Raw genomic sequence first — 72,089 nt, forward strand, 5'->3', positions numbered from 1 at the left:
ACACTAAATAAAATGAAGAACGAAACAGTCAGAAACATGTTGGAAATTAGAAAGACGAAAAATTGTGCTACCAAGCAACAAGTGAAACGGAAACAAAAAAACTTACTCACCTGAAATATTATGCATCTCTTTACCTAAGTTGCAGAGTCCAGCCCTCGGTGCGCCGGCTTCCTGGTCCATTGCGGGAGATCAACAGCAGTTTCGCACGAATTTTTGATAACAGCATCAAAAATTCGTACGAGATTTCTGTTTGTTTTATTTTTCTTTTTTTCTTCTTCTCAGCAGTCATGACAGCAGCTACCAAAGGTGCCAGTTATCCTGATAAATCGGGATTTGTCCTGATATTCGGAGGGGCTATTAAGAAAACAAAAATTCCCGTTTCATAAGTTTTTAGTTAAGAAACCCGCAGGAAGAAGAAAAATGAAATGAGTTAAACACGTATAGAGGCAACATGGCGTCTTCATTGCAAAAATTTCAACCAGAGCCCATTTTTGAAAATCCTTAAAATCATATCTGCGGCTCGGGAATGTCAATCAAAAGAATCTTTTGTAACATTGATAAATTATAGTTTGGCACAAAATGCAGAGTTTTCAGTATAATCCTTAAAATTAAAATTGATTCAAAGTGTCGAATTCATAGTAGAATTATTTTTAGACACGAATGCCACAAGGTGGTAAAGTGTCATAAATAAACCTAAAAAAAAAATAAAAAAATAGTAGAATTATCAGAATATCGAACAAATCTCGGTTCAAGTTATATTTAAATGATGTTTTGCACATATTAACGTCAGCTACGATTCTATTCGCCTCAATGTATAAATAAAGGCGTCTATAGTGGTTTTTTGCCTTTATTTATGTAATTCAAGCGTAATTTATTGTTTCCTGAATAATTCTGATTTTTTCTTCATGCTGTCCTGATTTTGGAAAAAATCAACTGGCATCCCTAGATGTCATCCAGTAATAAGGTATTTCCCGACTTGTCAACCGAACAGCTGATTTCTCATGTTTACAATTTTCGGCACCTGGTGGTAGGGTAAAAATAACAACAACACTACGCATGTTCAATGGCGGGATAGTAACGAAACCAAATTGGCGGTGCAATAGTTATGCATAACCAGGGTTGGTCGGCTCTTCTCAAATAACAAAGAGCCGGGAGTAACCAACTCTGTTTTCAGTTCGGCTTCCGAGTGTAATCCTCTTTCGCTGATCGTGCTCCACTCGTTACCCGAGTTTACACGAGCTGTAAGTGACTCGGACGGCAAGTGTGAGTGTGAGAGCATTTGCATCCGAGTGGGAGAAAGAGAATTCTAAACAAAGAGTGCCCTGTGTTTCAGTCATACACCTCAGAGTAAATAAGGAAAAAAATATTTAGACTCCCACCACACAACGTAGAAAAAATATAAACAATTTCTACTCCGCTACTATGCTCACTGCTGTTAGCTGTTTTGAATTATTTTTTTTTACAAAAGGTAGCGTTCGAAGAAGAGGTGACAGGTGGTTTCATCAAAAAATCAGGACACCGCGAAGAACAAAAACCAGGATTTTCAGGACCCCATAGATTGGTGGAAATGAAATACAGCTCTTCTTAGATTGCATAAATTAAGGCGAAATAGCGGTGCAGTATACGCCTTAATTCATGCAGCAGAAGAGATATGAAGTTAGGTGGCTTTTAGTTTAACCCGAAAAACACCGTTCAAATATCATCTGAATCGAAGATTACCATTGGTTTAAGAGGTTAAACTGTTTTTATTGCAAAATCAATTGCAATTAAGATCAGGACGGCTTCTAGAAAATCAAGACACCGCTGGGAGCTTTGATTCGGAAAGTAGCATCTTTTCTCGTGAACGTTTAGTGTGGTTGAGAGTGGTTGGTGAGCTAAAGTACCACACGTTAGTCCTCGCTACTGGTCTGAACAAGAATGCCCCTTTATTCTAGCCTCCTGTTGCATTGCATGTGTGCAGCAGTCAAGGTATATTGACGAGCTAGGTAAGACAAATTTAGGTCAATGAAATATAATGAAAGGTGATACCAAAAGCTTGGATACTACATTTACTTTCTCTTTATAATATATATATTTATTAGTCACAAAACGTTTGTCAATTTTCGCTGACAGCTCTTACGTCAATTGTCTGCACGTAATCTTGCAGGTAAGATGGTTGCCGAATGGCACGAGAGTTTCTCGAACACCCAGCAGTGTTTTGCTCGGCCGATGTTGACGGTCCGTCTCCTATGGTGGAATGCGATGAAGGGTCGATCTCAGCTTTATTTGGCACTCGATGCAAATGGGATACATGTCTTCGATATTTAACACCTGTTTCCTCTGAAGCAACTATGACGTCACCGCCTTTCCGTTTTAAAACTTTAAATAGTTGAGGGTCATAGTTTGGCGTTAGCTTGTTCGATTTGATCATCCTTTTGACCAAAACTGAATCTCCTTCAGAAATAGGGTTCGGTTTAGCGTTTCTGCGCTCGTCAGCATACAATTTTCCTTTCTCTTTCATTATTTTATCTCGATCAACCGTTTCTTCATCTATCTCTTTAGGGTGGAAAACTGTTGGAAGTCGATCACGAATGGTGTAGCCGAACAGCATCTCCGAAGGAGTCTTCTTCGTGGTCGAGTGAGCAGTTGAACGGTACATCAATAAATATTTATTAAGTTCATCGATCCAATTTCCCTTTGTCGCCTGACATATGGTCAATCTTTTTAAAATAGATCGATTCTGCCGCTCTACTTCTCCGTTTTGTTGCGGCCAGTACGGTGTAGTGGTGATTAGATTAATATTATTGGCTTCGCAAAATACCCGAAACTCTTCGCTAGAGAATTGAGGACCGTTATCCGCAGTTATTGATAACGGCAACCCAAACCGTCCAAAAATGGTGTTAAGCCGTTTAATAGTCTCGGTGGAATCTATTTTTGTCATTATTTCAACTTCCAGGTAACGACTGAAATAGTCGACAACAACAAAAAGATAATGTCCTGACGGGAGTGGACCAAGGAAGTCCATGGCTAGGTGTTCCCATGGTCCCGAGGGTAATTCGGTACGCTTAATTGGTTCTGGTGGCGAAGGAGCAGCTACAAGCATACATCCGCGACAGTTTTTGACGTAATGCTCGACCTGAGCATCCAGTTTTGGCCACCAAACCTTAGCCCGCAATCTCTGCTTCATAACTGTCATACCAGGATGACCTTCGTGCGCCAAATCTAGGACTTGTGATCTTAACTTTTCTGGTATAACGATGCGAGTTCCTCTTAGTAGGATCATTCCACAAAAACACATCTCAGTGGCAAACAGTTTATAGGGTAACGCATCTTCCAACCATTCATTCCGTTCCAAACCGCCCCTCACGGATTGGATCGATTTATCCAACTTTGATGCTTCTTCAATCTCGGTTATCTTTAGAGCCACTGGAGTCGCATTGGACGTAACCCAATTGACGTAGGACTCTGCACATTCATCGAAAGTCTTACCGCAGCAATTATCCTTGATTGCCAATCGAGATAGTGGATCAGCCACATTGGTTTTTCCTGGCCGATAGATGACCTTTGCCTTGTAAGCTTGTAACCTTACCACCCAGCGCTCAATTCGCGCGCAGGGTTTGGACTTAGGACTGAAAATAGCCTCTAGAGGTTTGTGATCAGTTATCAGTTCAAAGGACCGACCGTAAAGGTAAAAGTGGAAACGTTCCACAGCCCACACCAGAGCTAGGGCCTCTTTTTCGATTTGTGCATAACGCCTCTCCACATCCGACAGACTTTTACTCGCATAAGCGATAATACGAGCATTCTGGCCTTTTATTTGCATTAAAACCGCTCCCAAACCGACCGGACTTGCGTCAGCAACCAATTGAGTTCGGTCATCAACGTCGAAATAGCCTAGCGTTGTTGGGCAACCCATATATTTTTTCAATTTGTTGAATGCCTCCAGTTCTACTTGTCCCCATACAAAAGGTTGGTTTTGTTTTGTCAACTGTCGGAGTGGGTAAGTCAACGTTGCCAAATCAGGAATGAATTTTCCTAAATAGTTTACAAGTCCTAAAAAACTTCTTATCTCCTCTCTAGATCTCGGCTCACGGAAACTGCGAATCGACTCTAATTTGTCAGTATCTGGTTTTATACCATCAGCTGACAAGATATGGCCTAAAAATTTCATCTCAGTTGCGGCAAAAATACATTTACCTGCATTCAGGGAAATATTTTTCTCGAGTAACCTCTGCTGAACCTTTTCTAAACGCAAATCATGCTCCGATCTATCAGCTCCAAAAATCAAGACATCATCGATGAAAACAACGCAACCATCACAGCCACTTAGAATGTGTTCCATTGTTTTTTGAAACAACTCTGGTGCGCAATTGATACCAAACATCAGTCTGGTATAACGGAACAGGCCTCTATTGCTTATGAATGTCGTTATCTCACGGGACTTTTCCGATATTTCTACCTACAACAAAACACGGTTCATCAGATCGCGAAAAATTCAAATCGTTTATTTAAAAAGTCATTTCAAGCAACAACAAAATCAATTCAATTCCAATAATAATTATCTGAAGAGAAAACAAAAACTGCCAACAAATTTAACGTACCTGGTGGAAAGCACTCTCAACATCTAAACGAGAAAATATTTTCGCTTTCGCCAGGTGCGGTAGGAAGTCTTCGATGGTCGGTAACGGATGATTTTCTCTTTCGATTGCCTCATTAGCGCGACGCATATCGACGCAAATGCGCACATCACTGCCATCGCCCTTGGGCACCACAACGATCGGAGAAATCCATCTCGCAGGTCCGTTCACAGGTTCTATCACTCCTTTGCTTAGGAGTTCATCGATCTTCTTACTAACCATCTTTTCTAACGCCACAGGAATGCGACGGTACGGTTGTACAACAGGTGTTACGTCAGGTTTAATGGGAATGTCTATAACAACGTCTTTTATTGTTCCCAACTTATTATCGGAATTTGCAATGTTATTAACAGGAGCACTTATTTTCAAAACGCTCATGGATGTTGCAGTATCGCGTCCAATTAAAATTTTTCCATTTCCATTTACGACGTAGAAATCTGCTAATTCTGTTGCAGTACCAATCTTGAGAACGGCAGTAAATACGCCAATCAATTGAAGCGATTGCCCTCCGTAGGCTTTGAACACGGTTGGAGCTTCACGGCGTTGGTTCGAAACTTTCACATTCTTGGATTTTAACTGATCCCAGTTCGTTTGGCCCAAGAGATTGTACTTCGAACCAGAATCGATTACCGCCGACACAGTCACACCGCCGATCACGCACTGCATTTCACCGTCGCTTTCACCAGACGTAACATTAAAAATGTATTCCGTTTTGTCGGTAACCGAATCATCTGTGATATGCTTCACCGAGTGTGAGTCCTCATTTTTGTTGTCCACCCCTGCACCGTCAATTGAAATACTCCTGTTTCCTGCATGTCTGTATCTTGATTGATATGCGCCGGATGTTATCAGCTGCTTGTGGTGGCGACACTTTTTCGCATAATGATCTTTGCGACCACACTTCTTACAATTTTGTCCTCGCGCTGGGCACGTGACATCTCTTGCTATATGTCCGAAAAATCCACATCGATAGCATTCAACCTTACTTTGCTCATTAAAACGCTTTCTCTTCGCAATGGGAATCGCATCAACTTTATTGACGTCACTTACTTGTGGTTTGAATCCATGCCCGTTACCAAACGATTTCTCTTGCTGTGCAACGGTTTCGAAAATTTTCGCAGTGCACAGTACCTCCTCGAGGCTAACATCACCTCGCTTTAGCAGATCCCGACGTAGCGTAGCAGACTCGCAATTCTGGATGATTTGATCTTTGATGTTTTCGTCAAACCTATCGCCGAATCCACAACGTTCTCCTTGTACACGCAATCGAATGGTGAAGGCATCAATATTTTCTCCGGCCTTTTGTTTCATTTGCCTAAACAGATGCCTTTCGTAGGTTGAATTTTCTTTAGGCAAGAAAAACTCGTTGAGCTTGGCTTTAGCTTCCTCGAAACTAGTCATGTTCGGTACATAATGCTCCACGTTTAGCAATGGTCCACGCGAATTTTGATCAGGCAGCTCCGGTAGAGTGTCAAATAACTGTTGAACACTTGGCCCCGCATAATGAAGAAGCAAATCTTTCTTCCAATCCTCGTCTTCTATGCGGCTAGCTCGCATCATTGTCTCGAATGATCTCAACCACTTGCGCCATTCGATGCCTACATCATCGGTAAAAGCTGCATAATCAAAAACTTGCAACTGCAGGCCAAGCGTGCGAATCATATCTGCAAGTAAAACGAACATAAACATTCAACTTTTGCTTCTAATGGTGCTGCAGCTCATTTATTTTTCTCTTAATATTTCTACGAACCAAAATAACCAGTCACACGAACCAAAATAAACAAAAACAAAAACATCAGTGCATGCATATTCTCAATACCTGTTCTCTTTTCGTCCATCTCTTTCACTCAACCAGTCTACCTGCATGACAGCAGTTTTGCCCCAGTGAAAAAACTATGAGTGTGGATAATCATCTGCATGACAGTTGCATTTTTTTCGCCCAGCGAAAAAAAACTTCAAGTGTTTTCTCTTTTTTTCATCTAATCCCACCTTCTCGACTATGACACTCACACTCACTCACTTCTGTGACTTTCCATGCTCCCTCCATTTTTCTAGACTACAACTCCATCATAACCAGCAAAAGCAATTTCCTTCACATTCCTGCATTTAAGCAAATTATAATCAGACGCTTCATTTCCGGCATTTAAGCCACTGATTCTCCAACCAAACAGAACTCCTGCTAAAGCAGAATGAAACCAGACTATGAATATCGCATTAAAGCAACTGGTTCATTACTATCAGTTCCATCGCGCATTTCCACATTTGAAGTGAAATACTTACCCAAAGAGTTAGCCATTTTCCTCGTCGCCAAATTTAGTGTGGTTGAGAGTGGTTGGTGAGCTAAAGTACCACACGTTAGTCCTCGCTACTGGTCTGAACAAGAATGCCCCTTTATTCTAGCCTCCTGTTGCATTGCATGTGTGCAGCAGTCAAGGTATATTGACGAGCTAGGTAAGACAAATTTAGGTCAATGAAATATAATGAAAGGTGATACCAAAAGCTTGGATACTACAGAACGTACCAAGAATAAACTGAGTTAGCTCTCGAATTCTCCTCAGCACATTGCGCAACAGGTTTTTCCGGAGAATGGAATTCTCTTCATCAGCGGATATGAATGCTCTCGCTCACTCTTATGTGTTGACAATCTCACTCTTCATTTCAGTGCGATTTATCTCTCCCCGCACCGATTGGTGAAGCAGACGAAAAAAATTGCACTCTCTTTCACTGGACAAGCCGATCTGAGGAGTTTTGCCACCCATGTGCATAACCATGGTTTTGCAAAGTTCTTAACTTTTTAAACTACCTAAAATTAAATAATTGTAGACATGAAATACTTTGAAGGTAATATTGATGTTATGTAATGTTAATTTAAAAAAAAAGTTCTTTCGAAGAAATGATTGAACAGTGCAAATCTCTCAAGTTCAAAATGGCGACCAGTAGGTGTTTACAAATATCAAAACAAAAACAAAAAGCTACCCTACCACCATCTGTCTCAGGAAATGCTCTATTTGAGAAGTGTCAAAATTGTATGGACGTTAGCAGTAATCGTTCGAGATGAATTTTACGGTTAATGAAATACGTTTATATTCACATGAACGTTCATATTTCGTTCGTATCGTTTTCGAAGTAAAGTTTAAAATAATAGCTACGTTCACCGAAACAATCACTATTTCTAGAGCCGTAGGTGTATCGTATTGATTATTTAAGATATAGTTTTTTGGTATGCGGGAATCTAAATCGAAAAAAAATTCAGCAAAGTTTTGAATTGTGGGGAACCCAAAGTATGTAATGTGGGAATTCGGACCTCACAAGCGGAGCAGACAATGTCCCAAACCCGACGGATATTCCGGATTCGCGTGGCGAGTAAATAATATAAAGCGAGCTACCGAATGATGTGGTTTATTCAAGCGATCGATAAGGACTAATACATGTGGTTAAAAAGGAAATATAAGATTCTCTCTCTGTCACTGCTGGCACTGTTGGTAGCAGTGATTGTCAATCTGCTGTCAAGAATATCGCACAGGGCCGCACTCACCAACACTCCTCCTCGATATTCGCCTACTTCTTCGTGCCAACCAAACCAATACTGTCCGAAAACAGCTTCTGCTTCACAGCTCCCAAGGGTTTAGTCAACACGTCCGCTTTCATAATCTCCGAAGGGCAATATTGGAGTCGAACAATGCTTCGTTCAACTAAGTCCTTGGTGAAGTGCATCTTTGTGTCAATATGTTTTGACCGCCTTGACTGCCTTTCGTTCATAACGAAATCGATACAACCCATGTTGTCTTCGTAAACTACAGTAGCTTCTTGTTGATTGATGCACATATCATCCAATACTCGACGCAGCCAAACAAGTTCACGACACGCCTCCGACAATGCTATATATTCAGATTCCATGCTCGATAGTGAAACGCTACTCTGTTTTCTGCTGGCCCAACAGACTGTTGCCTGTCCCAGCTGGAATAAGTATCCGGTGACAGATTTACGGTCGGAAACATCTCCACTCCAGTCAGAATCACTATAGCCAATCAGTATCAACGGTTCGTTTCGGTTTGCGGACAGCTTCAGTTTAAAATCCATTGTTTTCAACAAATACCGAACAACTCTTTTTAATTCTGTCCAATCAGCGTCGGTAGGATGACTAACACGGCGACTTAAGATAGAGACGCTAACAGCGACGTCAGGTCGTGAGTTGACCGCCACGTATAAGAGCGCTCCGATCAAACTGTGGTAATCTTGATTGTTTGCCAACTCCTTACTCCCTTCGCGAGCACGATAGTAGCCAGGGTCCATAGGTACATTTGAGCCTTTCGAGTCACCAAGGCTGAAACGTTCAGCGACCTTTTTGATGTATGCTTCTTGATCAATCGAGAAATAACCATCTGTATCCAGCGAAATACGTAGACCCAAGAAACTACTAACTTGTCCCAACGATGAAAGATTAATCTTCTTGCTCAGCTTATCTTCCAATTGAAGTATCGCGGACTCACTTGAACAAGCAATTATCATGTCGTCCACGTATATTACCAAATAAACAAGGAAACCGTCGATTTTCATAGTATACAAACAGGGATCCGAACTTGATCGAGTGAAGCCAAGAGTAACAAGAATTCCATTGATAGTATCGTTCCAAACTTTAGCTCCCTGCTTCAAACCATAAAGACTTCTTTCAAGTTTACAAACGAGGTGCTCTTTTCCCGGTTCAATGAATCCTTTTGGTTGCTGCATGTATATTTCTTCCTGCAACCGTCCATGGAGGTAAGCCGTTTTAACGTCAACGTGTCGCACTGTCATTCGCTTTTGACCAGCAATCGTTAGCAGGATCCTCAAAGTACTTTGCGTAGCTACTGGAGCAAAGACGGCGTCATAATCGACACCGAACCGTTGTGAAAACCCCTGCGCTACAAGACGTGCTTTAAAACGCGAAACATTTCCAGTGCTGTCCTCCTTTCGCTTAAACACCCATTTACAACCAATGGGTTTACGACCTGTGGGGAGCTCGACCAGTCTCCAAGTGACGTTTTTCTGATGGGAATCGAACTCCTCCTGCATTGCCGATTGCCACAACTGGTTTTCCGGACTGCTTATCGCCTCGTCAAAACTACTAGGGTCTACACTAACCATCAACGCCACGTCAACAACAAACTCATCAAATCGCTTTGGCAGATTTCCTCTGGTACTGCGAGCTGGTCTCTTTTCAACATACGGGGTCGGTTGGTTTTCTATTTGGTCGTCATTATCCCAACCGTAAAATTCGTCCTCGGACTCCTCTTGATCAGGCGGCTGAACACATGATTTCGGACTAGTGGGCTGCTCACAAGGCGTTTCCTCCTGCTTACTAATCTTCTCACCGGTTGGTGTTGTACCTATTTCAACAAAGTTTTCACAGGCTTCGTTGAATCCTCCTTCTGTGAGTGAACCATCTTCGAGTTCCAAGAATCGGACGTCGTTACTCAAAACAATTTTATTTGTTTTTGGATCCAGTAGGCGGTACGCTTTTCGATTTTCACAATACCCAACGAACACCAACTTGCGCCCACGTGCATCAAATTTTCCAAGCTTTACGTCCGGGATACGATGGTAAGCACTTGAGCCAAACACCCTCAAATGTTTAAGTGACGGTTTACGATCGTGCCACTTCTCGAATGGTGTAGTATCTACGGAACGTGAGGGCAGCCGATTTTGGAGGTAATTAGCCGTCACGATCGCTTCGCCCCAAAATTTCTTGTGAAGACCAGAATCTATCAACATGCACGTTGCCATCTCTTGAAGGGTCCTGTTCTTACGTTCTGCAACGCCATTCTGTTGGGGGGAATACGCGGTTGTCAGCTGACTTTGAATCCCTTCGGTTGCATAGAATTCTAAAAGTTCTTTATTAACGTATTCCCCGCCTCCATCGGATCGAATTACGCAGGGTGCTCTTCCGAATTGATTCTTTACAAGGGCAACATATTTCTTTATACATCCGACTACATCGGACTTTTGTTTCAACAAGCAAACAGCAGTATAGCGGCTATGATCATCTATTATGGTCATAAAATAACGAAAACCACTGGGAGTCAAATTTTGCATTGGGCCGCAAACGTCTGTATGGAGTAAGTCGAGAATCCGTGAGGACCGATTTAGTGAAGCTTTAGGAAAGGAATTTCTTGTAATTTTACCTGCCAAGCAGTGTTCGCAACCTTGCCTCAGCCCACAGTCCGTAACTTCAAAATCCGTTCCAAGTTGCTCCTCCTGGATTCGTTTCAGTACTGCTGGATCTCGATGACCGAGTCGACGGTGCCAAGTATGCTGGCAATTCTGCGAGTGCCGAATTTCTTCGCCCCGGCAGCCGGTTTCAGCTACTCGAAGCACGTACAGATTCCCACGAAGATCTCCTCTAGCCAAAATTTCTCCATCCGGATTTTCAATTGTACACTGTGAACCACTGAACACTACTTTCAATCCTTTTTGGGTCATTTTTCTCACTGAGATCAGTCCACTGTCCAGGTTTGGTATGTAGAGTACATCCAACACTAACACATCTCTCACTTTCCCATCCCCATCAATGCACTTCACTACCCCGTTACCCATCCCGGCGGATTTGGTCACCGAACCGTCTGCTAGTATAACATCAATGTTCACGAGTTCATTCAATTCACTGAAGAACGACTTATCACACGTCATGTGTGTCGAACAACCACTATCGATGTACCAAAAACCCCGGGAACGGGCTTGCCCAGCAACAAAACACACTGGAAAGCTACATTCCGCCACTTGCTTCACTGTTGCTTCTTCGTCATCACTTTTCTTAGAATCTCGTACACTTCTCTTCTCTTGAAGTGCAGGACAATTTCGGCGAAAGTGCTTGACACTGCCACAATTATAACAGGCCTTTGTCTTCTTCTGCCTTCCGAAAATTTTCATCGCCTTCTCATCTTCACTAGCAGTAGGACCGTCCCGATCTATTCGACGTTGGAATTCATCCACAAGCTTCTGCTTAACAAACGGTACAGTTTGATCTGCATCTGGCCTTGTTTCGAGAGCCGTTCGCAAAGAATTGTACGACTCGGGGAGACTACGATAAATCATTGAAACTTTCATCGCGTCATCTAGTTCTTGGCCCGTACATTGTAAACGCTCAAACAAATTTTCAAGTTCAAACAGATGCTTTTCCATATCTCCACCTTCAACCATATCGAAACTATTTATCTTCCGAAGGAGAGACACACGCGATGACATATCCGATTTTTCGTGGAATTGTTTTAATTTAATCCACGCAACACTTGCTGATTCAGCATTTTTGATCAAGTTCAACTGATCGTCATCAACCATTAACACAATCGTTGTTAAAGCTTTTTCGTCTGCCAGTACCCAGATCTCATCAGGGTTCTCTGGTTTTGGTTGATTAACCGCAAACCACCAATTTTCTCGACGAAGAAACATTTCCATCCTCGTCTTCCAGACACTATAGTTCTGGTTATTGAGCCGTGGAAACAGCAGTTTCTCAGCCATTTTACTTCTATTCAGTACGAAAACACGCACTCACAGTCCGATAAATAAATCGCTTCTCAGCGGAACCACACAACCTTATTTGTTTCGCGAAACACCAGTTGTACACATACAACCATAAACAGGTAGCTTCTGACACTAATCAACTTTCATCGATTTTCACTATTCAGTCAATCGATCAAGCAATGAACATCGACGCCAAACAAAATGGCCGGTCGAAAAATTTCTTCACTGCTAAGCGTCCACCCGTGTACTATTATTCGCGAAAAAACAACTCTGATAAACACTTCCTTTACTCGTCTGGGCCCATAACCTGTGGGAATTCGGACCTCACAAGCGGAGCAGACAATGTCCCAAACCCGACGGATATTCCGGATTCGCGTGGCGAGTAAATAATATAAAGCGAGCTACCGAATGATGTGGTTTATTCAAGCGATCGATAAGGACTAATACATGTGGTTAAAAAGGAAATATAAGATTCTCTCTCTGTCACTGCTGGCACTGTTGGTAGCAGTGATTGTCAATCTGCTGTCAAGAATATCGCACAGGGCCGCACTCACCAACATGTAAAAGGTAAATCATATAAACCTATTATAATGTACAATTTGCTATAGGAACTATATATCAACTACGACAAAGGTCTCGTCCTCCAGCAGAAAGCTGATATTGTCAAAAACAATGGCATCGGTGATTTCAGGTGGTTTGCTGTTGGGTGGTGTAAAATTTCCAAAGGTTTTTCTTGAACTGCCCGACTATACAGAAAGATATCCGAATAGCCGGCAGGAACGATGATACCCTCTTGAATAGCAGCGAATGATGGTGAAAATTATATGAAAAAAAAAACAAAGATGTTAGAAATCCTGAAAATTCCTTTCCAATTTTTACTTCAACCTTCAAAAAACTTTTTTCCACTGTTTTCGTTGAAATCCATTTAAATATCAGTACTGATAAAAACAAAACAAATACCGTGACGTGAAATTGACAGACATATTTGACATGTCGCCTAGAAGTCCCAAACAGGTTCTCTAAAACACCTAGAAGTATCTTAACGGTGCGTTAGAAAGTGTTAAGCGAACGTTATCGACCTTCTTGAATGAAGTTGCATTAAAAGCGCTTAGAAGTTCCGTTTTCGATAATTTAACCTATCAAAAGGCGATTAAAGTTCCTGAGCAACTTTTACGTGAGACGAGTCACCTGAAGGTCCCGTAAAACATTTTTTCAGCCAAATATGAACTTCAGAAGTCCATCATTAAGTAAGAACGCGACTTTTGGTTGCTTGGGAAGCAATCTTTTTTCTTTTTAGGAGGCCCAGGCCCAATTAGGCAGAATTTAAATCACATATAATTCATATACACCTAAATAGCGAAGATGAATGACCGAAATGAATTGCTCCGATTATAAATTTCTCATATTGGTTTATAAACTTCACAAATGAAATATCAACAGGAAAATATTTTTGAAGGGTGAACTGAAAAATTCTTATGGCGTTCAGTTCGGACATCGATCTTCGAAAAATACGGAAAAGTCTATACTACTTACAGCGTGTTGTTATCTGATTTTTTGAAAAAAAAAGAAAAAAAAAGATTTTTTTGGATGATGCATCAGTTGAGCGATTTTTTTGGCAGATGTCAAATCACTTTACAATGCTTTTGCATACGTTTAGTTTATTTATAATTTACGAAAGCCAGCATTGATAAAAAATTACTTTGATAGAAAAAAAATTAATTTACGAACACGCCGTTAATTCTGCCAGCACTGTTCAAGTGGTTTGTGCTAGCCTTCTTTATATCGACAATTTCAAAAGGAGAAATTTGGCGCAAGTTTTGAACTTTGGTTTTGGTTTTCGTACTTGTTGTTTACTCAGCCCACTTAAAGAATTTAATTTAATTAATGAAAGATTGTTACCTTTTGGTCAGTTTTCATGATTTTGTAATTATTAAAGTGTTCTCAGTTTGCCGGAGTCATTATGCCTTCTGCATCCGATGAGCTGCTGAAAACGAGGCAGTTTCTAAAGACGCGCTTGCAGTACGATGTGACGAACTTCCGAGGGTACGAGAAAGAGTGGCAACACATCAGAGATCTGCTCTTCCGGACAGCAGAAAACGGTGAATCGAACAGTGCTTTGCTGCTTGGTTCTAGAGGATGCGGAAAGACAACGGTAAGTTTTTATTTGCTGTTATTTATTAACATTGGCTCATACGTTTCGTTCCTTAGCTCATAACTTCCGTTCTGAGTGACCTGTTACCGGAGGAATGTTTCCGCAAGAATACCCTCATAGTTTATTTGAATGGACTTCTGCACACCGACGATCGTCTAGCACTGAAATCTGCCACAGCCCAGATGAATCTAGAAAATGCAGTAGACGGTAAAGTTTTTGGCTCTTTTGCCGAAAATTTGGCTTTTCTGCTGGAATGTCTAAAAGCCGGCGACAGGAAGAAGTCCAAAAGCGTTGTGTTCCTGTTGGAAGAATTTGATCTGTTCTGCTCCCATCACAATCAGACGTTGCTCTACAATCTGTTTGACGTAGCTCAATCCGCTCAGGCTCCGATTTGTGTTTTGGGTCGGTGACGAACTTTAAATTTATACAAAATAAAATAAAAGTTAATAATATTTTTATGTTTTTCAGGAATCACTGCCCGACTGGATGTAGTGGAACTACTGGAAAAGAGAGTGAAGTCTCGTTTTTCCCATCGACAGATTTTCCTATTGCCCGAGGATAACAATTTTGAAGGGAGGATTGAATTGTTCAAAAGTTTACTGAAATTGCCTTCAGAAAAAGTAATTTTCAGCGTATGTTTCATCTACCAACATGTTAATCAATGTGTTTAATTTTTTTTAAACAGGAGGTTAAAGAACTGATCAAGAGCAACAAGCCTTTGCCAGTAGAGTTTGTACAGAATCAAGAAATGCCTCTCCTCCGGCGGAAAATGAATTACGAAAACTGGTCTTTCTCCAGCAAATGGGTCATAAACTGGAACAAACATATCGACTCGCTAGCTAGTAATACTAGAGTTTTGAGCGTAATGCAAAACTTGTATGACTACGATATCGTCGAAGGAACATTAAAAAACTATCTATTTGAAGTAGTTTCGTTACTAGATCCCTTAGAAAACCCCCAGATAACCGTAGAAAACATCCAGCATCTCGGGCAACAATTTGAAGGTGACGATAAAGTTTTGCTTGTTTGTGGTCTCTCGGTGCTGGAACTTTGTCTAGTGATCGCTATGAAACATCACTCGGAAATCTATGACAGAGATCCGTTCAACTTTGAAATGATACTCACGCGATACAACAAGTTTGCGAATTCGAGCACTACAATGCAAGGGATTGAACGGAGTGTAGTCTTGAAGGCTTACGAGCACGTGAAAAATTTGGAGTTGATAGCTCCGATCAGCCATGCTACTTCCAAGGTGCAGAAAGAATACCAACTACACCGGTTACTGTTGACATACGGGCAGATTTCCCAGGCAGTTTTGAAATCGCAAAATCTCCCAACTGAAATTTGTCAGTGGGCACAAAGTTCATTAGTATGAAGAAGTAATGTAAGTAAAATATTTGTTAGTTAAGGTTGTTGTCTTAAATTATTTCATCTATAAATGAAGAATATGGCACATCATTACATTGTTATTGTAACGTTATTTTTAAAAGAGACCTTGCACTACGATTTAAGAGAATTTGAGTTCTAGCGGAACATGAATCAAATAAAAATTGCAACGTTCGAGTCAATAGCAGAACAAACTTCTTATATAAAAAATATTTTTACTGATCAAAAAGAAATATTCCAATAGTTTATACTCTCTTTCGTGATGTTCCTTCATGTGTTTGGATGAAATACTTGTAATGGTTTGGGCTTTAAGAAAAATATGGTATTCAAAAGAAATCGGCCGAAAGGAACCAAAGTTATTGATAAAAAACTGTTTTTTCATGTTTCTCCTGAACAAAATGTCTCAAAATCTCATACAAACTTCAGGCACAGATAAAAATAAAAGTAAAAAAATAAATGTACTGGTAGCGACATCTTATGGATGTTAGTCCACTTACGAATTGGTTTGAATTTTAGGTTGGTAATCTCACACACGTCTTGAGCTCCAGCCCGAACTCTGTTCTCTGTGCTTCAGGTTCATTGAGCGACTCCTTACCGTGATCCGATCTTACCCGAATTTGGCATGAGATCTTATACTAGGCCTAGGACCAGTTCAAGACACCGGAGTTTGAACTTTCGAACCCATAAAAATATTAAATCCTTGAAAAGATATTTTATTTTAAAGGAAAGTGACGCAAAAACAAAGTATTTTTTCCTTTTATTTTTGGATAAACGTCTCGGTAGTCGAATGGTTAGCGTGGTAAGAGGGTAATCGCTGGTCCACTGATGGCATGGGTTCGATTCCCATCGAGGTACTGGGTGCTAAACGTTAATCTTAAGTTGTCCACGTCATTTACTCAGTCTGTAAAGCCTAAATCGGCTAAGACGGTGTATGTCCTAAAAAAAAAAAATAAACAAAATTCGTTTGACTTTTGGTTTAAAGTTTCGAGGAATTTTTCTTCTGAAAACTTTACGAATCAAAATCTTAATGCTTTGATACAAAACCAGTTTCATTTAAAAGTTGTTTTCGTTAGTTATATAATGTAATTAAGATTTAGATATAAAAGCGTTTATTGATTGAATAATTTTTAATTGAAAGAAATATTTTCCGTTGTTCCGAAATTACTGTTAGGAATGTTAAATAATAAAAAGAAGGAATTAACATCTTAAATTCATTTTTATTTGCACAAATACTGGTTGACAAAGTTTGCCTTTCTGGCCTGAGGGCATTCTATGTGGGCGCTCAATAGACAATAGACAATAGCACTAATTTTTAATGTGAATTTTAATATAATAGCGCCAGCACTAAATTTTACTTCGGAAGTCCGGACTTCCGACTTCCGAAAGACTTCCGACAAAGAAAAGTGAAGTACTAGATTGTCGGAAGTCTGTGTTTTGTTGCCAGTTCACCAGCAACGTTTCTAAAAATTATATTAAAATTCACATTATAATTTTTAGAAACGTTGCTGGTGAACTGGCAACAAAACACAGACTTCCGACAATCTAGTACTTCACTTTTCTTTGTCGGAAGTCCGGACTTCCGAAGTAAAATTTAGTGCTGGCACTATAATACTTCGTAAGTCCGGACTTCCGACTTCCCACAAAGAAAAATGAAGTACTAGATTATCGGAAGTCTGTGTCTTGTAGCTAATTCATCAGCGACGTTTCTAAAAATTTTATTAAAATTCACATTACTGGCTTTCCTCGCCATCCGACTGGCAAATGCCGCTGAAGATCGGGCCGAAGATAATCAGAGGGCTGGATTTGGGGCGGAATCAGCCGTGTTCCTGTAACAATGCTATCGCTTATATTTTTTTTTAAATATTCACTTTTTGATTAACGGATTAACATACCATTTTTCATCCTGAACCCTCCCTATATAGCTAACTAAATCTCGTGTCTCAGATCTCAGGTCTCATATTTTAGGTCTCAAGTCTCAGGTCATGAGACATGAGACATGAGACATGAGACCTGAGATTTAAGACCTGAGACCTGAGATCTGAGACCTGAGACCTGAGACATGAGACATGAGACATGGGACCTGAGACATTAGACCTGAGACGTTAGACCTGAGACATGAGATGTGAGACATTAGACCTGAGACCTTTTTTTTTTAGTTGATCACCCAGGTGGTAAATCTTTTTTACGGATTGCATTCCAAGGCACGGCGAGCGACCGAGTCCCCCCAGTATGCTGCTCTGGGTCCATGGGTGCAATTGGACGACTCATGATACTAAGTACCCCTACGCCATGAAGTCCACCTGGGGCCGCAGACCTGGTTCCCACCTCGAAGTACACTATGCTTCAATAGTGGGAGGTCTATTCGCGCTAATGCGCTCCAAGGCAATACTCATTAACGAGACCACTTCAAGCAAAACCTCTCCTCCTTACGATTCGACGCCTGAACGCTCCTCTAACGACTTGAGAACCGACATCTCCTCGCAGTGACTCGAGATTCCCACACAAACCTCTCCTCTTCGCGACTTGAGGCCTGATCTCTCCTCTAACGACTCGAGATCCGCCTCTCCTCGCATCGACTCGAGGCTACCTCTCCTCTGCACGATTCAAGGCCCGATCTCTCCTCTAACAACTTGAAATCTGACCTTTCCTCGCAATGACTCGAGGTGACCACTTGTACCCCTCCTCTTGTTGATAAGGGGGCCTGATCCCTCCTCTTACGACTCGAGACCCGACCCTCATCATAAAGACTCGGGGTTGACCACACAAACCTCTCCACCTGAAGGTTTGAGGCCTGAACTCTCCTCTAACGACTCGAGGCCCGACCTCTTATCTTAAGGGTTCGAGGTTTGTCACCTTGCCCGTCGTGTGCCTGATCGAGAGCAGCTTATCCTACACAGAAAAAAATCTGAATCCTTAACAGCACTGAAATTGAAAACCCTGCATATTACATGACCTAGAACGCGATTTTGTTATGTAAATTTACTAAATCAAAAATAATGGAACCATTAACAGCACTGAAATTGAATCACAATAATATTACATGACATGGAACACGATTCTTTCATGTAAAATTCCGTCATTTGCTTCTTTTTGTTTACATCATATGTGATGTAATTCTCCAGATTTTTTTGGTTGTGTGAAAACTGAAATCGAGATCTATGAATATTACATGACATGGAACGCGTTCAAGTAATGTAAATTTTTAAGTTCGTTGATTTCAACTTTCATGTAAATATTGAGTTGAAATGAGCGAAATAAAACAATATTTCTGAGTCCTAGCGAAAATAAACTCAATTAATTTTGATAAATGAAACGATCGATTTGCACTTCTTCGCCTTCTTCGGCGATTCGTGAATTTGGCTCTATTTGTTCAAATTTCAGTACAGCGGTACAAGAGGGCATAAAAAGGGATTACATTGACAGTTCCTTGGATGTTAGTTTTGTTAAAATCTCTTTAATTTTTCAAGTTGTGTGTGCATGGAATAAAAAAATAGTTTACAATCATCTCTAAAGATTACATTCCTAGAAATTTTATGACATGGATATTGTGGATATCTCCGGTTTTAATCCGTGTCCAAATTTTCAAAAGCTGTGGATGGTGAGTATCAGTTCTATTATCATCGCTAGGAATAAATAAAATATGATTTTTTTATTGCAGGACAGCTCCGTTCATCTAACAATAAGGATACAGGAAAGGCTGTAGCTCACGTTCACCAACGATGGTGTACGAAAAAGTTCCATCGCCCATTACCAATCAAGTTAAGGTGTTAGATTTGAAAAAGAAACCAGGTGATCCGCAGTAGGTGAGGTGTTATGGATCTGAAATTTACAGACGTTTAAAATCCAGCTTCAGTTCAATGGAACCTCATTCTGGATCACCAACAGCAACATTAGTAGAAGCACCGTTTTAATTAAGGAAAATCTGAGGTAAGGAACCGGAAAAACGCGCTTGCATTGTCGGGATGTATCGAACAACTCCAGAGATACTTGTGGCACATCTGGGCAGTTTTTAATGTTTATTTCACACAAGTCCAACAACTTTGCTATTTCTGACTGCAGACTGCAGTCCAAGATGTGCCGAAAAATGGGCAAGCATAAAGTGTATATTGGGTGAGTTTTTTAACATGAAGTTTTAAATATGTAGGTTTACTTTTTAATGGAATAGTCGAAGTAATAAAAGTAAACTTTTCCAGATTCTATCCGATACAATCATGTCCGGTTACAAGTTTCACCAAAGCTTCGTACGTTCGAACTAAATTATGGACCTCTCAGACATCGATTTCGGGCTTGGAGTGTCGACGGCGGGAAGTGCTCGGACAAAACCCGAACAGTTTCAACCGCCAGAGGCTTCGCGAAAATTCGCGTTGGATGCTAGACCCCCACTTAGCAGGTCATCTCTACTGAGGTATGTAAAAAATCATCCAATTGTAAGATAATTCCATTTGTTTTATGAATGGAAAATAGCGTTACTCATCTTATTCATATTCCAGGTTACTTGGAACGCGAAAAATCAAGATCTTTTTTCGAGGTTCCTAAATAATTCCGAAGAATCGTGACATTCCGAAAACTTCGATGTAAGTGCATACATCCCGGCGTATTTGCATTCAACGGGACCATCTCCAGCCCCTGCCAGTACAAAATCCCAAATGGTACAAATGGTAAGTGCTCGCAGCTACCGCTTCCGCCGAGAATTCCCAGCTGGGTGAAGCTTTGAAGCAACTTAAGGAATTTCCGCCTTTGCGCGGTTAGTGAATCAGATCGTCGCGAGCGAGCATATCGACTGTTTTTTTTAAAGAAAATGTTAAGTTAAATAGTTTAAGTTGATTGTCGCGCCAATTTTGCAATTACCATTATTCAAAATAAATGTAAACAAAGGTCAATAAAACATGGAAAAAGGAATAAAAAAATTCTTATTGGAAACGAAAAACCGCTACGAAAAAAAAAATCTGTAAAATTACATCACATATGATGTAACCAAGAAGAAGCGTCAAAAGTGACGGAATTTTCCATGCGAGTTTAATTTTACACGTTTTTGAAATTAACAGACGTGTAATATTCAACTCGCACGGAAAATTCCGTCATATGTGATGCTTCTTTTTATTTACATCATATGTGATGTAATTTTCCAGATTTTTTTGGTAGTGTGTAGACTCGCGCCTGTCACGGCACACGCGCGGAACTTAACGCAACGACTCGGATGATTCCCGACGAAGACGTCATCCTACTCCTCTGGTCTCAGGTCTAAGGTCTCATGTCTCATGTCTCAGGTCGCATGTCTCATGTCCCATGTCTTAGGTCTCATGTCTCATGTCCCATGTCTCATGTCTCATGTTTCAGGTCTCATGTCTCATGTCTCATGTCTAATGTCTCATGTCCCATGTCTCATGTCTCATGTTTCACGTCTCATGTCTCATGTTTCATATCCCACACAGAAAGAAAATCTGAATCCTTAACAACACTGAAATTTAAAACAATTTACATATGATGTAAATAAAAAGAAGCATCACATACGACGGAATTTTCAGTGCGAATTAAATATTACACGTCTTTAATATTTTACATGTCTTTAAATTTTAAACGTCTTTTGAAGTTTACAGACGTGGAATATTCAACTCGCACTGAAAATCCCATCACATATTATGCTTCGTCTTTGTTACATCATATGTGATGTGACAGAAATAGAAATTTCTTAAAATTACACGACATGGAATGCGATGAGGACATTGAATTTCTATTTAATAGGATCAGACAAATTAAACAAAGTGTCAAGTCAAAGTCGTGCACCAAAAAGTATTTTTAAGCAGTTTTCTCGCGATTAAAGTTCCCAGAGATCTTCGTGAAGCAGGAAGCGGTTCTGGAAGCAGCTCCAAGTTATTCAACTTTGGATTCGGTCTTCGAGAAAAAATAAAAGTGTGAATGTGACTCCTAATATAAAAAATTGTGAGATTGAAAAAATCATTGTCACCAAATGAAATAAATTAAATTAATTACAAAAAGGTTTAAATTTTATTATGACATGAGATAATTCCATTCTTGAATCATAAATACCTATAAATAAAACAAAACAGATTCCAATTGGAGAGTTTTTCTTCCAATATTCAGTGGTTTTATAATTTACATCATTTTTATTTTACATGTTGCCAAATTCTACATCATTTTTTATTGTACACGTTGCAACATTTCACTGGCGTGTAATTTCCAACTAGCACTGAAAACTCCGGCATATATGATGCTTCTATTTATTTACATCACATGTGATGTGATTTTACAGATTTTTTTCGTTGTGTGCATGTCTCATGTCTCAGGTCTCATATTTCAGGTCTGAAGTCACATGTCTCAGGTCTCGTGTCTCAGATCTCAGGTCTCATATTTCAGGTCTCAAGTCTCAAGTCTCATGTCTCAGGTCTCAGGTTTCAAGTCTCAGGTCTCAGGTCTCATGGTCTCAAATCACATTCTTAGTCTCAGAGTTAAAATTTTCCCAACTACAAAAAGATTCTAAGTGTTTTCCTTTGAAAAAGAATATTTTCTCTCAAAAACCGTGTTACTTCGCGAAATCCGTGTAAAAAAACCGTGTTAATTCCCGATAACCGTATAAAAAAGCCTTGTAAAAAACCGGGTAAAAACCGCGTAAAAAAACCTTGGTGTATATGGTCGACAAATCCGAATTCAACACTGTAGGCACCTCAACAAAAGTTATTTGGTGATAATCGGTCCAGGGAATTGCAAGTTACAGCTGGGGATTTTTTTTAATTATCTGACGGGTTTGCGCCGGGGGTCTTCAGATTTTCCCCAAAATTGAAAATTTGGTTCATTTTTGCGACTTAAAAACACATGTATTTTTTCAGATTTCAAACATTTTTATTTTTTGAGTTAGCTTCGGTTAGATTTTTTTGTAAATAAAAAATAACCATTTTTCAAAGCTTCATAACTCTGTTGTTTCTCAACGGAAATTATAAAATAGCACATCAAAATGCATTGAAATTTTATCAGCTTTCCAAATAGAATAATTGAAAAAAATTAAATAATGACCTTCAACATGAAAAGTTGTAAATAAACTTTAAATGGCGTCTAAAAGTACCGTCTGCACCACCGAATATTTTGCAAAAAATGCCGTTGTGTAGCTCGATTCATGATGCAACTTTCATCTGAAAACACCAAAGTGGGCCATTAACACCTTGAAGAGTTATGAAAGAAATAATGACAATAAATCTCTTTTTTTGCATCGAAAACAAACAATGGTCGAACAACTGCACTCACATATGGAGATAGCAAGCCCTTCTAACAACATGGAAACAAAAGAACTTACCAAAGCTGGTAAAAAACACTATTTTTTCGTCCTTTTCAGACTGCCCCTACTCGCATAACAGTCCCTTATGAATTTTCGGCATTTCAGGTCAACATAAGGCTTCAACGTAAAAGACTAAAAAAAGAGGTTTTATTCTAGAAATTTCGAAAAAAAAATATTAATTCGTTGCTGTCCTACATGAAATATACCTGAATAACAGTCCCATATGTGAAATACTACGGATTTAGTTACTTTTCAATGTTTCTTTCGGCGAAATAGTCTTTTGTTTATTGCTTTGAATCATTTAAACATTTTTTTTAACTCACTTGATGTCGAATGATGCACACTAGTTTTCGAAGGCAGGTCTGACTTTCTTTGGAATGACTTCCTGAGCGAAAAACTATCGGATGCAATCAAAAATCGTATAAAGATTCAACTTACAATGTGGAATTCATGATATTTTTTTGCAAAAGTATGTTTCTTTTTCTGACAATTGCATTTAGAAGTTCAAAATGATCAAATTTAAGTCTTAGAAAGAAGCTTGGTGAGAAAAGTATATTATGTATGGAACTGTTATGCTAGTAGATTCGAAAAAGGTTTCAAATATGGTCGATTAAGAGTCCCATAATGATTAAAAATTGTGCTCTCGACCTTACCAATAACCCAATTTCGAAAATTTCAGGTCTAACGATTTATTATGACAACCTAGAAACGATTTTCGTTTATGCTGAAAGTGGTGGTCACAATTTAAAAATATATTCCAAAACAGAAAAAGCTGATTGTCTCGCTTGCTTATTTTTGTATATGGGACTGTTATGGAAGAAGGGGCGGTAGATTGTTGCAGCTTAACTGACTTCATGTTATATCCAAAAATCTAATAACGTATTCGTTTATACCCAGTTTTGCACCAGGTCACAACAAGTTATACACATTTTACTGTCATTTTTAGAAGTTTATGCGTTAAGTTTTGCATCCGTAATTCCCCAGATTTGATTTAAAATGGACGGTGGAACACTGAAGATTCGTGTGTGAGCGATCGAGGTAGTAAAACACTGACGACGAATTATGTTCGTTCTAGTATGGTAAACCTCAAAACTGGGCGAATGTAGAAAACGAATACGGTAAAAGTATCATATTTTCATCATTTTACAGCCTGGGCTGGCCATACTGAGCTCTTTGATTATTTCTACAACATTTGTGCCACTTTCTCATACTTTTTTGATCAATGGGAAAGGATTTTGGTGTCCAGTGCTTAGCTCCCGATATAAAAACTATGTAAAGCACGTCTATATTTCATTTTTTTAATCACGTTTTTGTGATCCCAAACACAGGGACTGGACCTTCTACTATTGGCATTGATTATGCTTCACAATGATCTTTGATCGAAAAATTAGTAAGTTATATAGTATATGACCAGGTTGTAAAATCAACATTCCCATTATTAGTTATATCACTTAAATAATGCGATACTCAGACTCAGAATTTTGGTTAAAATTTAAAGTCAGTTTTGCTGCAAACACTCTACAAAGCACGAAAAAGTAGTGTTTTTTACCTGCTTTGGTAAGTTCTTTTGTTTCCATGTTGTTAGAAGTGTGCGCTATCTCCATTTGTGAGTGCAGTTGTTCGACCATTGTTTGTTTTCGATGTAAAAAAAGAGATTTATCGTCATTATTTCTTTCATAGCTCTTCAAGAAGTTGATGGCCCACTTTGGTGTCTTCAGATGAAAGTTGCATCATAAATTGAGCTATTCAATGGTATTTTTTGCAAAATATTCGGTGGTGCAGACGGTACTTTTAGACGCCATTTAAAGTTTATTTACAACTTTTCATGTTGAAGGTTTTTATTTATCTTTTTTAAACTATTTTATTTGGAAAGCTGATAAAATTTCAATACATTTTGATGTGCTATTTTATAATTTCCGTTGAAAAATAACAGAGTTATGTGACTTTGAAAAATGGTTATTTTTTATTGACAAAAAAATCTAACCGAAGCTTACTCAAAAAATAAAAATGTTAGAAATCTGAAAAAATACATGTGTTTTTAAGTCGCAAAAATGAACCAAATTTTCAATTTTGGGGAAAATCTGAAGACCCCCGGCACAAATTGTCAGATAATAAAAAAAAATCCCCAGCTGTTTTAGTTTGGCGGATCGACTTTTTCAATCTGAAGCCTTTAAGTAATTAATATATTCATGTATATCACAGACACCCCCACAGAGTGTAAAATTTTGAAAATTCATAAGTAGTCTGCTACCAGGAAAAGTTCTAAGATTTTATAGAAATTCCAGCGTTTGCGAGTATTTTGTAACGGTTTTTTGTCATTGGTGGTGATGAAGTGGCTCAGTTGCGAAAATCTAGGCGCTGGTTAAGAACATACTGTGAAGAGTTGCAGTAAAGAGCAGCGTCGAAGGTATGTTCCACTTATTGAAAAAGTATGAAAGTCTACAGAAGGTATTTGAGCTATTCTTGTATTTTTTCGATTCAGGTATCAGGTATCAGAATGGGGGTAGGCTTAATAGCGGCACGTTATCCAAACATACGGGAAAATTGTGCCTAGCCTTTTTTATCCAAGATTTCATCATTTACCTGAGAAATCTGAAAAACCTATAAAAGGAAGAAATAAATTCAATCTATTTAAGATGGCATAAAGCCTTTCCACTAGGGATTATTAGCATTAAAGCTCTTTTCTACATTCGGTAAGGAATGATAGAATGTTTTTCAAGTTTAATTTCTTAAACTCAGATTCGCTTAAAGCGTAAGATCCCAGAGTACGAAAACGTAGTCTGGCAAATGAGGGACAGTTACATATAAGATGGAAGGGATCTTCCACATCTGATTCACAACTACCACATACTGGAGATTCAGCACGCTGAATGTTGTGCATGTGATAGTTGAGTTTACAATGACCGGAGAGTGCTCTGATCAAGATGCTGCAATGAGATTTATTTAAAGTTAATAAGTAACTCGATATGATTGGAGATGGTTTTTCTAAAAATAATTTAGTTTGACGACAAGTGTCCAACTCTTCCCAGTATCGTTCATGCTGGTTAGAGGACCAAGTTTGAATTTGGTTTCTGAACCAACATGGTGATATTGGGACAGCCGGCTCTGGTCCGTAAAATTCCTTTTCCGACCCAGCTCTAGCGAGTTCGTCGGCGCATTCGTTTCCAAAAATTCCCTTATGTCCGGGTACCCATAGAAGGTTTAATCCATTGCCTTCAGCAAGTTCTTCGATTGCTTTCCGGCATGCGATTACCAGTTTTGATCTAGAACTGGAAGCACTGAGTGATTTGATAGCTGCTTGGCTATCTGAACAGAAATAAATTGTTCTGAACATAATCTTCTTTTGAAGTGCAATTTGCACTCCATACATAATAGCATATAGCTCAGCCTGAAAGACTGTACAATATTTTCCTAGAGGTTGAGCATATTCTATGTTCAACTCGTGACAGTAAATTCCTGCACCTGCACGGCCGTTTGATAATGAACCGTCAGTATAGAATACAATATGAGAGGACATTTGGTCCTCTACGAAACCTGATAACCATTCTTGAGGAGAAGGAAATTTGACTTTAAACCCCATGTAGGGAAAACTACTCGAGAGTGTTAAATCGTTTGGCGCTAGATTAAACTTGTTCAGTCTAACTAATTCAGGCCACACATTTGTATGACTCGATGATCTTTCGATATTTCCTGACAGCCAGAGACCAACTGCCTGTAGACGAAAAGCACATGAGAAGGCTTCCTGTTTTAGGAACAAGTGTAGAGGTTTGATAGAAAACAGAGCCTCTAGTGCTGCAGTAGGAGTTGTAGTGAACGATCCGGACATCCCCAAAAGACACATTCTTTGAAGGTGATTTAGTTTAGTCCGAACTGTTGCAACTTCTCCTTTCTGCCACCACACTGGACACCCATAGGCCAGAATTGGTCTTACTATTGTGGAGTAAATCCAGTGAATATGTTTGGGTTTGAGTCCCCAGTTTTTTCCGATTGCACGTCGGCATTGTCCGAAGGCCATGCATGCTTTTTTGATTCTGAATTCGATGTGATCAGACCAGTTTAATTTGGAGTCAAGAATGACACCCAAATATTTAACTTGATTAGACACGCTGATTTCGGAACCATAAAACAGCAGAGGGCGCACCCCGCGGGTGATACGTTTTTTAGTAAATAAAACAATATTAGTTTTTTGAGGATTAACTGAAAGTTCTACATGAGAACACCATCGTTCAACAGAGCGCAGAGCTTGTTGCATTATATCAAATAATGTGCTTATGCACAAACCTCTTACCAGCAGAAGATAATCATCTGCGAATCCATAGGTTGGTATTCCACGGTCATTGAGTTTTCTCAACAAGCCGTCTGCAACTAGGTTCCACAAAAGAGGTGATAGTACACCTCCCTGTGGGCAACCACGTGTGCTAACTTTTGTTATTGAAGCCTGTCTTAAAGACGAATGAAGATTCCTGTTACTTAGCATTGCGCTAATCCAGTTAGTTATAACACTAGGCACTCCATGAAGTAGTGCCGCATCCATTATTGATGTAAACGAGACATTATCAAATGCTCCTTCTATGTCTAGAAAGGCTCCTAGACATGATTCTTTATGTGAAAAACTATTTTCAATATTATGTACTACGTTGTGCAGAAGAGTTAAAGTTGATTTTCCTGTTTGGTATGCATGTTGTGTCGCATTAAGCGGATGTTGGGCAAGACATTCTTGCCTGATATGATGATCAATTAAACGTTCAAGTGCTTTTAATAGAAATGAACTTAGACTAATAGGACGAAAGCTTTTGGCTTCGTCGTATGATGATCGTCCCCCTTTAGGGATGAATTTCACGGCTATCTGCCGCCAAAGTTTAGGAATATATCCATGAGCAAAACTGCTTATCATTATTTTTCTTAATATGTGTTTGAAATGATCGAAACCTTTTTGAAGCAAAACTGGAAATAAACCGTCACTTCCAGGAGATTTGTATTGAGCAAAACCATCGATTGCCCATTTGATCGATTCTGTAGTAACTATTTTCCGAGCAAAATGCAAGGAATCTAGACTTCCAGAAAAGAACTCAGGCTCTATCGATGAATCTTGATCAACACATCCTGGAAAATGAGTATTGAATAGACAACTTAATGTTTCTTCGTCGTTTGATGTATAATCACCACTAGGGGTTTTAAGGTATGAAACCTGATAATCTTTTGATTTGGCTAAGACTTTATTTAACCTACTTGCTTCGTGCAAGCTTGAAATGTTTGTGCAGTAGTTCTGCCAACTTGAGCGTTCGGCAGCTCTTGTTGCTTTCCGGTAAGCTCTGCGAGCCAACTTGAAGGCATCAAAACCTTCCGTGCGCCTTCGGTTCCAAGAGCGTCTGCAGTTTTTTCGTAATTTACTGAGATTTGAGTTCCACCATGGTGTACTGTTTTTGTTGAATTTCAACGTTCGTACGGGACACGCTTCTTCATAAGAATTTAAAATAATTTCGGTGGTTTTTGCAACCACTTCATCCAACTCAGAAGGAGTAGTAATTTCAGGTGTATATCCATGAAATTTAATAGCAATATGCTCCATATAAAGGTCCCAATTAGTTGTTCTTGGGTTTCTGAATGTAATTGTTTCTAAAAACTCACCTGAGTGTTCAAAATAGATAAACCTGTGGTCAGAAATCGATTCTTCGTTAGGCACATGCCAATTTGAAATTTCCTGAGAAATTGTTCTAGAACAAAGTGTGATGTCAATCACCTCTTCTCTGTCACACCTAACAAAAGTTGGTTTATTTCCTACATTTAGAATTTCTAAATCAGTGCTGCTTAAATATTCCATTAAATTTGAGCCTCTCAGATTGATATCTGAGCTACCCCATACAAAATGATGAGCATTGGCATCACAGCCTATTACAAGAGGTGTATTTTGTGATTCACAGAATGAAATGACATGATTGTTCATATGGTAAGTATGCTGAACAGTAGACGTATTTTCTATCAGGCAGCGAAACCTGAACGACGCAAATATCTCTTGTTGTTAGATTGGGTATAAGTGTTGCATTTAAAGAATTGTTTATCAATATACATGCACGAGGCATTATTCGGGCATTAGTCATTCCAATTACACTGAACACAGTAAAGTTTTGTTTGAGCAAATTCCCTAAGTAAAAAGTTCCATTTCGGAAATAGGGTTCTTGGACCAAGGCGATTGATGCAGTTCCATTAAGGATTAAACGACATAAGTTAAGTGTAGCGGTTCTTTTGTGCTGCAGATTTATCTGTGCAACCTTAATAGAAAGCATTTCTATCAAAGAATTCCACACATAATTCCATCACACACAAGAACCTCTGCACCTTCATATCGACGCATGAAGCGGGGTATCCCATACAGGATGAAAATTTTAAAATCGTGTGTATAATCTGAATCCCACGAGTTGCCAGGAAAAATACGGCCCTTTGCACCAGTGCCTGGCTATAGTGCAGACCTTAACAACGTTCTGCTTAAGATAGGATTATTATACACCCTCCTACCCCCACTTTGGGGCCCGCAGGCACAGAACCACCTTGAAGCGGGTGTTTACAAAATTTAGGAGAATACAACTCGTGCATGCGCATTAATAGCAATAAGCACAATTGGTGAATCCTCCCTGAAGAAACTTGGCTTGGAACCAAGCCAAGGTTCCCCCCTCCCAATGTGATAGTCGCATTTGAAGAATGACTAACGCATATGGGAAGTACTGGATAAGTCGCCTTTTACGACGTGGACCAGTATCCCAGTGGTAGTATTCTATAAGCCGCCACCACGCAGGAAAAGTTCTAAGATTTTATAGAAATTCCAGCGTTTGCGAGTATTTTGTAACGGTTTTTTGTCATTGGTGGTGATGAAGTGGCTCAGTTGCGAAAATCTAGGCGCTGGTTAAGAACATACTGTGAAGAGTTGCAGTAAAGAGCAGCGTCGAAGGTATGTTCCACTTACTGAAAAAGTATGAAAGTCTACAGAAGGTATTTGAGCTATTCTTGTATTTTTTCGATTCAACCTTATAGCCAAGATTTCAAAGAATGGCTTTGGTTTGGTTGATTCGATTTGATTGTGTATAAAAAGATTCTAGGTTGTTGAAGTATATATATAAAAAGTACGGGAACTTTATTTTCACCCTGTACATTGTAGGAAATAAGGCTAGTATAAATAAATGAAACGAAAGTTGTACACTGAAAGATTGGCAACACGGTAAATAGTAAACGAGTGAGGAGCGCACAGAAATATTCGGTTGGTCAGCAGGGTTGCCAACTATTTTTCGGAAAAGTCTGGAAGATTTTGGGAAAATGTCTGGAAATATCTGGAAAAGTCTGGAATAGCTTACTTTTGGGAAGGGTGTGACCTTTTTCTTTTTTTTGGTCGCCAGATCCCAATGTTGCAGATAGCCACTACATCGTTTGTTTCTGAAACTATCACTTACGTGTTCTGTTTGACTCTCTATTTAACGCACAACTCGCAGCCCGTGGCATAGAGGATAGCCTGCAAGTCTTCCAAGCCAGCGGGAGTGAGATCGAATCCTGATCACGGCATACATAGTACACTTTCTGTGGATTTGAGGTTTTAGCATTTGTAAGATGCTAGCCATCATATCCTCGAAAGATGTACGCTTAGAGTTAAGAAAAAGGAATCTCTTCGAAGAAACATCAAGTTTCATTGAGATCCTGTATGTGTTTGTGTTCGTTTAACTTCAAGCATTTGCCATTATTCCTAGCTTTCAACCACTTCTGCATTCAAAATTCATTTATTCGAATCTTTTACTGCCATATCTCATCATGACCATTTTGAATTTTCATAGTTTTTAGAACAATTTACGTCCTAAGCCAAAAGTCTGGAATTGTCTGGAAGAAATGTCAAAAGTCTGGAAATCTGGAAACCTGAAAAAATGTCTGACAAAAGTCCAAAAAGTCTGGAAGATCCAGACAAAATCTGGAAGGTTGACATCACTGTTGGTCAGCAGTCGGAAACATGCGTGAGCGTCGGGTAAAGAGAGAGAAGAAATGTGTAGAGTTCTGAAGAAGAGAGTGCGTCGCGCATATAGTTGGAAACAGGGTTGCCAACATTTTTTTTTGAAAATCAGGGAACTGGTTAATTAAAAATCAGGCAAAATCAGGCAACGTATGTAACGTAAATTTCACACAAAGTGATGACCTTTTTTTGCTCATCACTTAACATTTTCAGTTCAATATGTGTTGTGAGCCTACTTGGCTGAATTATTCCACTCAATCAAAGCGATGCAAAGATTTCTTTTCTTAAATAACAATTAAAGGGAATCTTCGATTGTTTTCATTCGGCCACACTTTCACCACTGACCATACTGACTGGACACTCGATTTCGTTTTCTGGATAATTTTTCCAGAAAAAAAACAAAAAAAAATCCTTTTTCCAACAGTACGCAATGTCGATTCCAGAGTGCGCATCGATCGATTTGAAGAAATGCTATCCCAGTTAGGAAATGCCACCCAACTTTTAAAATAAAACACGCAATTTCTACGATAAAATCGGGCTAAACAGGACCATTTTTCCTACAGGGCATTTTTTGTCAAATTTTTCAGGTGCGCCACCTGCCGTCGGTATTGCGAACCTGCAAAAGCTGACAACAAAAAATTAGACAGAAAATGGTTGAATTTTTGTTCTAAGAGTCAAGTCAGTGTGGTCAGTGCTTTCACTTTTTATCTTCAGCAAAAAGGAAGAAGAAGAAGAAATGTGTCTAGCCTAATTTTTACATAGTGCTCTGGATTAATTCAACTTTTCCAACTGTTTTGATCCCTCTAAATTTGCGCGTCTTGCTAAAAGTGTGTACGATAGATCGCGGAAGAGACTGTGTATGAAGTTAAAATCGAAAAATATCTCTAACATCGAAAAAAGTGAAAACAAGGTTTTTGCAGTTGACTTCAGTTGGCGGCACATCTTATTGTTCACGTTTCATTCTTTGCTGGCACGAACGAAGAAAGAGCGGTAATGTCAAAAGCAACACGTTCCGTTTCATCATTGCTTATGGCTGACAAACAAACAACAAAACGTTCGCGTGAGGATCTTACAGACGTTGGTTCCGAAGATGTCATCAATCTGACGCAGCTCTGGGAAAAAATCAACGATTCCTTTTCGAGGATGGAATCCAGGATGATCTCTCTCAACACACAACTCAGTGATCGGATCGACTCCGTCGAGCAACAGTTGTCATCGCTTAGAACCCAGTGCACCGAGCAAGTTAAAAATCTTGACGTAGCCGTTGGTGATTTACGTTCTGAAATAACCGAGTCTTCCGAACGGTTGGCAAAGTCTTGTGAAGTTATTATATCTGGTGTACCATATACCTCGGAAGAAAATCTCATCGATATGTTCCAGAAGATTTCTACCACTCTCGGTTTTACAAATCATCCAATAGTTAACCTTCAACGGCTGGCAAGACATCCGATTCTAACTGGTTCTCGCCCACCCATATTGTGTGAATTCGCTTTAAAAAGTGTCAAATTAGAATTCCAAAGACGCTACATAAACCATCGTTCGCTATCGCTACGTCATGTGGGCTTTGAGTCGGAAGAACGCATATACATTAACGATAACCTCTCAGCTAGTACCAGAAGAATACGGGTTGAGGCGATTAAGCTGAAAAAACTGAACAAGCTTGAAAAAATAAGCACCCGAGATGGTGTCGTTTACGCTAAAATAAACGGCCAGGCAGAAATGATCGCTATTAAAAACATCGATCAGCTTTCTGCTATTCGCAATGCAACCCTTTCCTGAATAAGTTTTTCGTTTCCTTCCCAGCATCCCTTACCGCTCCTAAAAGTCAACTTTACCTTTCCTAGCAAATATCTAATTCCTTCCCACTATTCCCGTGAATCCAATCCCTAAATATCCCGTGACTCCTTACCCTTCCGAAGTCATATTCTACCATGACTTCAAAAAAAAAAAAAAAATCAAAACCTTCTCCTTGTATAACTCTACTTTCCTTCCCCTTTTCCCGTGACTCCTTTCCTTAGCTATCCGTGATTCCTAGTCCTTCCGAAGTCATTCCCTAAAATGACTTCAAACTCGTCTACATCCAGGCGTTTACGATAACCGAGTGATGTGAGTGGCGTCATCCGAGCACAGCCTTCCACTGCAGCATGTTTTCTTTGAGACGACATTTAATCACCTCCCGACCTACCGATTGCCTATCGAGACCAAGACGGCCACTCCAAACTCTCAACTCGACTCAGCTGGCCAGAGGCGCTATCTAATCCGCTGATGTTAGTGCGTGCAACAACGACTACGACGACCTTTTACTGGGCAACTGATGACAGGATGAGAGGGTTCAAGCACTCAGTACTACCATGGCCCATATGGTGTTGGTTTCCGAGCCATCAATGAGCTGTACATCTAGGGGGATCCGAGGCTGTCTCGAGAACGCTATTGCTGCTTTTGAAGACGATCGCTGGAATAATGATGCTGTACGCCGTGAGTTTTAAACGATGATTTTTTTTTTATCCGAACAATGTTATACGAGGAATCAAATGTGCTGTAGTTTTGATTTTCGCACTTTTTGCATAAAGTAAAATCTTTTGTTGATTGAAACAGATTGAACCTAGCTTTCAGTTTTCTACGTTCTGTTCTACTCATAGTTGAATTAACCTGGAGTATTAATGATAAATATGTAATGAAATTAACAAGTGAAATTGAAATTAGATTTTATAAGTTTTCGCTTTTCGTCGTTCTAAATGTAGGTTCTGCTCGTAGATCTTTCTTGAATTTTGACTTAGTCGTTTTTGTTTTTGCTTATGGATAGCGTTTCCAGTAATGATACCTCCACGAACTTCTCAATTACTCGAGCGGTGATTCAAAGCATTCTTTTGAATGATAATCTCAATATCTGTCACCTCAACGTACAAAGTTTATGCGCCCGTCGTCTTAGCAAGTTCAATGAGCTTAAAAATATTTTTAGCTCAAGTAAAGTCGATATTATTTTCATGACTGAAACATGGTTGAGCGATGTAGTTAATAATCAAGTAGTAGATATTAGTGGTTACAATCTCATTCGTAATGATCGTAACAGGCATGGTGGTGGAATTTGCGTGTACATAAAAAAATCCATTAATTTTGATATAGTTGAAAAATCAAATGACAGCAGGAGCGCTTTGGGTAATCCCACTGAATTCATTTTGATGAAAGTGCATTTGGATTCTGCTAATCTTTTCTTCGGAGTCTATTACAACCCACCAGATGTTGACTGTTCTGAAACCGTACAATACCATGTGCAACAGTTTTCGTTAAATTGCAATAACAGTTTTCTCATAGGAGACTTCAACACGGATTTACTGAAAAACACTCGTAGGATATCTAAATTTAAAGAAACAATCTCGAGCCTCTCACTACGTTGCATAAATTCGGAACCTACTTTTTTCCACAGGCATGGCAACTCTTTACTTGATTTAATTCTTACTGATACACCTGACGAAGTCAATCGTTTTAGCCAAGTTTCTGCGCCAGGCGTTTCTCATCATGATATGTTAATTGCTTCATTAAATTTCAGAAAAAATCAAGAGCGCAGCGGTTACTGGTATCGTGACTACAAGCATTTCAATATGAATGAACTCCATACAAATCTGAATAATGTATATTGGGATCCTTTTTATAGCATAAATGATCCCGATATGCTTGTCGAGATACTGAATAGATTCTTAACAGAAATACACGATCTTTATTTTCCACTGAAATTTAGAAAATTTAGACAAAATAGCTGGTTTAATAAAGACATTGAAAGGGCAATAATAAATCGAGATATGGCGTATAGAACGTGGAAGCGTTCTCGCTCTGTGAGTGATAGAAACGTTTATAAATTATTAAGAAATAAAGCGACAACTCTGATATCGAAAGCTAAAATTGAACAGGATAAACGTCAAATAAATTTAAGTATTCCTGCGAGAAAGTTTTGGGATAATTTAAAAAAAATTGGTTTGAGCAGTTCCAATACATCTGCTTCAATTTCAAATTCTACTGCATCTGAAATTAATTCCTTTTTCACTTCTAATTTTTCCGCAAATAGCTGTACAGTCCCACAGTTGTCTGAAAATTCTAATGGTTTCCGTTTTAGAACTGTTGAACAGTATGAAATAGTAAATTCTATAGCTAAAATTGATTCAAATGCAGTGGGCATAGATAATATTCCCATTATACTTATCAAGATTGTTCTGCACAATATATTACCTTTAATAACCCATCTTTTCAACACTATAATTCAAACCTCGAAATTTCCTCTCTCATGGAAACAGGTCAAAGTTATTCCTATTCCAAAAAAATCTAACGCTTCTGACATAACTAATTTAAGGCCAATAAGTATTTTGAGTTCGCTATCAAAAGTGTTTGAAAAGCTTATAAAGCAACAAATTTGTGATCATATCAATCATCATAATTTTCTTGACAGGTGCCAATCTGGTTTCAGATCCAACCACAGTACTGAAACAGCTTTGATGAAAGTGCATAATGATCTAGCACTTGCTTTAGATAAGAAAGGAAGTGCACTTCTTCTTCTATTAGATTTTTCAAAAGCTTTCGATCGGGTTGCACATGCTAAGCTTATTCATAAACTTATTATAAAATATAATTTTTCGAAATCTGCCGCTGATATGATTAACTCATACCTCAAGGGTCGTACACAATCCGTTTACTTCAACGGCATTTTTTCTGAATTCTCGGCTATTGATTCAGGTGTTCCCCAAGGCTCAATTCTGGGTCCTATTTTATTTTCTTTGTTCATTAACGACCTATCCTTAGTTTTGAATTTTTGTTTAGTTCATTTATTTGCTGATGATGTACAAATCTACTTGTGCTCTGATGGATCATCTTCTGTACTTGAAATGGCTTCAAAAATAAATCACGATTTAGCAAAAATTCACGATTGGTCAATAACCAACCTGCTTCCAATCAATCCTGAAAAAACTAAAGCTATTTTTATCAACAGATCGAGCATCTCATCTTCTCCTCCCAAACTCTATTTCGATGGAAAAGAAATTTCATTTGTCGACCATGCCGAAAACCTTGGAATAATTTTCGACAAAAATTTCTCTTGGGATCGCCAAATAGCCACCCAATGTGGTAAAATATACGGTTCGCTGAAAAAACTGAACTTGACAACTAAGCGTCTAGACACACAAACGAAACTCCGTCTTTTCAAAACATATATTTATCCTCTATTTATCTACGGTGATTTTGTTTACCATAACGCTTCGGTAAGATCATTAAACAGGCTACGTGTTGCGCTGAACTCGTGTATTCGATATGTCTTTAACATATCAAGATTTTCACACGTCTCACACCTTCAAAAAATATTAATGGGATGTCGCTTCGAGCGTTTTTATGCTTATAGATCAGCTACTGTCATCCATAGGATTCTTACCACAGGAAAACCGGAATATTTAAGAGAATTACTTGTACCACTACAAAGCTCTCGAACTGGATGCCTTGTTATCCCCAGACATTTCTCCTCTTATTACAGTAATTCGTTTTTCGTGAGAGGTATCGTAAATTGGAACGTTATTCCTGTCCATATTAAGTGTATTAGAACAAAGTCAGAATTCAAGAAGGGTCTATTGGCGGAGCTTACAGATTAAGAACGACATTATAATTACAGATTAAGAACGACATTATAATTACGAATAAAGTTAGTGTTTTGGAATCAAAATTAGGTTAGGTACACATTATTATTCAGATTGTAACACAATTATAAGATTGTATCTTACGTTACATGATTAAAGCAATAAATAAATAAATAAATAAATAAATGGTACCTAATCCAGTTTTTTACTACCCATTTTTCATCACATTCGCAAAAATCAGGCAAAATCAGGCATATTTTCAAAAATCAGGGAAATTCAATGGCTTATCAGGTTGTCAGGCAGAGCATCGAAAAATCAGGCATTCCCTGAAAAATCAGGCACATTGGCATCTCTGGTTGGAAAGATAAACCAGTTAACAAACTAATTTCGCGGAAGAAGGATCGGTAAAGAATAAAGTGTGCAGAATTAGAATGAAAAAAACGCGTGGAATTTCGGTCGGTTTCGACATACATAAACGAATGATTGTACTTAAAATAAGAATATTGAAATTTTCTCGTAAACTCATCAAAAACAGGAAGAGTCGGTCGTGAATGTTTTTTTTTATTATTCCATGGATAGCATACGATTTGGGTTGTATAATTAGTCGGAATTTGTACCTTTCTTTGGTACTCACAATTCACACTCTCGTAACACTTTACAATCAATAACTGTTGATATCCCGAGGGGCCAAAACTGGTTCAACATGCCTTATTACAAGTGCGCAACAATAGGAACGATATATGTGAATATTTTATTCATGATACGAACATTGAAAATGTAATTGTGTAAAATGTAGGTATAAATTTGTATTTGCGTATCAGTTTCGTGCCGCAGTTACCATGTCATCAGTTCCATCAAATCTGCCAGTTGGTTTTAATTCATTACTGCTGATATTCAACCTTCTCCTTGCTAAGCTGGGCCGAGTTTTGTTGATGACCGAGCTGCTGCTGATGTTGTTGCTGTTGCTGGTCTTGGGGATCCCGATCAGTGCGATAAATATAGGCCTTGCTCGAGTGAATGTTGGCCGGTTGGCCGCCTCCGGTGCCTTCGAGCGGGACGTACTGGATCAGTTCATCCTTGTTATCTGTCAGCAGCTGTTTCAACTGGTGCACTTCTTTATCCCGAGCCAGGGCACTCAGCTTGCCGAGCAGTTCCGGATCTTCCTCCAGGGCCTTGTCCAGGACATCCCACGAGATAAACTTCAGATCCGACCCGAAGAACAGATCGTCCGAGAGAATGTCGATGATGTGATGAAGGTCCAGGGGTCGAACTTTGTTGTAAACGCCACGATTGACATCGCTTTCACTGTCCTCGGTCATCAGTGGCCGCTTGGCGGGGCTCATCAATCGGTCGAACCAGTTGTTGGAAGTTGCCTTGAGAAGAAACGAAAAGATTTCGATTACGTTACTAATTTAATAGATGGATTTAGTCCCACACTAAACGAGAAACTATACGAGTTCGGAATTCATTTTATCAACTACCTAGTTATTTACCGAACTTTCACGTGTGTTCGGTGAAAATTATCGCATGTTAGGTGCTAATCAATTATTCGGTTTTTGGCAAAAATAACCGAACATTCGGTAAAAAATAACCGAACGTTTGGAATAAAAACGACGAATTTGAAATTATTTTACAGTTTTTTTTGCTGAATATAGCGATATTTCTTTAATAACTACGGAACACCAGTTAATTTTGTAGATTTTTCGATGAAAATTTCTTGTTACATCTAGGTAATTGCCACTTTGCATAATTACAGCTACTCAGTCATAAAATTAATCAGCGAACTGATTAATGTTCATATGTTGAAAATTCAGTACGGGTTCGGCGATTCCATGTATGTATGTATGTACTTCAAACTGTGTAAAAGTCTACAGAATCTAGAATACAGATTAAGAATAAGATTTCAAAAAAAAAAAACAAAATTCAAAATATAACTTTACTTAACACAATGCTGACCTAATACGAGATATATCTGTTTTAACGCTCGCCTCGCAAGTGTGCTACACTTAGAAGCATAACTCAAATGTGCTTCATTTTATCATTAAACTTTATTCGACAAAATTGATACAAAAATTGCCGTAACTCAAAGCAGCTGAATTTTGGGAATTTGGTTCAATGATTTTTGAGATTTAGAGTGCTGAATTCGGCGTTTCTCGGCTATGTTTTTTTTTCGCGGTCCCTAAGGTGTTGAAATCAGAAATCAAAATCAACATTAGGAATCAGAATTCAGAAAAAAAACTCAACGGACAATTACAATCGAATTTGAAAACAAGGGTTCAGTATCAGGTTTCTGAACTTGGATCTAGAATTCAGATTGTGAACCAGACTTCATCTTCGCCGAACTTTGTTTGAATTTGAAACGAGCTTTAAATTATCTTAGAAAATTGTGTGTTGTTTCTTCGAGTTGACAACGACTAATCACTCACAAAATATCCACCACGTCGGCCTATTCTGGGTACACTTTTAGACTGTTTGAGGAAGAAGTTTTCGAAATCACCTCGCCGACCGATGCGCGGAACACTTTTCGATAGTTTGATGAAAAATCCCGGCGTTTCATCAGCAACGGTCACGTAGATAATGATACCCAATAGAAGAAGTAATCTCATTTTTCCGTTAGTTTTTCCGAACGGTGTTTTAGTCTCTTTTAACACTTGTCAGATGAATGCTTATCCGATGCCGATAACACTTGGCATTTATACTTGCGATTTCCGGAATGCGAAATGGAACCCGCATGAGGAGATCCATCCCTATCACTTTACAATGCAAATGTGCCGGCAGTTTAGTAGATATTGATTTTCTTCGGGTTCACTTTGAATTTGTCTGTGGATTAGAGTTCGTTGAACTTCACAGTCTAGTTCAAATACATATGATTTAAAACAGAACTAAAAGAGCAGAGAGGAAAGTGAAAATAAACCTATAACATACATTCTGTTTTTTTTTTAATTGGCAGTAGTTTTCCAATTTAACTTTAATTTATTTATGGTTTCCGTTGCCTTATTTTACTAGAAATCTCCCTCAGTGAAAGTGAAGTTCTACTGGTCCTAGTCCATCCAACTGTTGTCTTACGAGGTAAATTCTCTGTAACGCTTCAGGGCAGCGATTGTGCGGTTAACATTTATCGTCGCATGGTAGGAGACTTTCGAATGGAACAGATGACCCTTTAAAAAAGGTAGATTGTGAAATTTGGGTCTTTCCTTTTAAAACAACTTTCTACGTTATTATCTGATGTATTCAGCTATGAGATATTAATTTTTATGGTTATACTTTCCGTTAATAATTGTTTCAATTAGGTATTTTAACTTTATTTCTGTTACGATCTGGGAGTGGAGAGCTCTCGAAAAGAATAAACTAAATAGGTTTAAAATCCCTAAACAATTGGAATGACTTCCGATATTCTACTTAACGTCACTTTTCATGTTGCATGCACAGTGACCTACACAAATAAATGTCCACAAAAAGCAAATTTTGCAAAGCAAAAGCCACCAGTGACTGATAGGTCTTTCGACCCGAGGCGGTACGAGACCCGTAACCACTGGATTGGGACATGTTTTACTCATCTTACTCCCTTCCAACTGTTCGAAACAAATAATGAATTCTGAAAAGGTACCTACCTAGGTAACCTAGTCATGATTCTAAAATAGCCGAGATACTCCGGCTGGCTTGAACCCACAATCCATTGTATAACAGTTTTCGGAACGCTCGATGTCCTGTCCAACCCCCCACTAATACCCTCTTATAGAGTTAAGCTATTTTACTTTTGGATCAATTTAATACATTTTTGATTGAATGGATACTTATTTTTCAACAATCCACAGAGAATGCAAAAGTCTATCTTTTTAGCCATAGCATGCCTTGAACTTATAACCACTGACCATACTGACTGGACACTCGATTTCGTTTTCTGGATAATTTTTTCAACAGTACGCAGATTCCAGAGTGCACATCGATCGATTTGAAGAAATGCTATCCCAGTTAGGAAATGCCACCCAATTTTAAAAATAAAACACGCAATTTCTACGATAAAATCTGGCTAAACAGAACCGTTTTTCCTACAGGGCATTTTTTGTCAAATTTTTCAGGTTAGCCACCTGCCGTCGCTATTGCGAACCTGCAAAATCTGACAACAAAAAAAATAGACAGAAAATGGTTGAATTTTTGTTCTAAGTGTCATGTCAGTGTGGTCACTGTTATAACTATCGTTATGGTTATCACGTTATCATTCGAATCGAAAACAAACTTTTCCACACCTCAATGACGACATCAGTTTTGTATTTATATTGACATTTTTCTTATTGTAGTCATAATTCCAACCATTAAACGCATATCACAAAATAAGCAAAATATTAGTCAACACCTTTAGATAATCACAAAACTTTCTGACATAAGCCAACACACTCGTTCAAAGCTTATTTTTGCAGCAATTTAATCAAAATCACGAGACCGATTGAGCCGCTCCTGATAATAGTAATTTCTATGCACATCCAGCTTCTTGAGTACAACATTTTAAAACATTTCTTTGCAAAACTATAACTTACAACTATGAAATTATTGAGAATTTTCGCGAACACGAAAAAAGTGCGATGCCATTTTGACAAAAAGAAAATTTTCAGTTTCTCAAAATCTTGTTGAATTCTATACGTTCGTTGGAATGCTGGTAATTTCAAGATAATTTTAATAAATTTTTATTTTTTAATTTTTGAACACCCTTTGTATACTTTTTTTAAACAAAGGGTGGTCAAAAACAAAAAAAAATGAAATTTTATTAAAATTATCTTGAAATAACCAGCATTTCAACAAACTCATTGAAATTTTAAAAGATTTTGAGAAACTGAAAATTTGTTTTTGTTTTTCACTGAGAGTTGCGCGTATCCAACGCCGCGACGCGAGGAGAAAGTCGGATGTCGATACGACCGAAGAAGCGAATGGATGTCGGATGAAACTTGGAGCATGGTCAATGATCGGAGGAAACAAAAGTTGGAATTGAGCAGGCATGTACCAGGTCAGCCAAAACAGCCACCCACTTACGATATACAGAGCTGGAAAAGGCAGTTAAATGAGCTTGTAGACGAGACAAGAGATCTTGAACATCTAAAAAAATGACAAACACCGTCTTAGTCAATTAGGCTTTACAGACTGAACAAATGACGTGGACAACTTAAGATTAACATTTAACACCCAGTACCGAGATGGGAATCGAACCCATGCCATCAGTGGACCAGCGATTACCGTCTTTCCACGCTACCACTCGACCACCGAGACGTACTACCTAGCCGAATAGGGAGAAAGAGCCGCCGCCAATGGAGATATCCGAACACTTTATGACATTTCTCGCCGCCTGAGCTGTGCAAGGGCTAAGAGGGCTATGCAAGAATACCGCTAAAAGAACGAGCAGGTCAGTCAACTGTCCAGTGCGATCGCTGCCTGAAATAGAAGCGGCAATCAAAATCATAAAATCCAACAAAGCACCTGGGATCGATTGCATCCCTGCTGAAATGCTCAAAGCCGACCCTGCCTTGTCAGCACAAATGTTGCACCGTCTTTCCACTGACGTTTGGGATACTGCAACATTCCCGGCCGACTAGATGCAGGGTATCCTCGTAAAGGTGCCGAAGAAAGAAGACCTGTCAGAGTGCGGTAACTGGCGAAGCATAACGTTGATCTGTATAACCCTCAAAGTACTCTGCAAGATGATCCTGAACAGGATCCTGGAGAAAATCGACGCTATCCTCCGACGGCAACAAGCCGGATTCTGATCCGGACGATCTTGTGGACAACATCACAACGCTACGAATCATACTTGAACAAATAAACGAATTCCAGGACCCCAGGGCTGGTGTTCGTTGATTTCGAAAAAGCATTTGACCGACTGAACCACGAAAACATCTGGGCTGCTCTTAGACGACGAGGAGTCCCAAAGAAACTAGTCCATCTCATCGAAGCACAGTACGAGGCAATTTCGTGCAAGGTCTTGCACGACGGTGTCTTGTCCGAACCAATCCCGGAAATTGCTGGAGTGAGACAAGGATGTATCCTATCACTGCTGCTTTTTCTCATCGTAATGGATGAGCTCTTGACTGGATCGAATGACTATAGACCGAACCGATGATTGCCGTGCAATACTTCGACAATGGAGCAGCTAAACGACCTTGACCTGGAAGACGACCTCACTGAAAGCTTCAAAGCAGCAGGTCTCAAAATCAATGTCGGAAAGACCAAGTCGATGGAAATCAACACAGTAAATCCTCCCAAATTCCTGGTAGCTGGGCAACAGGTTGAGAAAGTGAGAAAGAGCTTCCAGTATCTTGGTAGCCAGATAACGCCTGATGGTGGTACCGGGAAAGACCTTGAAACCGTTTCTGAAAGGCCCGATTTGCGTTTGCGAGTCTCCGAAACATCTAGCGGTGACGCCAGATCTCTCTACGATCGAAAATCCGAATCTTAAAGTCAAACTTGGTGCACATATGCAATGACGACGCGAAAACTGTAAGTATTTCTGAATCGCTGTCTGCGGAGTATCATCCGCACTTGATGGCCTGGCAGCTGGATCTCAAATGAGGACATCGCCGGTGTCATTGAAGAACGCTAGAAATCGAGTTCGGGAATGTAAGTGGGAATGTATTCGGCACACGCTGCGAAGACATCAAAGAAGAGGCAGACCCAGAAACTCGTGGCGGCGAAGCCTAGCCTCCGAAATCCGAAATGTCGAAGAGAATCTTTACTGGGACCAAGTGAAGACCCTGGCTCCGGATCGTCAACAGTGGATTCCTCCAGGTTCTTGCTCAAAATGTCAATTCTTTCATCAGCAATCACATTACCGTTGACGCACTTTAAAATTTTCACCCCGCCCTCTTTAGACACCTCATGCTTCAGTTTTGAGATGTTTAGCATAGTGGAAGTGCATGGTGAATATGGTGATGAGGTGTTGCGATTGCTGATGATAGAATGAACTTATTAAAGCCGTTTTTTCAAACATATTTGCAAAGTTTTAGGAAAATTGTACGGTTGGAAGTATGGCCAGCAGATCGTGGCCTAAAAGATAGCATCCTTGTCTTCTAAGCCAACGATCATGAGATCGAATCCCGGTCGTGACATAACCTGGCACACATAGTATGATGAAGGTTGGCGGTTTTAGCATTAGTGAAATGCTAGCCATGTATACCTTGGAATTATACGCCAATGATGCAGCACATGCATGTGGATGGATCTTTTCAAGCGAACTTAGATTGCACTTGGAGATCCAACCTAGTTATGTGTGTGCTCGTAGTGCTACCGGTAAACAACTGCAACTTCAACCAATAGTGCAGGGGTATCAAGTAGCATAGGAAAGTAGAAATAATAATAACGCTGGGTAAACCACAATAGATCAACTTAATGGTCGCAGTGGACTATGTCCCCAACAGGAAAAAAAAGGTTCTTCTTGCTTTAGTTGCATAATTTGAGGCGTCTTCAGCATCTGTATATCGCCTTAAGTTATGCAATCTAAGCAGAGCTGCATGTTATTTTCATCAATTCAGTGGTGTCCTGAAAAATCCTGATTTTTTTCATCGCGGTGACCTGATTTTTGTCAAAATCACCTGACACCCCTGGTAGTATGCAATGTAGAAACGAAGGCTCAATACATGGAAGCCTTCAGAGAATCGACACTTGGATTAGAAGATCCACAGGCCTTGAACAAACGCCCATATCAAAAAGTTGAGAGCAGTGATGGTAAATTTCGCCCGTCACGCTTGACCCGACTAGTTTTGTTTCATCAAACGACTGGCACTGTTCTCAATTGACGGAGCCTCACTACTCGCATGACGGATAAAGCACGACAACAATCAACATTTCTCCATCATCGACTGGCGAAGCTCCTACACAAGGTCAAAATTTCTCCTGAGAGTGACTGGCAAATCTCTTCACACTTCGATCGGCTGCTGACGGCAGGTACAACTAATTGAACGAATTGCTGGCAGAGAGCAACAATAGCAATAAAAAACTGAAAACGAGCTTGCTGGTAGGAGCAACAATAATAATAAATGCTTTTCTTGTTCCTCTTCGGTCGTCTTCGGCTTGCTGGCAGGAGCAACAATAATAATAAATGCGTTTCTTTTTCGTCATCGGTCGCTTGAATGCAATTGCTTGACTAGGTTATTATTTTAGCTTCAAATGAATGGGGAATGAATGACTGGCAAACGAAGTGACTGGTCGTTAAAGAACAGTCAATTGAGTTTGACGGACCAAGATGCTTCACAGTCACAGCTTCACGTTGAGAGTCAAATCCGGATTGCACGAAGGCAAAAGATCTTTCGGTCAAAACTTCTTAATCTCCTCCAGCCAGGTTTGGGTCCTTTTCGAGGTATGGCATGAGCTCCATCTTTTTGGAAAACACCATTCTTAGGTTTTCCGATTTTTTCCCGAATCCACGGAAGTATCTGTCCTTGTTATAGACTTCAGTATTTACTTTTAATCTCTTATGAAAACAGGAAGCATCTTCAATTCATTCGAAGCAACTGTTCCAAATACCTACCATGGCTCTTGTGAGATGCTCCGTAGTAAACTTTAATATCACATGCTCTGGAACATCCTTAGCCTTCTGGGGTGAAATATACTGATCAGTAGGTACATTAATTGGACATCGAATCAATAAAAAAAAAATTCTCGTCTAAGAATACGACGATCAGCTTTCTGCGAGAGATTTGAACATAAAAATTTCTTCATTGTATAGAAAACATGTGTATATAGTGTGTGTATAAATATGTGTTTCCAATATTCGTGGAAGAATTCGATACCATCAGTATTCTGCTTAATAGGATCGTATATCTTTTAGCTTAATTAGCTAATTTTAGTTAATTGGAGTAAGTTTCCAGTAAGTTGCTAAGAGTTTTGGTGAAAAAGCCATTTTTTCGAAAAATTTCATAGATGTGTTCTTTAAATCTATTGTTAATATAATAAATGATATGCATGGTGGTTGGCATTACAAGCATTATTTTATATGGATCTGTTTTAAATAACGAAATAAACGAACAAAAAAATTACAAAATTCATGTATTTGCCTGAACTTTTTGTACGTGATTCTATCTCAAAAGTTCAATGTACAATGAACAATTTTCATTGGATAAACCTTTTATGCATCATATAGAACAGATCGATTCAACAAGGTCAAAATCTTGGTCTTTTCTTTTAAATTTGTTTTTTCTTGAAATTTGTTTTTGTTTTATCAAGAGCACAAGTAAGTTTCGTTGCACTTATATCGACAGCTGTGTAGCATTGGACTGAGTCGATTTTGGGCCATTTTGAATTTCTCAAACCCTGAGGTCTAAAAAGCTTCGTTTTGGTTCAGAACTCATCTATGATTTTTTGCAGAATTTTAAAGTAACGTTTACATGAGTAAATTTGAACTTTTAGGTTCGTATGAGAAAATTGAATTTTTTATACTGGAAAATCAACATATTTTTATTTTCTTCTGTGGAACCGAGCCTTATGCTTATGGTATGTGATTATGGTTTTTGTGCCAATTTAAAAAAATCTTCAAAGGAAATTATCCGCTAAACAACTTTGTTGAAGATTGTAACATCGTAACTTGATAGGTAATAAAGTTATTAGCTGTTTAATAGAGGGATCTCAATTGTAAATATTTTCAAATTAGGGTAAAATACCTAGATTTCGACAGTTTTTGCATATTTTGTCAGAAAAACCATATCAATATATTAATTGACTTAAGTTTTTCATCTCAAATATGATTGGTTCAATGAACCAGACTTTTTTCTTCATTCTCTACCATTTTTTATTGTTCGAAAGTTTAAACACAAAGTTTTTATCATCCTTTTACTAAAACCTTTCGATGAACCAGTTTTCGACATTCTGTTTTAGTTTTCGACACAAAAAGTTTTAGTTTTCGACAAGAACATTTTTACCTCCTTTGTTAGCACAGGAATATGAATTTTTGCATATTGGATTGCTTGTCTACTTCACGGCGTTTTTTACACCATGGAAACAGTATAAACATACCCAGGAAGATGGGTGTCGAAAAATAGATTATTAGGTGAATTTTCAGCGCTAGTTTTCGACAGCTCAAAAAACAGTTGTAATTTCTTAAAATGTTTGCAAAAATATGAAATAAATTACCGAAAAGATTGATTTTAGAACCTTATCTATTCATTGATTCTTTTTGTGTTGCTTTTAATCGAATCAAAGGGGAGTTTTTTCATGATTTAAAACCATTCTTATTTCGTTGATAGCATTAAATTTTGTCGTACTTGAAGCTTATATTTTTGGATATTTTTCAGATTATTTCTCACGCAAACTCAACACCACTGTTATTCGTGAAATTCGTTAACAGAATGACGCGCTTTACGCTGTTTTCTTTCGTTCTCTCATCGTTTGAGTTCTCGCTCTCATTCTATATTCTGACAGCATTACGAGTGTACACGATAAAGAACATACTTTCGATTTTTCTTAAGCGTGTTAATCATTATCACATGCGAACATGTTTTTACTCATTTTTGGATATTTATCTTTCTTCCACCTGTAATCACTACATTGCCACTCGCCTCTACTCTAGCCAAGCTATATTGTGGACGAAATATGAGCCAAATGTTCCAACAGAACTATTTGTTTTTCCACTTTTCTTCAAACTTCTTGATGGAGCCTTTTTCATTTTTCAACTATGGCAACTCATATCTTACGTGAAATTTTTCATGAGACAGCTCGAATTGTTTTTTTTTCGCAAATCTCGAATCTTTCATCGAGTAACGTTCATCAAAATATAATTATTGTCCCGTACTCGTTTTCTGAGGAGATTCATTGAATATTCTGAATAAGTAAGAGTCTTTCATCTTAAGATAAATCGAACCAGTCATAAATTTCTAGAATCGAAATCACTCATCAAACACTAAATTCTCATTTTATACTTTCCGAGTCTTTCATCGGAGTTAGATTTATTGAGTCATCACTTGATTCTATTAGAGTTTTCCATATGAATATTAATCGAAATATTTATTATCTCTTTCATTGAAAATTGGATTTCGTGCAATGTTTTTGCAGTCGCAGTAATCCGTACAAAGGTTGTCCGAAAAGAGATTAGCGTGTAGAACTCCGACAGATTTTACACTGATTTGACAGGTCGCACGAATGTGCAAGTTCGCACAAATGTCGCAGTCATGAGTGCGCAGTCCAATTTAGTGCGCTGCGATTAATAATAACTTCACATATCTCTCCGAACCACAAATTTTAATTTTTTTTTATTCTTTTAAGCCTTTCATAGGAGTGAAATATCCTGAATAAGTCACAATCTATCATATGAATGTGAACCATAAAAAAATGCTAATAGCAATCATTAGTAACTTTCATCAGAATCCGTATCTTTCATTTTCCGAGTCTTTAATCGGAGATGGATTCTTCATTTATTCATCTCTATAACCTTTTTTGCATTCGAAAATCTCTGAACTTCATTTCCGAGGTATTCATTAGAGTCAAACATTCTGAATAAATCCGAGTACTCATCTTCCAGTCAAAGCATTTATCAATTTGTGTTTAAAATTTATCATCTTATCTTTAATTCATTCAGTCTTTTATCAGAGATCGACTCTTCATTTTCACACTCTTCCATATTTCCACTTTTCACTTTTCATATTCAACAAACAAATTAAAAACACAAAATTTCATCGTTTTTTTACTACCGATATCGTCCAATTGGTTCAATTTATCATCATTTCAGTATCATGTATCAGTCAGAAATTTCCACCGAATTAAATATCTATCAATATAATATAATCATTCGATTCTATCATCGCACTAAAAATTCCCATCTATCATTTCTTGAATTTTCCAACGGAGAAGGATTCTTCACTGAATCGTTACCGCAAAATTCTGAACAAGTTAGAGTCTTCCATCTGAATATTGACCGAAATATTAATCAAAGTTTTGTCATTTGAATTTCTCATCGATCCTTTATTTTCTGAGTGTTTCGTCTGAGAGAGAGACCCAAATCTGAACGACTCCTAGTCTTTTATCTAAAATTTACCATTTATCATCATTCTTAACTCATTGGAAATAGAATTTCCATCTTTCATATTCCGAATTTTTTCATTGACTTATCATTTTTATATTCTGATTCAGTCAGAGTCTTTTATATTAATATCCAACGCCATATTTATTACTTCTGTCATTCATATCCCTTGTCGAACTATAAATTCTCATCTTTTATTTTCCAAATCTTTCATTGGAGATAGAATCTACATTAAGTCATCCTCTCAACATCCTAAATCAGCCAGCTTTCACCTGTATATTAACCAAATTATTTCTTACTCGAATCTTTCATCAAACCACAACTGCCTACTTCTATTTCCGGAGTCTTAAATCAGTGTTAAATTCTTCAATGAGTCATCATCTCAATTTTCTGAATCAGGTTAGGGTTTTCCTCTGAATATTAACAATTATACTGTCTTTAAAATCGCTCTTCGAACCATAAATTTTCATCTTACATTTTTCGAGTCTTTCCCTATGAAAGTCCCAATCTTTCTGATATCAATCAGTTTTAATTACACGGAACTTCTTCCGAAATTTTTGATTAAGTTATCATCTCAATATTTGATTCGTCAGAGTATTTCATCATAATTTGATTCTAAATAATCCTCAATTTCTTTTTTTTTTGTTTTCTAAGTATTTAATCGCAGATAGACTCTTCATTGAATCATTTATTTCAATATTCTGGAAAAGTCAAAGTCTTCCAACCGAAATTCTCATCGACCCTTAAGGTAGATTCTTCATTGAGTCATCATTTCAGTACTTAAATTCAGTCAGTATACAGAATCTTCAGACAAATAACAATTAACTTTTCATTTCAGAATCTCAAATTTCCATAATTTCTTTTCCTTCTTAAATTCTGATTAAGTCAACATCTCAGTGTTGAACTTATCCGAGTCTTTCATCGGAATAACCAAAAACAATCATTGTATTATCAAAACTCATCCGAGTCTTTCATCGGAATATCTAATTCACATCCGAGTCTTACATCGGGGTTGGCAAAAGCACTCCGAGTCTTTCATCGGAATAACACTCATCCGAATCTTGCATCGGAAATACGAATGTTTCGAGTCTTGTATCGAAACATAAACATTCTTCCGAGTCTTTCATTCGTTTCGGTTTATGATCATCAGATAACCTGTAAACATCACCTTAATTCATTGATCAACAAGTCAACTGCCTACTTCTATTTCCGGAGTCTTAAATCAGTGTTAAATTCTTCAATGAGTCATCATCTCAATTTTCTGAATCAGGTTAGGGTTTTCCTCTGAATATTAACAATTATACTGTCTTTAAAATCGCTCTTCGAACCATAAATTTTCATCTTACATTTTTCGAGTCTTTCCCTATGAAAGTCCCAATCTTTCTGATATCAATCAGTTTTAATTACACGGAACTTCTTCCGAAATTTTTGATTAAGTTATCATCTCAATATTTGATTCGTCAGAGTATTTCATCATAATTTGATTCTAAATAATCCTCAATTTCTTTTTTTTTTGTTTTCTAAGTATTTAATCGCAGATAGACTCTTCATTGAATCATTTATTTCAATATTCTGGAAAAGTCAAAGTCTTCCAACCGAAATTCTCATCGACCCTTAAGGTAGATTCTTCATTGAGTCATCATTTCAGTACTTAAATTCAGTCAGTATACAGAATCTTCAGACAAATAACAATTAACTTTTCATTTCAGAATCTCAAATTTCCATAATTTCTTTTCCTTCTTAAATTCTGATTAAGTCAACATCTCAGTGTTGAACTTATCCGAGTCTTTCATCGGAATAACCAAAAACAATCATTGTATTATCAAAACTCATCCGAGTCTTTCATCGGAATATCTAATTCACATCCGAGTCTTACATCGGGGTTGGCAAAAGCACTCCGAGTCTTTCATCGGAATAACACTCATCCGAATCTTGCATCGGAAATACGAATGTTTCGAGTCTTGTATCGAAACATAAACATTCTTCCGAGTCTTTCATTCGTTTCGGTTTATGATCATCAGATAACCTGTAAACATCACCTTAATTCATTGATCAACAAGTCAACTGCCTACTTCTATTTCCGGAGTCTTAAATCAGTGTTAAATTCTTCAATGAGTCATCATCTCAATTTTCTGAATCAGGTTAGGGTTTTCCTCTGAATATTAACAATTATACTGTCTTTAAAATCGCTCTTCGAACCATAAATTTTCATCTTACATTTTTCGAGTCTTTCCCTATGAAAGTCCCAATCTTTCTGATATCAATCAGTTTTAATTACACGGAACTTCTTCCGAAATTTTTGATTAAGTTATCATCTCAATATTTGATTCGTCAGAGTATTTCATCATAATTTGATTCTAAATAATCCTCAATTTCTTTTTTTTTTGTTTTCTAAGTATTTAATCGCAGATAGACTCTTCATTGAATCATTTATTTCAATATTCTGGAAAAGTCAAAGTCTTCCAACCGAAATTCTCATCGACCCTTAAGGTAGATTCTTCATTGAGTCATCATTTCAGTACTTAAATTCAGTCAGTATACAGAATCTTCAGACAAATAACAATTAACTTTTCATTTCAGAATCTCAAATTTCCATAATTTCTTTTCCTTCTTAAATTCTGATTAAGTCAACATCTCAGTGTTGAACTTATCCGAGTCTTTCATCGGAATAACCAAAAACAATCATTGTATTATCAAAACTCATCCGAGTCTTTCATCGGAATATCTAATTCACATCCGAGTCTTACATCGGGGTTGGCAAAAGCACTCCGAGTCTTTCATCGGAATAACACTCATCCGAATCTTGCATCGGAAATACGAATGTTTCGAGTCTTGTATCGAAACATAAACATTCTTCCGAGTCTTTCATTCGTTTCGGTTTATGATCATCAGATAACCTGTAAACATCACCTTAATTCATTGATCAACAAGTCAATAAGAAAATTCTGCCTGACGGTATTTTAAAATTTATAACTAATTATTCCAAGTCTTTCATTGGAAAATTCATAAGAGAAATTTCGTTCGAGTCTTTCATCGAATCATCAATTTATAAGCCCGAGTCTTTCATCGGAGAATTCTCTTCCGAGTCTTTCATCGAATCATTAGATTTCCAGCCCGAGTCTTTCATCGGCATAATTCAAGTTTAATAATTCCGAGTCTTCCATCGGATGACCGCTCAATCACTTCTTGATTCAACGCAACAAATCAATCAAAAGTTCTGCCCGAGTCTTTCATCGGTGTTACTCAATCATATGTAATTATTCCGAGTCTTTCATCGAAATTATCAAACGCCATTTAATTCGAGTCTTTCATCGAATCAATCACCCCGAGTCTTTCATCGGTGTCATTTATCCAACATCCAGCGCGAGTCTTTCATCGTCATTAAATTTGCACTCGTTCCGAATCTTTATTTGAATTGGTGCTGCGTTCACTATTTTTATAGGTTTCAACAACTTACCAAGCGTAGGTTTGACCAGCTGCGCCATTGTCGTACTTGAAGCTTATATTTTTGGATATTTTTCAGATTATTTCTCACGCAATCTCAACACCACTGTTATTCGTGAAATTCGTTAACAGAATGACGCGCTTTACGCTGTTTTCTTTCGTTCTCTCATCGTTTGAGTTCTCGCTCTCATTCTATATTCTGACAGCATTACGAGTGTACACGATAAAGAACATACTTTCGATTTTTCTTAAGCGTGTTAATCATTATCACATGCGAACATGTTTTTACTCATTTTTGGATATTTATCTTTCTTCCACCTGTAATCACTACAAATTTCACAGGTCATTTAGAATGTTACTTTTCAATTATTGATTGACTACTATTAAACAACTCATTTACAAGAATTTTTAAATTCAACGTATACTAAACTGGGAGAACAAAAATAGATAAATATGAACATAGATAGCTTGAGCCACTGAATAGAAAGATAAGCCTTTCATTAAAAATTTGTCGAAAACTAGCACCTGTCGAAATCTAGAGTATCTACCTATCTGAATATTTGAATAACAATAAAAGAAGTGTCAAGTCGTTTGTTTCAACTAAACACGTAAAAGTAAGTCCACGAACGTCACTAGAAGACCGCATCGGTGGTGACCGCAGCTGAAGCCGAAACTCAGGGCGGGGCTTGTATCAAGAAGCGAACGAGATTGCGTTGACGTTGCACCAATCACAGCCCGGTCTCCATAGCAACGTGCATTCCACGAATGAAGCCCATCATGACGGAGTGCGCTTGTTCATTCCCATTCGCTCGGTGTTTGTTGTTTGTTGTCGTTCCCCGAACCGAAGCTCGCCGGTTGTTGTTTGTCCTATGGTAGGAACACGAACGAAACAAACAACCCCCCTTGCTTTGGGTAAGTTTTGTTTGACGATCGTCATTTTTAAGCCTTGGATCGTGGACGCGCGTGTCAGAAATTGCATTGTGAATGAAGGTGGTTTCGCGCCACCAGTCGTGTTGTTTATTTTTTCCGGTTTTCAGGGGGAAACAGCTCGAGACAAGAAATTGAAAATGGTAGGTATGTTTGTTGATTGGATAAATGTGGTATTTACGCACTATTAAAATCAATTGATTCAGATTTCAGATGGTGCATGTAAACAAATCAGGATGAGAAAGTCAATAATTCCATGTCACGTTAATCTATTTTTTCGTACGTAAATCGTGAAGTACAGTGTTCTTCTTGAGGAAAATATGATTAAATTATTTATTTGGATATTTCGACAATTGAAAAAGGATTACTGTAAAAATTCCACAGAAAATCTTTAAAAAAATCCTCATCGAGTCCCTGGAAGTTTCAGAATAATGTTTCAGTGATCAGATTCAAAATTCAGATTCAGTATTCAGATTCAAAATTCAGAATTCAGATTCAGAATTCAGATTCAGAATTCAGATTCAGAATTCAGATTCAGAATTCAGATTCAGAATTCAGATTCAGAATTCAGATTCAGAATTCAGATTCAGAATTCAGATTCAGAATTCAGATTCAGAATTCAGATTCAGAATTCAGATTCAGAATTCAGATTCAGAATTCAGATTCAGAATTCAGATTCAGAATTCAGATTCAGAATTCAGATTCAGAATTCAGTTTCAGATTCAGAATTCAGATTCAGAATTCAGATTCAGAATTCAGATTCAGAATTCAGATTCAGAATTCAGTTTCAGATTCAGAATTCAGATTCAGAATTCAGATTCAGAATTCAGATTCAGAATTCAGATTCAGAATTCAGATTCAGAATTCAGATTCAGAATTCAGATTCAGAATTCAGATTCAGAATTCAGATTCAGAATTCAGATTCAGAATTCAGATTCAGAATTCAGATTCAGAATTCAGATTCAGAATTCAGATTCAGAATTCAGATTCAGAATTCAGATTCAGAATTCAGATTCAGAATTCAGATTCAGAATTCAGATTCAGAATTCAGATTCAGAATTCAGATTCAGAATTCAGATTCAGAATTCAGATTCAGAATTCAGATTCAGAATTCAGATTCAGAATTCAGATTCAGAATTCAGATTCAGAATTCAGATTCAGAATTCAGATTCAGAATTCAGATTCAGAATTCAGATTCAGAATTCAGATTCAGAATTCAGATTCAGAATTCAGATTCAGAATTCAGATTCAGAATTCAGATTCAGAATTCAGATTCAGAATTCAGATTCAGAATTCAGATTCAGAATTCAGATTCAGAATTCAGATTCAGAATTCAGATTCAGAATTCAGATTCAGAATTCAGATTCAGAATTCAGATTCAGAATTCAGATTCAGAATTCAGATTCAGAATTCAGATTCAGAATTCAGATTCAGAATTCAGATTCAGAATTCAGATTCAGAATTCAGATTCAGAATTCAGATTCAGAATTCAGATTCAGAATTCAGATTCAGAATTCAGATTCAGAATTCAGATTCAGAATTCAGATTCAGAATTCAGATTCAGAATTCAGATTCAGAATTCAGATTCAGAATTCAGATTCAGAATTCAGATTCAGAATTCAGATTCAGAATTCAGATTCAGAATTCAGATTCAGAATTCAGATTCAGAATTCAGATTCAGAATTCAGATTCAGAATTCAGATTCAGAATTCAGATTCAGAATTCAGATTCAGAATTCAGATTCGGAATTCAGATTCAGAATTCAGATTTAGAATTCAGATTCAGAATTCAGATTCAGAATTCAGATTCAGAATTCAGATTCAGAATTCAAATTCAGAATTCAGATTCAGAATTCAGATTCAGAATTCAGATTCAGAATTCAGATTCAGAATTCAGATTCAGAATTCAGATTCAGAATTCAGATGCAGAATTCAGATTCAGAATTCAGATTCAGAATTCAGTTTCAGAATTAGGATTCAGAATTCAGATTTAGAATTCAGATTCAGAATCCAGATTTAGAATTCAGGTTCAGAATGCAGATTCAGAATTCAGGTTCAGAACTCAGATTAGGAATTCAAATTCCGAACATATGTGATTTTAATTTCAAAACAATTAATTTCTCAAAGACTCTTGAAAGATTGAATATTAACTAAGCGTGAATCGAAATAACTTATACACTTAATTAAATATATTACAAGCTTACAGTCAGGGTTTTAAAATAAATGAAATCGATTAGCATTCATGAATGAAGATGGCGCAGCTTTATATTTCAAAATAACATATTTTGAGCATACATTATCACACTCTTTGCAAAGTGATCAAGTCCATGAAGCCCAAAGTAAGTATATGTTGTGAATGATTTCGTGCGAAGGTTGCATTCTATTTCTGTACTATATAACTAATCAAACAGTAGCAGAAGTTATTCCGAAGCACCGGTTGAAAGTTAATCATACCATTCATACCAATATCACGCTGAAGGTCCTAACTATCTATACACGATCAATCCTATACTTTGAGGCACGCACTTGTGGGCTCATTCGGTCTGTCTCGACTCGACTTCTACCCGGAATCGGGTCGGTGCCGGTTCCGCAAAACGCATCCCCCAAGTAAGGAACGACGTTATCGCAAAGGCGAGCAGAGCCAGAGCAGCGCCCAAAGTTTTTCAGCTTTTCACCGAAACATTATCAAATATGTAAATGATACGATGGAAAACGAATACTTATAAATTTGCATACCTACCTTCTGAAATGCGCTTTGCCTATATGAATCCAGCGAACGTCTCTCTCGTGGCTTTGACTGATATGGTCTTTATGTAGGTCTTGCTGTACAGACATGTGTAAATCGAAGAATTTTTTTTTCGACGAAGAATATTTGAATGGAAATTGCCAGCAGCAAATAATTGATTGTAGTTGAAATGGAATGCCGATTACCATTCAAATAGAATGCACCCCTTATTTTTTTGTGTAGTTTTTTGACACGAAATGTTAACATTGGATACAAAGTAGTAAGTATAATAAGTACAAAAAATGCATTACTTCAAGCAAACAGCTGAAGTGTACATTTTTTAAAAAGACGTCAGAAATCTCCCACGAAATAATTGGTTCAAGGAGCTCCAACTACACATGACCTAGCGATGTCCGTTAGTAACATTGGCGAACCTGCTGAAGAATTGAGTCACGTATTTATATCAAAGTGCAGTTGACGCACAACTGTTGAAAAACTAATTCGGTACTATGTTAGATGTTTACTCTTAGGTTCGAACTCATGGAAATCTCAGCTCAGCAGGCAAGCTTTCTGCAAACTTAGCATTAAGATTCACTTGACTGAAATTTCGGATGGCAAAGACCCACGTGACGAAAAGGGGCCATCTCTAAATTTTATGGGCAGTACCCACGTGCTCTCCAATGAATTGAAGAGCCGCAAATTCGACATCGTAGCGTTGCAGGATGTATGCTGCAAGGGCTCCACGGTACGAACGTACCAAGATGGTCATGCCATCTACCACATCCGCGGCAACACACACGAGCTTAGAACAGCTTTTATAGTGATGAAGAAGCACGTGATCGGGTGGTGGCCGAACGACCCACGAATTTGCTGGTTGAGAACCAAGGGCCGGTTCTTCAACACCAGCATCATCAACGTGCACAACTCTCACCTCGGAAGTACCGGTGACGGCAAAGATGAATTCTACGCGCAGCTGTACGGTATACGAATGGTCTTTTTCCAGCACCGTCTCCCACACAAGTACAACTGGATCTCACCGTACCAAACGCAATCACAGATCGACTACGTTATGATAGACAGCCAGCACTTCTCGGACATCATCGACGTCAGATTCTGTCGAGTCGCCAACAATGAGTCAGTTCATTATCTGGAGATGGTGAAGATGCGCCCGAAACTCTCCGTAGTGAACATCATATGAAACTGACGTCCGCTTCGGTTAAATATCGCAAGACTGAAACAACCTGAGGTCGCGGCAGACTATGCGCAATCGCTCAAAGCAGCGCTGCCGAAGCCTCTCTCGAGGACTGTTGGGATACCATCAAGACAGCCACCAACAGCCTTTTGGAAAACGTCATCGGGTATGAGGAATGTACTCTACGGAACAACTGGTTTGAAGAGGAGTGTAGGAAAGTGATTGACGAAGAGAACGCCGCGCGGGCGGCAGTAGTGTAAAGAAGCATCCGTCAAAACGTGGAAAATCACCAACAGCGGAAGAGACTGCGATGTAGGAAATAATAGTATAGTGTAGAAAAAGTGTGTATGAAATAATGGTAGTGTAGGAAAAAAGTGTAAGATAGTTAATTTAGATTTGCAGTGTAAAGTTAAAAGAACGTGAATGAAATAAACTGTGGTAGGCCGAATGAGAAAACGAGACAGATGAGTTGAATGAATGATTTCGTCTCGCTTCACCACACGGATAATCGAATTTGTTGGAAGTTGATACGGGATTCTGAAAACGAATGTTGTAGCGGATGGACGTAGTTCAAATGTGTGAAAAAAAATAATAATAAAATTAATTGTGTGGTGTAATTTTGTGAAACGGTGAAGTGGGTTGTGCTACAAAAGGTGCTTGTCTAGGTGAGATCACGACAATGGCGCAGGTGCTCCTCAGGGGTAAGTGCAAAAATCAAATAATCTTGTGATAAAAGTATGGCGGATGAATTTCCAAGCGTAGCTGGTTCTTCAAATTTGAAATTTTTAGGAATCATAGTGTAGTGCTCTTGCTTCCGTCGAAAGGGAAAGTGGCACAAACATGCATTCTTGTATTCAGGTACTGCTAGTATGGCTGGTACCTGAGCAAGGAGTAGCTCAGTCAGTAGCAAAAGAAAAAGAGTACTTTCAATTTCAAACTAGAGATTAATTAGAAGTAAGAGGACTCCATATTTTATAATCGGGGCAAGAGGTTCCATTGGCAAAACAAACGTTTGATTTAAGCGAAGGTCGTAAATGAATATTGTGTTAAGGAGCTAGAGGTCTCATTTAAAAAAAATAGATTGAGCGAAGGTCTCAAAAAAAAAAAAGTTCTAGCGAAGGTTTAAAAAAAAATTGTTTAAGCGAAGGTCTCAAAAAAAAAAAAATGTGAGCGAAGGTATAAATATTAAAAAAAAAAAAATTGATCGAAGGTCTCAAAATAAAAAAAAATTGAGCGAGATCTCAACATAAAACAATAAATGTTTGAGCGAAGGTCTCAAAATAAATAAAAAAAATGTTTGAGCGAAGGTCTCAAAAAAAAAAATGTTCGAGCGAAGGTCTCAAAATAAAAAAAAAAAAGTTTGAGCGAAGGTCTCAAAATAAAACAAAACTTGAGCGAAGGTCTCAAAATAAAAAAGTTTGAGCGAAGATCTCAACACAAAACAAAACCATGTTTGAGCGAAGGTCTCAAAATAAATTCAAAAAATCGTTTGAGCGACGGTCTTAAAATAAATAAAAATGTTTGAGCGAAGGTCTCAAAAAAAATATTTTGAGCGAAGATCTCAAAATAAAAAAAATTAGTTTGAGCGAAGGTCTCATAATAATAAAAATAGTTTGAGTGAAGGTCTCAAAAAATAAAATTAGTTTGAGTGAAGGTCTCAAAAAAAAATTAAAATTAAAAGTTTGATCGAAGTTCTCTAAATAAAAGAAAATAGTTTGAAGGAAGGTCACAAAATAAAATTTGTTTTGGGGAGCGAGAGGACTCCATATTATGTTGTCTGAGCGAGGGGTCTCAGTTAAAAAATAGTTCGATTTAAGCCAAGGGCTCAAAAGCATACTTTTGTTGAGGAGCGAGAGGACTCCATATTATGTTACCTGAGCGAGGGGTCTCAGTTAAACAAAATAGTTTGATTTAAGCGAAGGACTCAAATGCATACTTTTGTTGAGGAGCGAGAGGACTCCATGTTTCAACCTGAGCAAGAGGTCTAAGTTTAAAAAAAAGAAACTAGTTTGAGCGAAGGTCTCGAAAAATTGAGCGAAGGTCTCAAATAGAAATTGTGGGAGCGAGAGGACTCCATATTATGCAACCTGAGCGAGAGGTCTCAGTTGGAAAAAATTGAGAAAGGGTCTCAAACGAACAGTTTTGTTGAGGGGCGAGAGGACTCCATGTTCTGTTACCTGAGAAGCGAGAGGACTTCATATTATGTAACCCGAGCGAGAGGTCTAAAAAAATAATAATAATAATAATTATAAGAGATCTATTTGAGCGAAGGTCTCAAATAAATATTTTTGTAAAGGATCGAAAGGACTCCATATGCTGTAACTTCAGCGATGGTTTGAGTTAAAAGAATTAAACAAGTGCTTATGAACTTCATTGAGGAGTCTCAAATGTTTAGGCGCGAGGACAAATAATAACTATGTATTTGTAAATTGTGGAATAACAATGATCGCATGGTTGAACTGTCTAAAATTAGGAATAACAATTGGCTTCAATCTTACATAAAGGAATTTACTAATACTATACGCCGAATAGTTTATGATTTTGTCTTTCGTTCAACGTTTAAAAAAAAAAGTATTCACCTATTTTGGTATAAAATATCTTAGCTAAAATCAGATAAAATACTTTTGTCGATTCGAGCTTTAACATTTAAAGGACCGCGAAGAAATCTGAGCCGAGAAACACCGCAATTCAGCATTCTGTATTTTAAAACACTCGGACAAAATTTTACAAACTTAGTATGTTTGAGTTATCGAAAGTGCTGTTATCCTTTTTCAGAATAGAGTTTTATTAATAAATTTATAACGTTTGAGTTATGCTTCTGAAAATAGCGCGTTTGCGGCAAGCAAAAAAAAAATGGGAATTTTCGTGTTTTGTTCGCAATGTGTTAAAATTCACATCATAGAAAATTTGGAAAGGTTTTTTTATCTACCAGGTGAACGAAAGTTGTCAAAGTTTGTCTGGATGTATAGATTAAGTTTTGGTTTATGGAATAAATATGTTTAAGGTTTTATGTCTAATCAAGTAATTCATGAGATTTCTTTTCTAGCCTGATGTGCATTTGTTTGCTGATATTAACATTAACAATGGTTTATTCAATATATTGGATAAGATTTTTGTGAGTTAAAAATATAGATTAAACCTTGCGCGATAATTGAAAGATAATAAATGTACCTGTTGCAAGGGTTTTCATTATTATTGGACTGAATGAAATTCACTATTTTGCAAAATATTAGTAGGTACTTTAAATTTGCGTTAACAATGAAAAATAGGCCTTGGTGGCACTTCAAAGATCTATGTATAAGCAACTTGGAGAGGCGTGGAAAAGCGATCGTAGTGAGAAATTCAAAATAATGTTTGTTTTAACAAGGAGTACATATATGAATTGTTTATAGGATGAAGAAGAAAACGGCAAATCGGAATGTAGCAATGTAGACAGAGACTCGGGAATGAGGACTGCAGAACGTAGTAAAACGATATTTTCAGACAAAGCACATTTCCATTAAAACGTTCCACATTCAAGAGTGTTTTTCAACCATTTGTACGAAAGAAGAGATTTAGTAGTGAATCGAAGACTTCTTTTCATAGTAGTGATTGGATAAAGACGGATCAAAATTTGATAAGAAATTTGATATCAAGTGTGACGGCTATAAAGTGCTTCTTGATATAATATGCCCACGCTGCGACAATAGTCACCCCGAATAGAATTGCACCGTGAAAAAACCATGAGTTCCATATTCACAGACCGCAATTTAAATGGTTTACACAATGATTATCATCGTCCTCAATACCGTGAATGCACGTTGGAATTCATAGTTTTCGACCATACATTTCATAGTTTTGACGAAAATAACCATGAAAAAGGGGTATTGTTATGCAGCGTGACCATGAAAAAAATGGCGATTTTCCATACATTCGGAAGCCAAAAAATATAAAGTTCATGGTTATAACAGCTTCCAGTTTTTCAGAGTAAAACCATGAAAATACGACGATTTACATTGTTTACCCACTGAAATAAAAATCTTTGCTTATGGGGGGATTTTTTTTTATTTGTTTTTGGTTGTCATCATTTTTGTACATTAATTTTATTAAAATTTAAAACTTATTACTTACTTTGAAGTCATTTATTTTAAGAAAGGATTTAAAAAACACTGATACACACAAACTTTTTTTTCATCTTTCTTGATTGTCGGCGGCAAGGCGGTCCTCATCCTGTGCAATCATTCACCTCATCTTATAGTCCCAGCACCGGATGTACGAGAGCATAAGCTTGGTTTGTGCTCCGGACTTATGTCCGGTCCCAGTCAGCCACATTAAGAGGGCCACGTCTGAAACCCCGAAGCCAACGGTAAAAATTTTCTATCCTTAGATTCTGAAAAGAAGCAATTTTCAATTAGTTTTTTTGTTTAATATGGCTACCAAAATCACTTACCATCATTACCAGCGTTTGTGCCATCGTCTTCCGGTTCAATCTCGACTACTTATTATGCAGCACAAGTAAAAACTTGTCGGGATAAGCTGCTTGCAATCGCGCGAAAATAAAACACCAAAAATCGACCGAGAAAATGGCGTCCGTTGATGAAAATTTTTCTCTACACGAAAAAATTAAAATAGGTAAAAAGAGCAAAAATTTACTAATTTTGGTTTGGATTATGATGTAACCATGAATATCGCTGTTACATTTAAATTCACAATAAAATTACAGTGACACCATGCTTTTGATATTTTCGTCAACTATGAAACATTTTGAATTAACAATATACTTCATAGTGACTTTAAAAATTATGGTGCTTTCAGAATTAAAAACCATTGATAAATATTTAGATTCTACGATGAAGTTGATTGTTAAATTGAAAATCATTGTTCGTTTATATTAATACCATGGTCTTTGCTACTCGGGACGCCATTCGTTCAACAGGGCTACCAACCACCATTACGTCACACCCCTGCCGAGACGTCATCAACCAAGCAGGCGACCACACAGTCATCTTGATGGCATCGGCCTCTTTCATCCACCAACCGTTGACGACACAGGACGCATCTCGGGGCGCGTACGTAATGCGGTATTCTAGAGCTGCACAGTGGCGACCGAAACAGGACGTTCTTTTTTAGAACGTAGAGGATTTTTTTTTTCCTCCCGAATCGTGCATAGGATCAATGGAGCTAGTGGTGCGAAAGCGAGCTATAAGCCGGGCGGCTTTTGTTTTCAAGTAAAGTGATGGCTGCGGGCGTGAAGAAAGCGAGTCGACCATTTGTTTCAAGGTGGTATTCAAGATGGAGGACGCAAGTAAGTCATTTATACTTTCATTTTACAGTGACGAAGTGTGCTGTTTTGAGCCAGTGTATTTTATGAGTTTAGCAGGATTCACATCGTGTGTGAAAAATGTTGCTTACACTCACACGCGTCGAGGCTTAGTGCGTATTTGTTTGAATCAGGTCAATCAATACTATGACGGTTGCTGGTTTACAAATCAAGACCAATTATTCTAAACGGTGTAAACAAGGTTTGGTTTTGAAGATTTTTGGGATGATATCGTGCAGATTTCTATGGAAAGGATTATTTTGTCGGGATTGAGTTGCAATATTGAACCCCTTGTACAGCTACAACTTCATCATTGTTTTGCATTTTTTATAAACTTTGTTTAACTTGAAAGTGTACGATTGGGATATGCTCGTCCTTTGTGTTTAGTCCGTCAGCTTTGGAATTTGTTTCTGACTTTAGAAGTTACCGGGGATTCCGATGGGCTGCACTTGCTCGGGTTAGCTTTAGGATTGGCAAGTTCTTATTGGCTTGGGTTTTTCAGAACACAAAATAATGGCACAGGATTTTGCAAATAGACATTTACTGAAAGATTTTTTGAACTACAATATATACAGTTAATCAAACGGAAAGTTGCACTAGTGCTTTTTTGTTGGTTTCGAATTTATTGAATTTTTAGATGAATTTTCAAATTGATTAAGGGATTGTTAACGTAGAATAATGTCTAGCAAACATTTATGATGTCTGTGTAGTTTGAGTGCTTAGAGGCTCTCTTCTCTAATATCTCAGTTGAATAACAAACAACATTTAGCATGTTCAATGATCGAACAGAATCTAATTTTTTGATCGACAATGAAATCTAATTGAATTTCAACGGTATGTTTTCACAATAATGTTTTTCCAAGATGTGTTTGAATTTGCGAAATCCATCGTGTTTGAAGTGGAAAAAAAATAATAAAATCTCTTAAGAACGCGAATGTTTTGATTGAAGAAAGAGACTTCTCTTTCATAGGAATCATTGAACCAAACTAGTTTTCTATTTTCAAAATTGGGATCAACAGTGATGGGCTGTTATCACGTGTTTTGAACAAGAGGGCAAGATCCGCAAAACAGCAGGGGTCTCAGTAAATACTTGATTATATTTTCAAATGAATATGTGTGACAGGAATCAATAATAATTTTTCAACACGATTAAAAACGAAATTTAAATCAAAGGTTAACGACGAGACATGCAACGGAGATACAAAGAAAGGGGACCTTCAATCAAGTACAAAGATTTCAATAACGACGAGGGATGCTGGGTTGAGATGAGCCGTTCAACCAAGCAAAGAGTTTCGTGTTGCGACGGGACATCCAACAGAAACTAAGTTGAGACGGGACATCCAACCAATGATTAAGTTTCGTGTTGCGACGGGACATCCAACAGAACTTGGCTGTGATGGGACGTTCAACCAAGCAAAGAGTTTCGTGTTGCGACGGGACATCCAACAGAAACTAGGTTGAGACGGGGCATCCAACCAATGATTAAGTTTCGTGTTGCGACGGGACATCCAACAGAACTTGGCTGTGATGGGACGTTCAACCAAGCAAAGAGTTTCGTGTTGCGACGGGACATCCAACAGAAACTAGGTTGAGACGGGACATCCAACCAATGATTAAGTTTCGTGTTGCGACGGGACATCCAACAGAACTTGGCTGTGATGGGACGTTCAACCAAGCAAAGAGTTTCGTGTTGCGACGGGACATCCAACAGAAACTAGGTTGAGACGGGACATCCAACCAATGATTGAGTTCTGTGTCGCGACGGGACATCTGATAGAACTCGGCTGTGATAAGCAAAGAGTTTGGTGTTGCGACCGGACAGGCAACAGAAACTGTTGGAACAGGAGTTCAATCGAAACGGTATGAATTGAAAGAGTGGTGACAAGGCATCCAACCAAAGAATGGTTTTGTGTTATCGATACACCCAACAGAAACGGGGTGTAAAACTGAAGGCCTGAACCAAATGAATCGTGCTAGGACATCCAAAAGAAGAAGTATATTCGTGTTAAGTTGAGATTGAGCATTGAAAAGGAAAAGAGTTTGTGTTATGTCGAAACTTGTAATCAAAGGTCTCAATTGAAAGAGTAGTAGGTAATGGGATATTGAACAAAAAAATGGATTTGAATGAGGTATTCTAGAGCTTCCATTTAAAGAAATTAGTTTCAAATGTGGCGGGCGGTATGTAAAATAGATACCATAAATTCAACCTACATTATTAATATCCAGGCTCAACAGGGCATATTAATATGCAATATCAAATATAACTCAATTACAATACAATTGTATCGCTAAGCGACGTGGGACACTCAACTACAGAAGTTTTCCAAGGAGATATCCAATCATAGCTTAAGATTCCAGTTGTGACGAGACATCTAACTGAGTTAGAATTGCGATAAGATAAAAGATGTGATAAGTAATCAAGAATGAAAAATTGCGATGGGACATCCAATCAAAGTTCGATATCCCAGTTGGGACATCTAACCAAAAGGTTATGAATTCAGCATTACGTTAAATTGAATTAGATAGAATATCTGATGGCATAAGTTCAAATCGATTAGCCAAATTACAATTTAATTGTGGAGTATTCAACGGAAGTCAATCATGAAACAACTTTAGGAATATACATAGTTTGAAAAAAACAGACAACAAATTAATTGATTAAAAGCATAAGCTATTTCTTAAAACGTGTTTTGAGCACAATTTAGATTTACCGAAATAGTTTCAACATAAACTTCGTTAAACTATCATAACAAATTTCGGAAAAACGTCAAATCCTTTACCAAGTTAGAAAAGGTTTTTTTTTTTTTAAATTCATATTCATTGTGTTGAATAGTTTATCAGTTGTATGTTATTTTCAATTATGCAAATATAGTTACATGAGACGGCTCAGATTGGTTAAAAATTTATTTTACAGATTGCTTAAGACTAGTTTACAAAACTTTCAAAGAAAAGAGCATAACAAAGAAAATATGGACGAAAATCGAAGTGTTATTCCAAACATTTTGTGTTGCTTAAATATGCATAAACAACAACAATTATCCCAAATAAAGTTTAATCAGCATTTTCAGGAAGATTTTAAAATAGCTTTGAAGTTTATATATCTTTCTGTAGCGATAGAAATATTTTTTTTCTTGTCATAGGTTTTGCCTAGAGATGGTCTAAGGATAATGGGGTAGATGAATTTCTTTTTTTAACTGTTTTTCTCTTTTAAGTAGAAGAAAATGCTAAAGTTAGGTGTTTTGAAGTTGGAGATGGCCTAATCTAGTGGTCAAATTTAATTGAGATCTTATTGAATCTCAAACGTAAATGTTGTTCAAATCAAGTCTTGCATTAGAAGAGAAAATCTCAAATATTCTCATAAATTTGGTTTTCACCTAAATCTGACATCTACATTTCTAAATTTCAATGAAAACACTAGAATTGGGAATGAATTATCTGTGAAATTTGATAACTGCATTGACAAATTTCCTACTCACAAATGAATGGATGTAATCTGCCGCTATTCGCAAGACTGTCCCATCATTATTTCCTCCTCTGCATCAACAACTTCCAAAGCAAAAATACATTGGACTAAATTCTACAACAATTATCTTAATATCCGTGAAGAAAGAAATAGAAAAGGTAAAGTTTCAACCGAGAAATCCACGAAAGTTTATAAAAATCTTTAAAGCCGTTTTTCTCGGTTGGTTGTTTTTGCATATGGGACAGACTTGCCGGCAGCGGCAGTAATAGAGTTAGTTAGGCAAGTTACCTTGAAAACTAGTTTGAGATAATAAAATATCGAGATCTTTTTTCAATTTGAGTATTGTATATAAAAATAAGAGTTATTGATCGAGAAGTTAACAGTACAGACAACAGTACAACACAAAGAAAAGACAGAAGTAACTTTCATACCTGCTTATGTTGTGTCTGTGAAACGGTACATCGCAGACAAGATGCGACGAATGAATTGAGTGATTCACATTTTCGTTGAGGGAATGGATGTTAATCTACGATTCAGAGCTCGTAAGGTACAGGATCGAATCATTGTCAAGAGGTATAACACGACGCAATATATTGAAGAATAACGTGAATCGACGATCTACATGACGACATGATGTTCTCAATTAGTCTCTTTGAAAATTTCACAAGCTGGTAAATTGCTTGGACTCCAAAGGCACAGCTTGCACGGTTTGATGACTTCACCTTCATAATGTTGAGACCATGTGCACTTTGCTACCCTTCTATAGTCAGTTGAAAGGATAATGAACAGTGAATGGACCAAGTTTTGTGGCGGTCAAGTTCCAGGTACGAGAGACATGGGTGGCTCTAATAAACAGAGATGTTAAAATCGCGAGTCTACATACTCGCACTTTGCCCTTCTTTGCAGAACGATTTTATTTCGTTAAACTCGATCTGCAATGATGCTATCTAAAGTTCAACTCGGAAAGCATCAGGAAGTAAGCTTCGGGTAAACTCGGCAGGAGTAAACAGCAATCGGGGGAGAAACATCAGCGAAGCAAACGAACAGTTCAGCGAATTTAAGAAAAAATCGTTTTCGTTCGGCAGCCGAACACATCAATCGGACAACGCATGGGGGCGTGGCTAAAAGTGATAGATACAAGGGAACGGGAAACGAGCGAGAGAAGGGTGCGAGGAATGTTAACTCGGTCCGTCGGGCAACGATCGCTCGTGAGCATTCGTGTACGGTAAGCTTCGTTCTGTTGTTTCATTGGTGTGATTTTATTCCTGCGAGGAGGGGGAAACATCAACTCGGAACTGTTCTCTTCGTTTTGTGTGCAATCACGTCATGATTGGAACGAAGATAAAATCAATCTGCACACAACAAGTTAAACTCGGAAAAAATCAGCCGAATGATTCTTTCCGAGGCGAGTTTAAACACCGCTGCTAATAAAGCAGAAAAGGAATGAGGAACAGACAATTTAGACAGCAGAGTTTCTCTGGTTTTCGATGTTACGCGTGCGTGGGATAACTAGAGGTTAGATGGTTGTAGTGATGTCAATCTTTTGAGACTTGACTTTTCCGAATGTAATATACATGGGTTTTCTATTGAAAATTAGGCTTACATGACCTGGCATGACGAATCAAATGTGTTTTAAAGGGGGAATCGGAATAGGTGAGCGTTTACTCATTCCGGTCATGGCATTTGGGTGTTCTTGAAGGTTTGATTTATAATAATGAGAGCCTGAAGTGGTCTAATTGGTCTCTACCGCCTTTGCCTCTTGAGGCGATGAGGCTGCACCGCTGAAGACTTATGTGGTTGAAGGATCGATTCGACGGCACTTCAAGCGGATTCATTAGGGTACAGCTTCAAATTTGGTTCTATGGAAGGATTTAATAGTTACAGTCCGTTAAGAATAACAATTTGTTATCAACAATTACAATTACGTCTGATACACAACAGCATTAATGTGGTCTTTTTAGTTCTCTAAATCACGCCATTTACGTTGTATTTTTTACCGTTGTTCTTGTTCCACATCAGAGAGCCTATGCTGGTTGCAGTTGGATATAAGGTGGCAAATTGTTAAGCCGCGTAATGGTTCACTATCTATAACAATCTAAAAAAAAAGCGTATCAGCAACGGAGTCGACTGGACGCAAATAAATAAAATCTTCTTCCGCTTCTTCTTGAATTGTGTATATCCACGATTGGATTGGTGACAGTGACTATATATCATGCGATGAAATAAAAGATAGTTGACAATTTTATGGTAATAGCTAAAAAAACACTGGAGAAATCATGCGTCAAAATAAGCCTTTAAAAGATTTAAAAGTGAAAAAGAATTTTTTTTTTCAATTCATAATAATATTAAGGCACAAAAATTGTTAATTACAAATTTCAAAAACGTACAAACTAAAACAATCTTCATGGAGCATGGTAAATTGATCCTAATCATTGGGTTGTTGAAGGTATTGACGTATGGATGCTGATTTTATTTTTATTTGTTAGAAATAGTTTGAAAGCAATTGGATTCGTGTAACCGATTTAAAACCTTTTTTAAGAACTTTATTCAGTGAGTTTCAGTGACGTCAAAAATTTTCGAACGCTCTGAAAATGACAACTCAATTTTTTTTCTAAATTTGTTTGTTGGAATGCGCGACGTTATTGGAATTCTGTGTGAATTGAATATTTTGAATCGCCTTCCGATGTAGGTCTTTTTTTTATTAAACACCCGTTTCCCTCGCAAAAGTCATGAATAACACGAAAGTGTTAAAATCCCAGAAAAAACAAACACAGTCGCAAAAGTTAAGAAATAAGTAATAAGTTCATACTCGCAAAAGTCAAGAAATGAGTATAGTTTTTCCCTCTTTGTTGCCCATTGCAATTTGTTTCCCTGAGCGTAATATTATTAAGAATTATTTAGAAAAATTGAAACAGTTGCTTGAGGGGTGTTTCTTTTATACTTTATTTCTGGGTTTATGGATGTCCAATTTGGATTCGTATTCTGCTTAAGGAAAGTTTGTGTCAATTGAAAAAAATATAATAGAATAATATATCTGTAATTTGAAAAAGTTTCCATGAATTTGATTAAAACAAAAATTTTGAAAGCATTAATTGAGTGATTTTACTAAATAAATCCCACCAAAAAGGTAAAAACCCGTGCATGAAAGAGTGGAGTAAAGGGGTATTGTAGGAAATAATAGTATAGTGTAGAAAAAGTGTGTATGAAATAATGGTAGTGTAGGAAAAAAGTGTAAGATAGTTAATTTAGATTTGCAGTGTAAAGTTAAAAGAACGTGAATGAAATAAACTGTGGTAGGCCGAATGAGAAAACGAGACAGATGAGTTGAATGAATGATTTCGTCTCGCTTCACCACACGGATAATCGAATTTGTTGGAAGTTGATACGGGATTCTGAAAACGAATGTTGTAGCGGATGGACGTAGTTCAAATGTGTGAAAAAAAATAATAATAAAATTAATTGTGTGGTGTAATTTTGTGAAACGGTGAAGTGGGTTGTGCTACAAAAGGTGCTTGTCTAGGTGAGATCACGACATGCGAGTCAGAATTTTCCAGGAGAAAAAGCGCCACCTGGAGCAGGAGAAGCTCGTGCACCTGTGTCGTTCCCAAGAAACACGGAAGTTCTATCGGAAACGCAACGAATTCCGCAAATTCTTCGTGCCGCAAGCCAAAATGTGCCGGGATAAGGTCGGAGGCATCCTGACGTACAATCGTGAGGTGCTCAAAAGGTGGAAGCAGCACCTCCATAAACATCTGAACGGCGCACATGTAGGAGATCAAGTCGGTGGAGAAAGATACATAATCGGCGTAGCCAATGATGAGGTGGAGCCACTCCCAACGATAAGTGAAGTTAAGAAAGGCATTTACCAGCTGAACATCAACAAGTCGGCTGGGAAGGATGGCATCGCTGCTGAACTTATCAAAATGGCTCCGGACAAGTTGACCATCAGGACCACGGTCGGAGTAGAAAGCACTTTCGGCGGGGGGTCTTCGAGTAGTATACGTCCGATCCTAGCAGTAAAGAATGCAAAAATAAGAATTTTCCTTCTGCGTATGTCGAGCTGATACATACGTCGCTAACGTTGTGTAGGATACCTTAATCTCCGCGGAGTATCCAAGTAGAACGCTCTCCCTACGATCTGCGGGAATAAGACTTTACCTTCTTCGCAGTCGACCTCGTAGGGAGAAAAGTATTCACGCCGCGGAATACTTTCGGATAGGGCGACTTCACGTCGCCGGCGGGTGAGTCCTTCGAGTCGGTGTAGGATGACGTCTTCGCTGGAAATCATCCGAGTAGTTGTAAAGCCCCAGACGTGTGCTGTGACAGGCGCGCCCCCATGATGAGCTGTTCTCGACTGGCACACGGACGGGCAAAGAGGAGAGGGCCTCGAGCCAAACCAAGCGGAGCTAAGACTTCAAGTCGTTTGAGGAGAGGTCATTGATCTCTAGCAGTGGTCTCGAACAGAGGCGGAGCGCAGGTAAGTCGAGGAAACCAAACGATCCTCGAGTAACGAGTTAAAGCTGGAGCTCGAGTCGTCAGAGGAGAGGTCCTTAGTCTTGAATCGTAACAAGAGTCAGGGTATATATCAGAGGGCCCCAAATGACCCGACTTTTGAAAAAGTTATGAGCTGTTGGCTAAAATTAACCTACGCCTAGTACAAGTTTTCTCAGTTTTGAATCTCTCCTCAGATTTGGTCGTTCAGAGTAAGAGCCTGTATTTTTTTCGCTGTGCTCTTCCCAAACGGAGAATCTTTAAAAAATTCTCAGTTACCTCCAGAGCGACCAAGCGTCCACCCAAGTGTGCCCAGACAACCATTTGGTGGGTATTTCGAGTTTGCAACGCAAATATGCATGCAAATATACCTGTAAACATATCGTATATAATGTAGCAAAACCAGTATATACGTATCATTTTGGAGGCCATATAGGTACATTAGCAAACATATTCTTGATTTGGATTGTATTAAATTACGATTTGCACGACGCATCATTTACGACTACCCTGATTCTTTTTGGAATATACTATGACTATTTTCATTATCATATAGATGATTGAGGTTGTAATATACGACATTTTTCGTAACAATATGGAAAGTTTGACGACTTATTTGGTCGTCTTTTGCGACTTGAGTGCATGCTCTCATTTTCCGTCAGTTGAATAAAAATAAGATTTTTTTTTTTTATACTTTAAACCAATCAGTTTATTCATCCATAAAAATAATAAAACTGAGATTATTTCAAAGAAATGCATTTATTGCTGTCAAATTCAAGTTTATATCGTACAAGTTTATTATTTGCCAGATTGCTGATTTTATTTTTAGTACCTGGACTTGATCCCCTGACCATACGATCTGCAGCTCATGATGGTTCCTCGAAGCTATCTGGGATATATAAATTCAAGGGGATTTGCTTCAAAGGCATTGAACCAAAAGCAAATCGTATATTTCTATAACTTAAATCTTTTAAATCGTAGAACACGTCATCGATACCCGCATAAACTAGGATTGTAACCTAACGTTCTCTACTATAGTCGTTAAACGATTTGATGAAGTGTAGCAAAGATGTTTAGTAAACGATTAATCTAATTGTAAAATACATTGGATAAAACGTGAATTCTGAATCGACAGTATTTTAAATATGTCGTTAGGTTATGTAACTGTTAAAAACTGTTAAAACACTTGTATGGGAGAACTGTTCAACAAGCAGTTCGGTTAAAGTCAAAAAACCAATTGTGGAAAACGTATTAAGAACATCGAACTGTAATCGTTATAGTTTGTTTTGTGGATCTCTTACATCTAAACTTTTACGATTATAGTTCTGTTACAATTTTACTTTACTTAATTCCAACAATATGCAAACTGTTGTAGGGACTGTTCGTGAAAAAAGCACGCACACAAACGCACAAAATTAATGCAAATTGGAAAATTTTCGGATAAAAATAGCAAAGCTATTTTAATTCATCATTTTATTGAATTGTCTATAATGTTAATGACATCAACTACCTTGTTCCAGATGCCTATTTTTGTTTTGTCTTTTTTCCTGTTGCGAATTTTCACCAGCATGCCTTGTTGAACGTTCCGGCGCCGGCCAATTCGTTGTGGGTAAATGGTCCGTGAGATTTTCGTAGGCATCGATGAAATTGCTGGAATCAGAGCCATTTCCAGCATGCAGAGTGTCCACAAAGTCAATCATATGAAGCTGTCCGTACCTCGGAAATCTAGTAAAACTAGGACTCCCACAACCTGAAACATGAGAAAAGGGATTATCGGATTTGTTCTAAAAAAATTTAATTTTCACTTACCTGATACAAACAGTAATGACTTCGGGTGTTTGTTTTATTTCAATTAGAATGATGTCCCGGCGAAATAATTATTGCTCCTATTCCAGCAGCAAGTTTAGGGAGAATTGACCAGGAATCCGCGCTAATCGATAGCAAGAACAAAATTTTAATCCTCCGGAGGTAACAAAACAATGCAACAAGACCGTTTGCTTCAGTGGTGCCAGGTACGATGTTTTATCG

The 72,089-nt window shown here is 38.0% G+C and overlaps 2 protein-coding genes across 2 annotated transcripts; one reads left to right on the top strand and one right to left on the bottom strand.

Moving 5' to 3' along the window:
- The first annotated feature begins 13,924 nt into the window (after window positions 1-13,924).
- LOC129755771 (origin recognition complex subunit 4) lies at window positions 13,925-16,112 on the top strand. Its single transcript, XM_055752413.1, has 4 exons — window positions 13,925-14,265; window positions 14,322-14,667; window positions 14,734-14,885; window positions 14,951-16,112. The coding sequence occupies exons 1-4, from the start codon at window positions 14,074-14,076 to the stop codon at window positions 15,638-15,640; spliced, it is 1,380 nt and encodes a 459-aa protein (XP_055608388.1). The 5' UTR covers window positions 13,925-14,073; the 3' UTR covers window positions 15,641-16,112.
- Window positions 16,113-37,084: 20,972 nt separating this feature from the next.
- Window positions 37,085-39,183, bottom strand: LOC129757192 (uncharacterized). The gene is made up of 2 exons (XM_055754323.1): window positions 38,959-39,183; window positions 37,085-37,905 (listed from the first exon to the last, which is right to left on the bottom strand). Exons 1-2 carry the CDS (start codon window positions 39,136-39,138, stop codon window positions 37,414-37,416), a joined length of 672 nt encoding a protein of 223 aa, XP_055610298.1. The 5' UTR covers window positions 39,139-39,183; the 3' UTR covers window positions 37,085-37,413.
- Window positions 39,184-72,089: the final 32,906 nt, after the last annotated feature.

Source organism: Uranotaenia lowii, chromosome 3 (assembly GCF_029784155.1).
Source record: "Uranotaenia lowii strain MFRU-FL chromosome 3, ASM2978415v1, whole genome shotgun sequence".
In the NCBI taxonomy this organism is placed as follows: domain Eukaryota; kingdom Metazoa; phylum Arthropoda; class Insecta; order Diptera; family Culicidae; genus Uranotaenia; species Uranotaenia lowii.

Bases quoted from the DNA above. Each gene is read 5' to 3' on its own strand.
- LOC129755771 (XM_055752413.1), top strand. From the start codon at position 14,074: ATGCCTTCTGCATCCGATGAGCTGCTGAAAACGAGGCAGTTTCTAAAG. The intron at 14,266-14,321 runs GTAAGTTTTTAT...TTCGTTCCTTAG, and splicing joins GAGGATGCGGAAAGACAACG to CTCATAACTTCCGTTCTGAG. The intron at 14,668-14,733 runs GTCGGTGACGAA...TATGTTTTTCAG, and splicing joins GGCTCCGATTTGTGTTTTGG to GAATCACTGCCCGACTGGAT.
- LOC129757192 (XM_055754323.1), bottom strand. From the start codon at position 39,138: ATGAGATTACTTCTTCTATTGGGTATCATTATCTACGTGACCGTTGCT. The intron at 37,906-38,958 runs GTGAGTGATTAG...TTTCTTCTCAAG, and splicing joins GCCGACGTGGTGGATATTTT to GCAACTTCCAACAACTGGTT.